The sequence below is a fragment of the Miniopterus natalensis genome, chromosome 14 (genome assembly GCF_054644295.1).
Source record: "Miniopterus natalensis isolate mMinNat1 chromosome 14, mMinNat1.hap1, whole genome shotgun sequence".
NCBI lineage: Eukaryota > Metazoa > Chordata > Mammalia > Chiroptera > Miniopteridae > Miniopterus > Miniopterus natalensis.
In genome coordinates, this window is record NC_142094.1 from 53,240,791 (window position 1) to 53,312,879 (window position 72,089).

The 72,089-nt window shown below is 43.2% G+C and overlaps 1 protein-coding gene across 1 annotated transcript; it reads right to left on the bottom strand.

Annotated features, from left to right (window-relative positions):
* Positions 1–3,406: 3,406 nt before the first annotated feature.
* CACUL1 (CDK2 associated cullin domain 1) lies at positions 3,407–42,929 on the bottom strand. The gene is made up of 9 exons (XM_087823980.1): positions 42,557–42,929; positions 31,155–31,281; positions 30,149–30,251; positions 22,367–22,462; positions 20,200–20,302; positions 17,024–17,113; positions 13,934–14,072; positions 8,250–8,293; positions 3,407–7,849 (listed from the first exon to the last, which is right to left on the bottom strand). The coding sequence occupies exons 1-9, from the start codon at positions 42,912–42,914 to the stop codon at positions 7,809–7,811; spliced, it is 1,101 nt and encodes a 366-aa protein (XP_087680106.1). The 5' UTR covers positions 42,915–42,929; the 3' UTR covers positions 3,407–7,808.
* Between the last annotated feature and the right edge of the window lie 29,160 nt (positions 42,930–72,089).

Here is a 72,089-nt window from a genome sequence, read left to right on the forward strand (position 1 = left end):
AAACAATAGTTTTTCCTGGTTTTGCACTTCATAAAGTGCCCGTGCTGACTATCTTCCTGCCATGCTCCTGTAACTCAGCAGGACTTGAGACTCCCCCCTGCCGCGAGCAAAGCTCCCCGCCGCGCGGGCTGCTCCACACGCTTCACGCGCTCGCTCCGCTGTAGGCGGGCACTTGGCTTTCTCCTGGCCCTTTCTGGTTCTGCAAACCACGGGGTTGGGACCATCCCTGCACCTGTGTCCTGGGTGTACGCACCCACACGAGTTTCTCTAACAGCATAAACCCTGGGCTGGAAGATCTACCCGTGCCCAACCTCGCTGGATAATACTGTCTTCCAAAGGGGTAGTGCCAACTTACACGCCAACAGCGGCGGTGAAAGTGCCTGTTGGCGTACTCTCCCCAGTTGTTGGCATTTTCTGACATTTTAGTTGCTGCCGATTTGGTGCCTAGGAAATGTTTTTTATGGTTTCAATATGCATTTCAATGTACATTTTATGAAGCTGAACATCTCTTCATGTTTACGGGCCATTTCCTCGTCTACCAAACGCCTGCTTGTTTCTTGCTCGTTTCCCTCCCAAATTGCTTTTGTTAGACTTGCATTCAGGTGCTTTCACCAGTTTGGGCTTATTTTTTCACTCTATACCATGTTTAGTCAACAAAGTACTCACCATCAGTGTAGCCCAATCATCATCTTTGAAGTAACGATTTGTACTTTGTTTCCAAAACCCTTACCTTGCCCAAAGTCATAAAAAATGCCGCTCTATTGCCTCGTAAGGTTTTATAACTTTAACTTTCCTCCATCGCTCTCCAGTCCAACCTGGGGGGGGGGGGGGACAATGGTCCCCGTGCAGAGCTGACGCCCATCCTGCCCCCACTGACCTGCAGAGGCTGCTCTTTTAAAAAGCAAGTTCCTGTGCAAGAGTGATCAGGCTCCGAGCGACCCTCCTGTCCATTCACCTACATGCAACCTCTGTACCATTTCTACATTTTAATCACCGTTTGATGTTAAGCTTTACAGTCTGGTAGTGCTAGTTCCCCTTCATTGTTTTTAGGAATGTCTCGGGCATCCTTGGCCTTTTGTTCTTCCACTTATATCTTAGGGTCAGCTTGTGAAGTACCGCAATGAAAACCGCTGGGATTATTTATTGAAATTGCATTAACTTATTAACCAATTTGTTGACACAGTTGAAACCTACATCTTCTTATCCACCATAGTCTCTCTATACATTTAGGTGAGTAAAGGTGGTTTTTTAAAATAATCATTTTCTCATTAAAAGGCTTATACCTTTTATTAAAATTAGGTACTTTATATTTTTGTTCCTGCTATAAATTTTATTTAATTATGCTTAAAAATTTTTTAAGCCATTATTGCTTGTAGCTGGTGCATGAAAATGTAATTACCGTTTGCATACTGATTTTGTTCTAGCAACTTTGATAAACTCTTGTCTTCTAATTTGCCTTGTAGGTTCTTTGGATTTTCATAGACAATGCTAATCCATTAATAAATGAGTCATATTAATTGATTTTCTAATATTAGCCAATTTGTATTCCTGAGATAAATCCAATTTGGTCATTTGTTATACTTTAAATACAATGTTAGATTTGGTTTGTAAAAATGCTTATTTTCTTATTGGAGGGTGCAAAGGGAGACACACACACACACACATATATATATATATATATATATAGTCATCAGATCAAATTTAATAGCTGTGCTGTTTAAATCTTCTATGCTTTTAATGACCATTAATTTTGTCTTCTGCATGATTAATTATGAGGAAGGTGTGTTAAAAATGCCTGTTATGTTGGTAGATTTCTCTATTTTTCCTTGTAGTTGTGGCCATTTTTTTCTTTATATGTATATATTTTGAGGTGTATTATTAGTTACTAAGGTGCATAATTAGTAAGTTTAGAAATGTTATATCCTTCTGGAAAATTAAGCCCACTGCCATACATACATAGAGGTCCTATTACTAGCAATCTGGGGGACGGGGCTTAATATTAATATGGAGAAACCTAGGTGAGAAAAATAACCTACCCAAGAATATACATAACTAGTTGAAATTTAAATTTGTTCTCAGCTTCTATGTATGTTAGTCTTTCTACTATTATCATGTTTTTTGAAATTCAAATGCTTTAGAATTTTGGATTATTGAGAAATAGGCCAATAGAAAAAATAACATACATAAATATATGCTAAAGGACTGGCTCTAGTAGAAAAATTTTATGCTCAATTAAAAAAATTTGCTAATTGAAAAGAGAGGACTTTAACAGCTCCCTACTGGGGGGAGAGAAAAAACCTGAAGGAATGTCAGGTGATTTAAACGCAGAGAAGAAAATGGAGCCACTGAATCCGGCTGTGTGTTCACCATAAAGTAGGCACCTCTACCACACAGCTGAGGTTACACAAGGAGGGTGAGAACCGGAGTTCTGAGGACACCGTGGGAAAGGACACTTGCCAAGTCACAGTGAGAGAAACAAAAACTGTAAAGTAAGATTTCAAGAAACCTTAGGGGAAACAACTAATTTCATAGCAAGAAAACACAAAGGCTTCTTTTTGAAAAAGCACAGTATAATCAATGCAAAAAAACCCAAGTCAGAAGTTTTGATTAAAAGTCCACAATGTATCCAGTGTTTTAAAATAGAAGAACTACACATATCTGTACAGTGTATATATACTGTATATGTACACAGTTAAACACACAGTTTCTCACCACCGGTCCAGAGGTGAAGATGGACACAGTGCGGGCTGATGAGCCACGGCAGAGCAGACGCACTGCGCGCGGTTAGCATGTACGTAGGAGGCGTGATGGACGCACTGCGAGCAGAACATTATGCTCTGTATTGGAACAAAGTCCCAGCGGACCAGGCAGCAACACAGCAAGGCCAAGGACATCTGTACAGGATTGATTTCATGAACCACAATGTTTTAGTGAGAGCTTACACCCTAACACAGAACTGACTCAAAGCCTCCGAGAGTTAAAGGTCAGAGCCGAAGTCGGTGGCTTTGAATCCCCAGTCAGTAAGCTTCACCTACCATTTTGCTTTGCTTGGATCTGTCGGAGCTGATGCGCAGGACACCCTGATCTACGCTCCACCGTGCTTTCGAACAAGCAAGCACCTCCGGGGACTAGGTTTCACTGCTTCCCCCTTACTCTGGCTGTGCTGGTGGATGGCAAAGCCTCCTGTCTGCCTGGACCTTCCATTCATTCATTAGCTTTCCGTTCCCAGCCACAGCTCCCACAGCTTCACATGTGAACAATCTCTCCTGGATTGCATGGCTCTAATATTGACAAGCAGGCCTAATGAGAGCAATTAAACTGCCATCTGTTTAACAAAACATACCCTTCTAAGAGAATATCCACAGTCTTATTGCATTTAGTACATAGTCACAACAGTAAAATGACATGTGGGAATCAATACAAAATATTTATTTTTTTCCAAACCACAGAATTCACCCGAGCCACACTATAAATTTCCCAGAATTGTAAGCCATTAACATTTCCTAAACAATCCAATCCAACCAGAAATGAAGATACTTTCCAACCAGCAGGGGTACAATGTCTACTAGGGTCTGTAAGAATGTACCTCTGATGAGCATTTTCTTTAACGCTCCCACAGCCACTCCATCAACATAAGCAGAAACGGTGTATGTACTTGTGTCACTCGGCTGTGGAAAGAGGTGAAAACAGGGTCGTGGGCAGTGGAGGAGGGAACGCCCGAATCCCTGTGTCAATGACTTAGTTAATAATCAGTGGGGACAGAAGAGGAATCATTTCCCTTGGAAAATAACAGGGGTCTTTTCACATAACAGGGTGGGACAAATAGGCTTACAGTTGTGAGTGCCGGAAACACAGTTTATTCTTGTAGTATTATTTATTAATTATTGTAGTATTTTCCATACAATCAACTGTAAACCTACTTTTGCCCCACCCTGTATTCTGATGGCCAGAAACTGGGACAAATTTCAACAAGATAAAATAATCAGAAAATCATTTCGCAGTGAACTACTATGACCTCTATTTTAACATCTGATAAACATAAACTTCATTTTATGCAATCTTATTGAAAACAGTAATCGCAACCAAAAAGGTCCTATAAACTTCTTATAGGTGTCAGTCAAGGAACTCACATTCTGATCTTAAATTTCAAAGTCCCCTTAAGAGGTCTAGACCTTGAGGAAAGTAAACATAATACTCTGAAGCTCAATGAGACACCATAAAAAAAACAAAAACCAAAAAAAACAGAACATCTACACAGTGACTGGATAGCTAATGTAGGTTACTTTGTGTTGGGTTTTAGTTGTAAAGTTTTTTAATGTCTCAGATTAGTGTATATTCCTAAAACAATGTTCAGTTATTTTAATAATAGCTGATTAAACAACTGACTTTTGGCTTAAGGGATATAACTCTTGCATGATAATCATGAAAATAATTGTGATAAAACAGAAAAAACACAGAAGAAAACACAACCAGCCTCAATAAGACGACAAATCTTGAAGGTTCCTCTAGGAGAGTCAAGGGGCTTTTAAAGGCTGTGATACAAGTGCTCCTGCTCACGGCATACCTGCAGAAACCATCGTGTCCGCTAGGTCACCATGACCTCTGCCAGCATGTGCGCTCAGACCGCTGCTCCGAAGTTCTCTGTGCGGAAGGACGCCCGAATCCCTGGTCAGTCCAGAACATTGCGAGGTGACACATGTGCACTCTCTCCCTGAGGAATCTGTGTGCAAATCTGCAGCCCAACGGGAAACATGTAGCGAGGGGGCCAGCAGCTTTACAGGCCTGCGGCGTAGGGGATGCGCATGCAGGGTTAACGGCCTTGGGCATCCATTCTTCTGCAATCTCTTACAGATCAGTTTCCATCCTGTACCCCAAATAAAGGAAAGGGAACTGTCCTTGTAAAAGGGACAGAACAAAATGTACAATGTAATAACGCACAGCTCCTGCAACCAGGTTGGTGGTGTCCTCACTAATTCTACAAAGAACTATATCAGGGTTTCCTTTCCACCCCACAGGAAACAAAGCAGTTGCTAGGCTAGGGTGCAGTTGTGAAAACAGAGGGCATAAGATGACACTGTCACTGAAAATCCAAGCCAAAATTTAAAATAAGTACCGTCTCTCAAAACCATTATCTGTTTATACTTTCACGTGCCATGACTTTGACGTGATTGGACTGGCTTCCTTTCAGAGGGTCTAGATTCAGGCTGCACGTACACAGTCGATTTAGCCAAATCAGCTGCATGTGCTGACTAACGAGACAATCAGCCTGCATGCACGGTTTCCTGACACGGGCCCCACAGAAGCCAGTATTTAACTGGGGTGGAAAAGCTACATACTGTACTGGCAAGAATACAGGTAAACATGAGAAAGTACTTTCTGGCAAACAGTGTTTCGTCAAAGCAAAATGGATGACAAACCTTTCTTATGTTGCAAACTAGGTAAGAATCCCAATGGAATAAGCAAGGTCGACTCTGGCTTGAGATAAAGAAGCGGGTCCTTCACACTGTAACGTACCTCTGTGGTGAAAATGAGGGGCAACAGTCACAGGCACCAGGACATGCAGATTCCCCCTACGGCCTCCCCTCATGGCTTTGCAGGACCAGGCCTGGCCCAGAGCTGGCTGCAGTCACCGCACAAAACTTTAGAGAAACTAAATTTCGCAGACTTTACTCTGCCCACTTTTTGTTTACACATATATTATAATAAAAAGAAGACAATATAAAATATTTCTCCATTAACTTAATAATGCAAAGACATCCAAAGGTTTTAATGCCAATTCACATCATAATACAATGCTTTCATAAGGGAAGTTCTGCTGTTGGCCAGACAATGGTCTCTCACAGAAAAAGCATCCGGGTAATTATTAAATTACTGAAGAACTCACCCACATTTTATATTTGGATTTTAAAAATTCCAATTTTATTCCTTGCAGAAATATTATTAAAACTACTCAGGAGAGACTTTAGTTGCAGGTGCTATTTATAAGCCTGCAGCAAGCATTCCGTTGAGAAAAGTAAAATTTGGCCTTCACGGTAAAATGGAATTTTCCTTGATACTAGAATGTTACTGGTGCAGCAAATCAAACTATACAGGGCATAGTAAGAGTCTGTATATATTCTTACAGTAATTCAGTGTTTATCAATACAATCCAAGATACTCACAGAGTTAAAGAGTCTAACTCAAGTCCTCCACAAAATCTATCAACTCTGGTTGGTAAGTATTTAAAAAAATAAATCTGACAACCTTTACTTTTACTTCTCTGAATAATTTTACAAACAAAGGACTTCTGGTAGATGACTGACTTGCTCCCAAGATCACACTTCTAACTCTCCCACTCCTCCACTCCCCAAAAAAGGACAACTGAATTGACAGAGGCAACTCTTATGAAAAACCTGCAAATCAGAAGTGTGACTATCTCTAATGTCTTCCTTTTCCGCTCCAAGTTCTCTGAAGAGGTAAATATCAGTCCCACATAGCCGAGTAGGCTTGAGCACAATACTCAATTTAGACTCAAGCAGAATTGACAAAAAAATTTTTCGTTTGCCACATCTTTCTAGTTTTCTTTGCCTTTCAAGAACAACTAGAATAAGCCTCAGAGTCTAAACAGGAACTAACTAGCACTGTGGGTGTAGAAAAACCAAACACAGCTTTGCCACAGTTGGACGGGGGCCTCAAATCAGCAGTGCTACTTCTAACTCCAATACGATGTCTGAAGATGCAGACTGCAGCCTTTTTTCAAAAGTACTTATCTTACCCATTTAAAATGAAACGGATCAGGAATCCTACACCACTGATTATACTTGGATTTAAAAACCGTATCTGCTTCCTAGAGCATCACAGGAGCTAGCTTTCACCGTTGGATGATTCTCAACATTACGAGGGGAGTTTTATTGCTGGAGTCCTGGCGACACCTGAACTAGTGTGATGCCAGTACTACAGCAGCTGGTGAGTCATGTAAGTGATAGAGGGAATGGAAATGTTCTACAAGAGTTGGTCCCCAACATTAACATGAATGTGCCATAGTGAGGCGGCGGGAAGCTGACCATGAATGTGCAACAAGGTTCTGTTCTCCCACTCATTCAGATTCCTGCTCCGAAGCCATGCCTGACATCTGGTGGCATCTTGGCGGGTTAGTCCATGATACCATAAGCTTTTTCAGGAGGCATTTGTGAGTTTGACATGGTCACAGAGTTGCAAAGTGCACAAAGCTCAAGGCACAGAGTAGAAAAAGATTGTGAACTAATAGGGGGAAAGGTAGAGCAAAAGCAGAGTTAGCATTTTCCTTTCACAAGACCTTCTAATGCTAAACAAAGACCAACTCTTTTTGAGGGGCTTGTTTTGGTTATGGGTGAAAAATACTGTATTGTAATGATCTGCTTGATTTTAAAGCAAAAGGTATCTTGATGTGTGAAACCAATATGCCGAGCGCCAAGTCCACAAATGAATAAAACAGTGTTTAAAAAAATTCTCCTGCTCTTATATTTTTGGAGGAAGCTGCTGGTTTGGGCTGCCCGATTTCACTTAGCAATGGTCACCTTTCAAGATGCCTGTTCCTCACGGAATCTATAGAGAGATTCATTAAAAGATTGTCCCATTTCAAAATCATCCCCAAGTCTAGCAGCAACTGACAGTTTTTTTGTTAGTTTTTTGTTTTTTAAAATTACAAATCAAAGTAAGAAGTCCGACATCCTCTTCCGAGAACAGCTTTGTGACAGCGCCTGAGTGCAGGACCCACTGTGCTCGGAATACAGTCTCTGCAGCTCCAGTGTGTCCTTGTGGCAGGAAGGAAAGTACATTCAACACATTCACTATCTGTACCCTCTGGAACTCGCACATGCTGAGGAGCTGTCTGAAAAAAAATCATCAGAACAGGAAACGGTATGAATAGCAGATGGCACTGGATCATGGTAGGAACCTATTTAACACATATTCCTACCCCTCTCCCAATCGCCAAAAAGGAGATTTTTTTAAAAGTGGTTTTGAGTGGAGCGAAAGGTGAAAGGGGGCTAGGTCATCAGGAACTGAGACTGAGTCACTGGCAGCATCCTGACAACTGCCTGAGAACCACCACCACCCATTGGACCTTAGATCGGCCGCAACTCACAGAACAGTCTGTCCTGGATCACACACAGTGACCGATGAGCCCACCATCAAGAACACTGTGGGGATCATCATATTTGCTGCACGGTCACTGCCAGTGGCTATCTATGCCACAACCCCCACAGACGGTAAGGAACCTTATTACTTACTATAAGCCAACTCATCTCCAGCTCTCTTCCGGGACTGGTCACCTCTGTGGATTAAAAAGGAAGAGTGGGTCAACAGAGCTGACTGACACCTCCACATGCCAACAGGAGAAACGAACCACACAGCTGATGATGGAAGTGCAGCAGACATTTCCATTCTAACCCACCAGCCTTAAATTGTAAAACAGACATTAGATTGCACAGTAACTGAGTCATTTACAAACTGATATTCTTAGCTAAAAGGTGTTCTTTTAAATATAGAAAGCTATTAAATGAAGGAGGGGTTATCCATGAAGACGGTTTACGCTAGGTTCTAGAAACAGCTCAGACTACCTATCTTTGAAGACTGCCCTGGGCTCTGCTGCCAACGTGCCTAGTGACCTTGCACCAGGGCAAACTCCAAGTATGAACTACAAAGCGTAACTTAAAATCTTACCCTAAGAAGCTAAAAACTGCTCAAGCTCTGAAAGTCTCAGACTCTCCTTAGAATGAACGTGAACACGCTTCTTGCAGAAGAACACAAATCTTTCCCTACATTAACCAGTTTACCTTCAAACACCAAAGAAGTCCTGGTTCCACTTTAGAGGTGAGAGAACAGGTCTGATTAGGTCCTATGCTACCCATACATGCTATTTTTGTGTGTCTAGTTTCCCAGACAAAAATTCAGACAAGTGACTAAAATGCCCGAACCATTAGTAACGCCCAAATCACTAGCCTGTTCCTCTGGCCAAAACTCTGTCCTCGGTCGCCTTTCTCTCCCTTGTATAGTCAGTCTCCTTTGTCTAGAATAGTGATCACACCAGTCCTGTAACTTGAAATACTTGAGTGGGTTTCATGGATTTCCATTACAGTTAAAAATCAATTCAAATTCACATGCCAGTGGGTCCCAGACTTCTATCTCCTGCTCTGATATTTTCCTCCCTTGCACTTCAGACACAGATCCACTGCCCCATGACCACCGCCACCTGGATAATTTATACATACCACCAATGTACCATGGCCAGAAGGAATACCGCTGACTCCACGCCACCCCCACTCCTTCCCCAGTCTCACTCAATAAATGAATATCCACCCAATTCCTCAGGCCAGAGCCCTAGCTCACCCTTGATTCCTCTCTTTCCCTCACTCTGGAGCATTTACCCCCAAACAAAATCCAAAATAAACCACCCCTCACCCACTCCACAGCAAAAACCTCAATTCAAGATACTATCATCCCCCCCTACACAACTGCAAGAGTCTTACTATTAGTCCAGACAAGAGCCAGAGAGATCTTATGTAAAAGCATAAATAAGATTATTTCATGCCCCTGATTAAAGCCTTTCACTGGGTTTCCACTACAACTACAAATCAATTCAAATTCATTTCCCTGGTCCTGTGAGATGCGGCTCCATCTACCTTTCCATCCTATCTACCTCTGGTCACTACACCCAAGCCACTCTGGCTTTCTTTCTGTCTCTTGGACACATTAGCACTTCTGTACGTACTAAACCCTGCCTGCAATATTCTTCACTTAGTCAGCCAATGGCTATCTCCTGATCACCAACTCCCTAGCTGGAGGCCCTCTCCTCGGGAGGCACGACATTACCAAGTTAGCAGGAATAGCCCCTCAAAATGCCCTGGTCACCCGTTCTCTATCCCACTCACAGTTTCATTTCCTCAGAACACTTATTATTATTTGAAATAAACTGTTTACATGTTTATTATTTATCTCCCTACACTCAAGCACAAGCTCCATAAAAACAGGAACTTTGCTGCCTTGTTTCCCCAGTACCTAGAACAGTATCGAGCACATAGTAGAAAATAAGTATTTGCTAAATTAACAAATTAGTGAATAAGCTCATAAACGGCCTCTACAGATGATTAAAATGCTAGGTCAAATAATTATTTTCTGCTTTTGAATAATCTTCCAGATGACCAAAATTTCCCACTTCATTTCTCTGGTTTTGCTCAAGATGAGGAAAGAAGCCTCTTGCTGGGCTGGGTGAGAGGAGTCTTAAAGACGCAGAGAGAAAACACAGCAAATGGCCTTGAAAGGACTTGTTCTTGGCAGGGCACTTAAGAGAAAAACATGCTCAACTTTTAGCATGAACTAGCCTCAGGCAGTTAAAGAACTCAAAACAGAAGTTCTAAGGCCACTTTTTGAACATCTCTACTGTGAACACTGCACCTACGCAAAGCCAGCTGAGCATCTTACACGATCACTATTTACAGGATATCATCACAGCAGCATTCACCAAATATTCTGAAACAAGTTAACACTGATCAAAAGGAAAATGTAGGATTTTAGATCTGGAGCCTCAACGTGTACAGATAACCTTCATCCCCAACCCCCAAATGCCAAATAACTGAAGATGCAAAAAATAACAGGAGAAAAACAGATGTGAGGACAGGAGACAGGAAGCAGCCGTGAACATGGCGTACGCGAAGGCTGCCAAAGATCACCCAATGAATGCAGCAGGGAAAGCTGTAAGCTAGGCTCCAAACCAGACCCCTGCTACTAAAGGGAAAAGCCCCGATCTACAGTAACCCTCTCAGCTAAAAGACCAACAATACCCCCGCCCTACAAGGTTCTATTTGGTTTCAGAAACCCAGGCACCAATTCCTCAGAAAGAACATTTCATTTGCCCTTAAAATCTATCTGGTACTCGCTTTGAAGAGGACCCCAGGCTGGTTGGAATGAGATGTTCCATCTCAGGGCATGCACGCTATAAGTTTCCAGATGAGCTCATCTTCCATAATGCAATCTGACAACACTGAACTCCAACCTGCCTTCCCTGACAATAAGCAATTCAATTATGCAGGTAACAGAAAAAGGAAAATGTCACTCTTAGCTTATATGTTAATTCTAGCTTTGAAACAAGTCCACATTGTATTTCCATGCACCTGAAGATATTTCGCATAAACTCCAGCTCAAATGAGGATGTGTCCATTAAATGCAAAAGAGAATATATTTGACAACATTCACACGATTTCAAAATACTTCAAAGACTTACTCTGTGCCATCCACATTAAAGCTGTGAACTGCCTACTCAGGACTCCGTACATCATGTAAGTGGAACATAATCTTAAATGAAAAAATAGTTTGCAAAGCGGAACAGGAATCATGTGGTTGGTTAGGCATAAACCATAAAATGACTGCTCATATCAGAACGGCCAGTAACAGAATTCTTGTTAGACAGCCTGTACCATATTCTCAATTTTTATTTTTATTTTTGCATCAGTGGACACCATTTCTTCTAAAACAATTCTAGCCAAATACTGATCAAGGAAGCATCAAAGCTGGCAGGGCAGAATGTGGAACGAGAGCCGGAAGCACAGGCAGACTTTCTCCCAGCGGCTACGTGGATGGTGCTGCACATCCTTTCTGCTCAGGATGGACCAGCTCAGCAGTGCGGCGAGTGAGTCCAAGAATGTCAGCTTGGGAAGGGCCTTCTCTGTGCTAAGCACTTATCAGAATCACGAGGCAGACCTTAATCCTCACAGTAAATGTATAATAAACTACCAACTTAACTCTAGAAATGCCCAATTCAGTTTGTAAAATAAAACATTTTAATGTTATCACCTCTTGGAATACTAACGTTTTAAATTTCAGGCAGAAGGCATATGAAAGAATTCCACTAAGAGAAACAAAAAATCCAATTTATACCCAAATCCAAGGCACTTCCCTGAATGTGTTGGCCTTGGCAGAACAGTGCCATGTTAGTCCATGTACAAGGGCAATGTTGTTACATGAAGCTATTTATGGAGTCAGTCACTCGCCCCAAGCAAATTTTACGTAAGAGCTACTATACAGCACCAAGCAGTCCTGCACCCTGCTGTCTTATTCCAATTCCAAAATTAGGGTTAGGAAATGTCTCTGGAAGTGTTTAAAAAGTTGCCCACACTGCTCGGAAAGGTGAATTCAAGGTGTTCAGAGAAATCCACAAGAGCTAACTTCCTCAACTGCATCATAGAAATAAAAAGTTTTCAGAAGGCTGTTTGTTTTTTAAAGACACCAATAAGTTCATCTCTAAAATTAAAAGCAAACATTCAAATAAAACATGAATAAAAGCATAAAAGACTTCAAATTTATGGTGATTTTTCTCCTACGTTTATAAGGGGAAAAACATTAAAAGTATAATCAGATTATTCTACATGTATTTTAAAAAGTTTTAAGGAAACACTTTTAACTATAATTCAAATTAAAAAGCCAGAAAAACACCTGACAAAGTTATACAAAAATAAAAACTTCTACATGACTTAAAATTAAAAAGAAAAACCAACACCAAAAATAAAGTCAAAAAACAAACTGAAAAAAAAATAACTGTCTTCTCTCAGGCAAAGAATCAATCTCTATACTACAGCAAGAGCACCTAGAAACTAAAATTTAAAAAAAAACCACACTAACCACCAATAGAAAAATGAGTCCAGGACATGAACAGGCAGTTTACAGAAAAAGAAATATACGAACGTGAAAATAGGCTCTGCCTCACTCATAACAAGAAATGCAAATTAAACCAACTCTGAGTAATTATTTTTCACCTGCTAGAGTGGCAAAATACAAAGGTTTAACAACATACTCTACATGGAAGGCCAGGGAGAACAGGTACATTCAAACTCTGCTGGGCACATGCAAAATGACACAATCCCCTATGGAGGGCAATTTGGCAATATTAATCAAAATTACAACTGCATTTACTCTTGACCCAGCAATCCCACTTAAGGGAATTTACTCTCCAGATATACCTGCAACAGGTATAGAATTACGCACGGACAAGGCTATTGACTGCAGCATTCTGGGTAACAGCAAAAGACTGGAAATAATCCAGTTGCCATCTACTGGGGACTGGCTAAACAAGGTGTAGTAGATCTACACGACAGAATGTGTAAGAGTTGAATAAAGATAAGAACATACATTGTATTTGCTTGTATCTATATATTAAGAAAAACACTGGAAGGAATCACAAGAAACTTAAAAATTGATTACCTAACGGGGTGGGAGTAGATAGATGGAAAGACAGGTGAGGAAAAAACTTCTCAGTGTATATTTTTTATTTTCAATGTATATCATTTTCATTTTTGAACCACACAAATATATTAGTTCTTCAAAAATGAATAAGTAAAACTACTATGGCATGAAATGGCCTCATTCTGTGTATAAAAATAATACTGCTATTAGGAACATTACAGTTAATGTCAGGAAAACTCGTGACCACTGGACATCAGAGAAGAACTAGCTGTCTGTGTGCTCCCATTTCCCACTGGCTTTCCCTCCCTCACCTGCTACAAGAAAGCCAGGCCTATCTATCCACTGAGCATCACTGAGCCTTTCCAGTGTGACCTGATGGTGAGCGGGGCAAGTGACCAGTGGATTGATTACTCAGTGCCCCCACTGCCATATGAACAGAGGTGCCACCAGGACAAAATGGGGGGAAATGCCAACCCATGGGCCAACAAGTCAGCTACTTTACTTCTTAACCTGTGCTGAAACTAGAGACTTGGTACCAGTGATCTTGGTCAAGACCAATATCCTGAGACTTAATTTGGCATCAGAATCTATGGAAGTGAATGTCTATCCCCAGTCCCAGCGAGACAAGTGAGTCAATGATCAGCCTACTACTGTGGTCACAACTATGCCTACTGAGGAGACAGGTGCCTTCCTTTCCACAAACTGGACATATTTTGTCACAAAAGAAAATAAAACTTGCCTCATAAAACCATTCTGTATAAGTTCTCTCTGAAGTTTCTGATCTTGAGCAGCGTATTCAGAAAGTTCAGATTCCACCGCCGGAGGGAGAATGTTTGGAATAAATTTAGAAAATAGAGTTGGAGCCATCTGAACCCACTCTGTGAGGGAAGGAAAAGATTCTTTAAGAAAATCATATAGACAAGTTAAATTAAATATATATTAAACCAAACTTTAGTGTAATTCTGCTCTGATAAAGAACATACAAGAGGTTAAATTTCCTTTCTAAAAAGAATTTACAGTGTAAAGCAAGCAGGTGTTTTTACATTTTACCGATATAACAAAAGTTAATGAAAATCTCTAGAGATTTTTAAATGGGCCTTATCAAAAATTCTAAATATGAGGGAAACCATGAATGAGATAACTGAAGAATCCTGAGTGGGAGGCAACTTGGAGGGAAGAAGCTTGGGGGAAATACTAGCCCTATAAAGCACTAGTTAAAACGATACACTGGGCCAAAAACTGAATTGTACGGGTAGTAACAAGTAGACGTATAAAAACAGTACCACAAAAATGGAGGTGAAATTAAACATTTAACAAGTAGGCTGGAGATAACTAGTAAGTACTTTTGAATAAAACCCTATTTTGACCCACGCTAAATGACAGCAAATTAAATATATATAGCCATAAAAGAAAAAAATTAAATGGTTATTTTAAAAAGATAAATGGTCAAGGGAATAATCTGAAGAAAAACATTCAGAAGTAAAATAAATAGGCAAAGAGAAGTCTAAGGAAATATTTGCATCAAAGGTGAATTAGTATCTTTATTATAAAGAATTTTTACAAATCACTAAGACCAGATAAATGAAAGATAATAGAATAAAAGCCTTGTTAATATTTATGCAAACTCAAGCTAAAATAAACACAATCTCCTCCCCCTGCTCACTGAACTCTAACTGTAACTAATGCCCACCTGTAGCAGGGGTGTGAGAAAACCAGCATCCGCCTTCCTTGCTGGTGGCCCTACCTGTGAGCACTGCTACCCCCTTTTGGAGTCTATTAATCTGGCCCTTTCAAATTTTCACTCTTTGAAAACATCTTAGCTGTGTATATCAAAAACCATAAAATGTCAATGCTCTATTTATTCCAGTAAGCTCAATTTAAAAATTGTAATCTTAAGTAAATATAATTATAAATTTGAAAAAGTTTACACTAATGCTGTGCAATGCTGGGTCATTGGTAAGTTAAAAAAAAAAAAAAAAAAAAAATCAACAGGAGAACAGCCAAGTTAGAAATGGCAAAAAAAAATAAGGACTGAAAATGACACAAGGGCCAACTCACTCAGCCCTGAACAAACTCATGGCAAAATGCCCTCAATCGCATCCCTCCACCTCGCTCAGCTCAAACAGGGTGTAGAGAGTCTCGAAACAGTGCTCCGGGAACCATAACCAATCACTGTGAGCCGCCAAACAGACCTGCCATTTTATGGAACTCCAAGCAGTGATTAAAATGAAGATAAAGAAACAAAAACAAGTGTATTAAATGAAGGGCAACTATTTTTAAGCTGAGTTTCTAAACACCAAATGAAAACACACTTAAAATGATAAGTCATCAGGATCTCCAAGGATTAGGGCCCAGGAATCTAGAGTTTAGAAAACCTTCTTAGCTGATTCAGATACATTCACTATACAAAGATCAGCACGTGAGATCCACTGCAATAAAAGAAACTTTTACATTTAAAATTCAAGTTTTAAAATATTTTAACCTTAATCTTTCAGGTGAATAAAACTGCTTTAATAAACCAGGAACACAATGGGTGAGACGTGTAAATGTCAAAATAGGTTTAATAGTATCTCAGAAAATGCCAATGGTTACAAAAGGTTTGCCTTTGCAAAAGGACAATTCACAAATACAGACTCTTCACAAATAGCACGAATCCTACATAAGAACTCAACCTTAGAACAACAGCATTTAGATGAACACGTATCTCTGAGTGTTTCTCCCCTGATTACTTTTAGTCTGCAATTCGTTACTTATGATAAAAGGCAGAGCTTTTATGATAAAGCTGCCTACTTGGGAGGCAGAATTTAGAAATTTGTCAAACTACACTTGGATGCCTTCCAAAATAAAATAAATCATTCATAACCTAGCACTAAAAGAAAAATCCATGAGCCATTTCATCACATTTAGTAAAATGAAATTCAAAATTCTGAGAAACTACAAAAAGAAAAACATCAGCTTACTGGACACATGAAATAAAATGTTTTGCTACTTTATATAAATAATTACTTTATACAGATAATTTGTTTAAAATTTATGAAGAATAGAGCGAGACCGGACCAAATTTAAGTAACACTAAATCTGAATACTGAAGCCACTGTTTGAAGTAGCCTGAGAAAGAAGCATTTACATCACACTCTACTCCTAGTACAGTTTTCACCAAATTTCCATTTTTAGCAAGCTAAATTCTGACGGATCTTTTAAATTTAGCAAACAATCAAGCCACCAATTAAAATAAAATAACCACTGGACCCAAGTGTACAGTAATACCTTAATGTTAGTAAGCTTATTATATTATCAGGTATTGTGTTAAGCAATTTAGATCAGGTTTTATTTCACTCCATCTTCAAGTGACAAAAGAATTTCACAAAAATATAATTAAAGTAGTCCCCCTTTCCCGAGGGGGATACGTTCTAAGACCCCCAACGGGCTGCTAGCAAGTTACTTAACAAGCCTAAGAAGATGGCATCGTGAATGCGTCATGAATGTGTGCGCCTGTGCACAGCACCCGCAGTGTGGGGCAGAAGTAAAGGAGACTCCGTAACCAAAAAAGACAAAGATTAATGCCAGACACGTGAGTCAATTTTATCAGAACTGTCTCCTACAAACTCTTTTTCGTCTTTCCTAAACAAGTTGGTTTGCACTAGAATAGAGAGAATTCCACCTGAGTACTGAGCTTACATTTCACAATGAGTATCTACTCAGTTTTTTTTGCCATAACAAACCCAAATACCATTAGGGCTCAGAAAACACACAGAGAAACACTGTTTCTTGGGTAGGGCTGGAGCCACCACAAACAAGTCCAACCCCAAAGAAATGATGTAAAATTTACCTGGTCTGAGAGTATACAGGCCTTTCACGATATTTGCCATAGTTGAAGGTGTGACCTGAAATGGTGTTGACTGGGCTTCTAAAAGTAAAGCTGAAAAAAAGAAGAAAAAATGGGACATAAAAATGATGCAACATTTACTGTCAAGGTTTTTCTTTCTATCACTATTTCTCCCAAAGATAGAAGGGTAAACAAGGGCAAGAAAAAAAGCATCCCAAGAGGACAAACTAAGAATTGATTCACTGAAGACTGCCTTTAAATCCAGTGCAACAGAAGTTCAATCCAGCAAGTAAATACGTACAGGCTTCGGACATACTAATGGAAACTACTCAGTTCACGGCGGCTCTGAAAACAAGGAAAGCTTTCTAAAAGCAATGGTATTCATGGTACTTAGTAAGCCAAAAGTGCTTCCCATTATGCTCATGATTCAAAAGATTTACGTTTGGGGGGTAAAATGTTCTCTAATTCTCTCAACCATTTCTCTCTCCCCCAAATCACTATATTTGAGGCACTTGGGATTTCTCTGAAAGACATGTTATTGGTAATTTCAGTAGCTGCAATCAGAGTCAGGCTGACTTTCTGAGTCAATGTGACTTTCCCAAATGCTACAGCTGTATGTGTTTTTTCTCTTACTCAAGATAACAGCAGGGAGACCATGCACGCTCACCCTTCTCACTCCCATGACTCTGGTAACTGCAGGACCCTGACTGAACCTGACAACAGAGCCAGCTTTCTTTTAGGTTATCTACTGCTGAACAAAAACTTTATTAGAACATTTTTAAATGGGTAGAAATAATTTCTCTAGATAACATCATTAACAAATACAAATAAATTCCATTATTTAGTGGGTACAACATATACTACTGACTCAAAACAGTTATTTTTTTTTCTTTCTTTTTAAACATATCTTTATTGATTTCAGAGAGAGGAAAGGACGAGGAGAGAGAGAGGGAGAGAAACATCAATGATGAGAGAGTCATTGACTGGCTGCCTAGCCCGCAACCCGGGCATGTGCCCTGACTGGGAATCGAACCCCGATCTCCTGGATCCTAGGTCGAAGCTCAACCGCTGACCCACGCCTGGCCAGGCAAAACAGCTCATTTTTCATTTCTCTCTCAAAGACCTGCAATTTACTAACCAAAATACTCCATAAAATTTGGCATAATTTTACTGTATGCTAGGCTTGTCAAATTGGACAGGCTGTTTTCTTCTGTCGGTGTCTTTTTAAAAACGGAAATGCCATCTCACTTGGCCAACAATGACTTTACAGTTTCAAACATACACTGTGAGTTACACTTGAATTTATATGAAAGCTAAAAGTGGATTGCTCAAGTTTATCCTTTGGATTTTATCATCAGTAGATAGTTACAATTTTAAGTAGCATAGAGAAATTTTAAGGAGACAAATGCTAATTTGAGCACTCCAGAAAATACTTTAAAAATATAATGTTTAAAACTGAAATTCTAAATTTTAGGTCCTAAGAGAGTCTCTTCTAACTCAAGGTTCTCTCTAATATCAACGAGTACTCGAAACCCATGCTCTATTAATCCCTCTCCCTACTTTTGACCAATAGTCTTGACCTCCAATAAGTCCAACTGAAGGTTGCCAGATGGGAGGGTAGCTGGGGGAGACTGGGTGAAAAGGGGGAAGAGACTATGAAGTACAAACTGGCAGTTACAAAATAGTCACAGCGCCTGGTAACTGCTTAACAAATATCTCGTAAGTTCAGTTTTATCCAACTTACAAAAGCTTAAGGGCCTTTTCAGTTTACTTGAAAAAGAAAAGATATATCCACCTTTAAGTGTAATGTTTATTAAAAATCTGATTCTATAATAAACAAAAGGAAGAAGTAATCCGTTTATGTTTCCTCTCACTAAATCTGGACTACCACATTCTCTCTGAGTATTTTCTTTGCATACGCCCAATAAAATTGATTTCCAAATTACTGACAAATATAAAAACATATTTACATAGTAAATATGCTTTTCTACCAAATGACAGCACTGGTCTAAAGAATTTTAACAGGAAAAACTCCAAAATGCTGTATTTTCTTTTACAATGAAAACAAAGACAATGTTGACATCAGAGATAATACTTAAGTAGTTATAATTAATAGTTGGGATATCTCACAAGATCATTTTTAAAGACATCTGTAAGCATATGGAAAGCCTTTTTTTAAAAAGGCCATACTCCCAAGATTCTAGATCTCCAGTATGATTCTGGAATCTCGAGGACATAATGAAATATATTATCTTCATCTACAGTATTACCTGAAAACCCTGCCTTTCTAAAATAAACTGGCCCAATGTTTAATATTCCTTCCCTTTATTTACACTCAAAAATGAAAGAGTTTGTGGTCAAGCTTACAACAATTCTTTTGTAAATTCCAGTAAAAGTTCATTGTGGTAGAAACTATAACTATTAGAAAAGCAAAAATTACTGCAAATCCAAAACGTGCCAAATTCTAAAACATGACTTGATGATTTACTGCATAAAATATGAGCTTTTAAAGACTGCTGACACATTAGGTTGTAGGGGACTCCTAAATTTCACTTGGAGAGGTGTATTCCTTTAGGAAAGGTATAAGATGCCGCCTACTGTAAGGGGGCAGGGGCCTGGGAATGCGGGGAAAGGAAAAACTGAATTTGGCACTATGCTCTGCTTACTTACTAATCTACATAATAACCACGTTAAACATTTTACAAATCCCAATTCACAGAAGAGAAAACACAGGATGAGAGGGTAAGAAACTGCCCTAAGATACAGTTAATAAATGCCAGAGCCAGAGGAGAAGTGTTTTTGCATTAAAGAGTAAAAATCATAGAGGATTCTGTGCTACTACTTCAAAGATATCACATTGGGCTCCTCCTAGAGTTACCAGTAACAAAGTTAGGGGCAAACCCCTTATTTACTATTTCTCCCATTGTCAGAAGGAGGGGAAAGGCAGCAAGTATCACGCACTGTCCAGTAACGTAGCTAAGCAGCTCCCAGCTCACTAGGTGACCTCCAAGTCACACTTTCAATTCCTCATGCCCCCCTCTATAGATCTGGGCTTCAATACTTTCTGCTGTATGATTCAGAAGATGTCAACATTGGGGTTTATGTGCCAGTGCTCGCTGATCAAAAAATATGCATATCACTGCTAGTGTTATCTCACCCCAGTAAGGTGAATTACTCACGCATTAGGCTGTAAATGTGCTTTTCTGCAACATGTTCCGTAAACAGCTTTATAAGGTCATCTTTTAAGTCTCTGTTAAGCTTCGTTTCGATGTAAAACTTATTCTGAAAAGGAAAATAAATTATTCTTCAGTGAATCAATTAGAGGAAATGATTAGTCTAAAACTGAAACACTAAAAATAAATTATTTTAGGAAACAATTCATAAAAGCATCAATCAAAACATAAAAACCCAACACCAAGCAACAAAAGAAAGCCCTATCCTATTTACATGTCTTTCTGGCATGAGGTTAAAAGTACATAAAGATAAAATGCTATGAACCATACACCTCCAAAAGAACAAGGGGGAGATACCTGGCATGACCTACAGAGGGATGATGGACAGACACACAGAACCCACTGTGTGAGGCACTTAATATGCCCTTTAAAAATACCAGATCATCTAAAGGCAACACCGGGTATCACTAACAAAAGTTCCCATTTATCCATGATCTAGGCTGAAAGCAGGTAGCGAACATGCACTGGTTGGGCCCCAACATACACTCCACTCCAATGCTTAGTGTAAGTCATTCAGCTTATGGTATTCCCTAAGAGACAGTCTGGTTCAAAGGGAGACGCGTTACCCAAGGTAGCCCAATGAGACTGAGAGAAAGCTAGGCTTGAATGAAAAGTATCTTACAGTCATCTCACCATTGTGAGGAGAACAGATGAAACAGATGTTGTACACAGCAGAGACAAAAAAAAACCTGAGTCCTTAGCAACACTGTTAAACCACAGATTCAGCCAAACTGGAGAATGCCTTATATCTGGATTTTATTATAAGAGCTAATGCTTTCCCTTATTTACGTAAATCACTTTGAATCTAGTCTTCTGTTTCTAGCAGCCAGAAGCATCCTGATTAGAATTACTGATAAGTCAAAACAATTGAATTTGTTCATATTTAAATGCTAACTCAATGTACAGGAATGGAAAACACAAAGAGGAATGTTAACAAGTTGCTGATTCTCTTAATTCTTAACACAACTTTTTTTTTCTCTTTAAAAAATTATAAAAATAACATGTACATGGTTAAGAATTAAAACCATGCAAAAGGTTATACAATAAAAAGAACTGTCCCACGGCAGACCCTCTGTCCCATTCCAAAAGGTCCCACCCTACACTGGGAAAACTTCTGCATATTCTTCCTAAAAGGTTGCCTGCATATATGTGGATATGCTTTTTTCCCTAATAAAGAAGAAAACACTTGCTAATGGAGAAATATTATACCCTGCTCTGCATCTTACTTTTCCACCTAATGTCTCTTGGGAACGATTTTTCTCTAAAATAACATAACACGTCATTATTTTTAACTGCGTATTTTTCAACTGTAAGTATCTTCCATAAATTACTTAAATAATGGCCCCTGGTGATAATGGAAATTTCTCCCAGTGTTCCGTTTTGTATGGCTTTTTCCTAGTTGTTTTGGTGTTTTTTTTCAGTAAAGTATATCTTATGGAGCATAAATAAATAATTTTGAAGGGTATAAGACATACAGCAATCTCTACGCTATAGAATATAGGATCAACCTATACACCCCATTCCCTAATAATAAACAAAGAGGAAATGGGATAATAACTTCACTCCATTGCGATAATGAGCCCCTCCATTTGACAGGAACACTAACATTAAGATTCTGCAACTTGATATATTTAAAGGGAAGAGGGACTAATCAACAAAGTCAACAGACCACAAATTATACTCAAGGCATAATTCTCCAAGTGGAAGAAATCATCAGAACGCAAGTAAATTTTCTCGTTCCATTTTTTTATGAAATGACTTACTTGGCATTTATCATACTTCACATTTTTAGATACACGTCTTAATTCTCTTTTTTCTGAGGACAAGAAATCTTTCTTATACATCTTTATTTTCCAAGCACAATATCTTCCATATGGCAGAAATAAAATAAATGCTCAATGGATGACTGCTGATATTCATGCCTAATTGTGTATATAGCAATATTATTTATGGAATTTTAAAACAGAAAAAGGGTAAATAATTCTTCTATGGCAACACTTTCAAACATTCCTAAAATAGATTAATTTCCATTTCCACCATAACATATAGCAAAAGAAAAACAGAACATGCTTCGCTCTTGATGCTTAGACCAGTAAACCAAGCTCTAACTTACCATATAAATGAAAAGAGGCACAATGCTCTGCAATGCTCCCATATACTGTCCAAGAGCTATATTAAATCTTTCAATATAGAGATCTGGAGGGCTGGCCTGTGAGAAAGAACATAAATGTAGTAATTCCGGGAAACCAGGCTTAAAGACCTTCTGTCAGTCTAAAATGCAAATGGCTCTTTCTACAAGCTTAGAATTCGTGTAGGGAACTCTCCTTACTTCTAATTCGGCCTCCACATGGAGTACTTACCCGTTTGGGATACACTAGTGTTTTTTAAGTTATTTTTCTTAGTCCCCCTAAATGCCTGCAAATTGAATGTTATCTCCACTTTTACCTATGAAGCAACTGGGGCTCAAAATATTTAGTCACTTGACTACAGTCCCATAGCTAATAAGCAGAGGAGCTAAGTCTCAAACTCTGGTCAATCTGAGTTGTTCCGCCTGCTTACATTCCTCTTTCAGCACCTTGAAACCTTTAGAACAAAGTTCAAATTTCCAAATGAGGGCACACTGTTTACCTCTGTGTTCATACCCGCTCCTCACGCACAGCCCAGCACAACATGTGGAACTGGCAGCAGTTACCCAAGTATGATGTGCTTTCAGGCCTCCCTGACCGTATCTTCTACCTGAAGTCTTTAACGCCCCCCAACCAGCTTCACCTGGCTAACTTCTGTTTGTCCTTCAAGATTCGTCACTTCCTCATAAATATCTGGGATATATGGCCTCTCAACTGAGCACTATGACACTATTCACTTCTCCCACTGGGTGGTCTCTGTCCCTAAACTTCAGGTCCCTGCAGGGCAAGATCTACATCTTGTCTTTGCAGCTTCAGTGCTGACCACAGAGCCTGGAACATAGTAGGTATATATAAAGGCATGTCTTGCAAGACAGAGTCTTGCTTAAATCTAAACTTGTTGAAATCTAACCCTAACCTAGCCTTGTTTAGATCTAAATTATTTTGCTATTGAACAAGGCTATATGGCATTATGCAATTCATTTAGTCCTCTAAATTTCAATTTCCACACATAAAATAGGAAAAATGCTAATTGTGCTATTTCTGAGATGAGTTTAGATTTAAAGAAAATAATGTGTAAGGGCTTTGAAAATTGTCAAATATTATATACGTATATGCAACTAGTAAGTAAACTCTGAATTAACTACCCATTTGTCTAATACTTTATAAAAACCCATTAATGTTATTAAAAGCATTCCTTATTAACTAGAAAAATTGAGGGAAATGGTCCCACATTAAGGAAAAACTTTTAACTATAACTAATGGACAGAAACACATGTATTATCTTTCTCTAAAGTGCTTCACAGAACTCTGGAAATGGTATTTCAGTATTCAAAGAAATAAATTTTAGAAGTATTATATGAAAAAAAATCTGAAGAGTTTTTGCATTAAAATAATTTTCCCTTTTCATGAAACAACACTTTATCCATCTCAAAGTTAAAAGTGCGAACACTGATCAAAAGGCATACTTAACAGCAGACAGAATAAATAAAACTGAATTCCTTAGCTATTCTTTTCAAGAATTCCCAGAGCCTCAAAGGTTATGAGTAATAAAAAGCACTTTTTCTACTGAATCAAATGTCAGAGCATTTACTGAGCTTTTTACTTCCACATTTCATGCAGCACTTATTCAAAACCTTTTAAATGACAGGACTCTAAATTGTAACAATCTTCTAAAATAAATCCAATCTCCGTACTAGGAACCTAGAAAAAAACTATTTTTAAAAACTAATCAAACTGTTCATGCTTAAAACTTAAATTCAGTATACTCTGGGCCCCACTGGGAAAATTGCTGCCTATGTGATCTGCACTATTTCAACATGAGTGTTTGGCTTGGACTCTGAATGAAATTTTCACCCCTGAAACAAGCCAGCTTCATTTTCTCCTCACACAAGAAAGAGCAAGCCGTCAGAAAGTAACTGTTACTCCAAACCTGCTCCCACTTTTTATAACAGACCTAAACTCCCTGAAATTTATAATACAGCTGGAAGGAAGGATGTTTTCATTTCTTTTATTTTAGTGAGTAATGTATTCATCTGGTTTAAAATTCAGATGAGCCCTGGGCAGTGTGGCTCAGTGGTCAGAGCTTTGGCCTGCGGACTGAAGGTCCCCGGTCAGGTTCCGGTCAAGGGCACGTGCCTCAGATGCCTCAGATGCAGGCTCGATCCCCAGCCCCGACTGGGGGCGGGGTGGAGGGGGGAGCTAGAGGGAACCAATCGATGTCTCTCTCTCACACCGATGTCTCTCCCCCCCTTTCCACTCTCTCTAAAAATCAATGGAAAAAATACCCTCAGGTGAGGATTAACAAAAATAAAACCTGTCCTGTACATACTGCATAATATTTGCATGTTTAATCAGTACCCACATGGATTACTTGTTCCTAATCTTTTGCTACCACAAATAATGTTGCAATCAATAACTTCATACAGATGTTATTTTGTTGACAGTTTTAAAGAAAAATTTTAAAGTTAAAATGGTAGAACTAGATGATAACCTTATGTTTCATTAGATAAAAATGAAATAATTTTGGCACCTAGTTTTGAAGACCAATCTGCTAAACACCCCTTAGTGCTGCCAGACAAGGAAGGGAGGGTCAGATGTGATACACACATCAAATCTTCACGGGAGGAGAGAGAACAAAGCTTCTTATCCTTAACTTTGAAAACTAGATAAGGAAGTTTGGTCAATCACTCTAATTAAATGTATATTAATTTCAGAACAGCATGATTTGTTTAAATAATGTTACTACCCAAAAGACAAACCTACTATGATCTAGGCCAGTTCTGCCCAACGGGATCTTCTGTGATGAGGGAAATGTCCAATATGGTAGACACTAGCTACATATGGCTACTGAGCACTTGAAATGTACTTAATAGAACTAAGAAACTGAATTCTATTTCATTTTCATTTCAATAGTTAAGTACGGCTAGTGGCTACCAAACTGGACACTGCAGATATAAAACACAAACAAGTTCCACAATTTCATATTTACATCCCTCCTCCGCCTACACTCTCATCTCCATCCCACCAAAATGAAAACATGAAAAATTAAGAACATGTGCTTTTCTGTTCACAAAAACATTGTGTTCTTTTAAATAAAAGAATGACTTTTCCATGTTAAAATGCAATAGGGAAGAAAAAAGGGAGGGAGAGAAGGATCTAGCAAACACTACAAGAGCATTAACATCTATTTTTACAGAAGTAATACATGTTCACTAAATTTTTAAAAATTAAAAATGCAATTATAGAAAAATAACCACTACCAACAATGGTAAATAACTATTATTAACATTTTCTTCTGTTTTTATGTCTGTGTATGTAACAAATACAGAATTCCATTATTTTGTAATCTGCTTTTATCACTCAACTACAATCATCAACATCTCCCAGGTCAAATATATTTCTACAGCATAATTTTAATAACTGTCTGGACACACCACTGTCTATTGCATTAGTCCCTCGTCATTAGATACTTAAACTGTGTTCTGCTGTTTATATTCCCCAGGTTTGCCTGGATATTTCTAATCCAGATTAGCACTTCAGTGGTGCAAACGTGCTCAGTGGCTTCAGCAACAACACAATCTTACATTTAAAATAAGATGACACCACTCCTTGCTTGAGAGAGACCAGCTCCGGGATTCACAGCCCAGTCAATCTCAAAGAATGCAGCTCTCAGCTTTGCAAATCACCTTAAGAACTTGTAAATGATACAGACTCCTTTGCCACACTGCAAAGTCCTGACTCAGAAACTTTCCAGAAGGGTATATTTTTAATGAGAACTTCAGGGGATTCTTTAAACAGCTGCCCCGGCAGCTGTTAAGCATTTAGAAATGTCTACCGTAGAGCACTTCAAAGGAAAGAGGAGCTCCTGGGAAGGAGTCCACAGAATTCAAGGAAAGGTTGAGCAGTAATTACCATGCAACACAAGGCATTTACTGCATGACAATAGTGACAATTTAGCTGCTAACTACACTAAAATCAGTAAAAGATGATACACTAACATTTTAACAGTGTTAAGACTACAGGTGAATTTTTCTTCTAAATTTAACAATTTCTTACTGTTACCTAATTCAGTGATTCCAGAGTTATTAAAATGGAAGTGAAGTGCCAATCCACTTAGAATGCAGAAACTTACCAGAGTATCAGTCTCACCTGCCCACACACCTCATCTCAACACAGCAAATCTACCACTTAACCCTATTTGCTTATTTTTTAAAGAAAACTTTTCTTCTTATCTTTTCCAACTTAAGAACCTAACTGTCTCAAAACAAAGTTTATTTTAAAAAGAGTACAACTCCTAACTGTACCGTGTTCACTGTGACAATAAACCACTGCAAAGAACTGTCCTTTATTTAAGTGACTTCACTCTCCTCACGAATTCCCTGCCCGGAGCTCAGGATGCTGGTTCTAGGAGCCTCAGCTGCAACGCTAACACATGTTTTTCATCAAGTAGTAAGGACTTTTCGTAGATCTCTCTGGGACCTGGCATCATGTTAAGCCCTATGAGGAGAAAACACCATCCCCTTCCTCCAAAGGATAGTAAACTTACAGGGTTTCTCACTGACAAATTCTCTGAGGCAAGAACAGCTTTGCTATGACAACTGCTTTAAGTTCTAGCTTGGATTAATAAATACATCTCCAAATAACTTATTCAGAAAAAATTTCAGTAGAATATGCACGGCAAGAGCTGGCAACAATGTTTATTTTGCTTAAAAAAGATTAATAGGCAACTTTCTTACTATCTAAACTCTCCCTCACTCTACCAAGGAGTAAATACCATATTTGGGAGAATGAAAGTTTTGGGTTTTTTAAAATCCTTTATATTCAACAGCTATAGATATTATAGCCTTTAAAAAATATAAAATTTCAAATGACCACATAAGACAAGTTGAGTTATGCTGCCACCCACCGGACAAAACACAAATAGCAAAGCAACCCTTGCTCTAATTTTAAACACCAAGAGAATCTGGCTCAGTTTGTTGGTAATTTGGAGGTGTCTCTCAAGAGTGAATCAGAGTTAAGTAATGTTGACTGATTATGGTTTATTTTCTATTAATTTCCATAATAATAATAAATAATAAACTGGTTTGAGTCAAATTATATTTAATTCAATCAAGATGGGTTTAGCTTAAAGACATCAAAAATACTCTAATTTTATTTAAATGAAAGGTTTAAATGTAATTAACTTCTTTTTAATTAAAATAGTTGACAAATGCCCATTTAAACTATTGTAAAGTCAGCCCTATTTGAGAATAAAAATTGCACCATTTTCCTTTCCCACCTGTCTTCGTGCTCTTTCCTCCTCAGGACCCTGAGCTCAGGTTAGTGTGACTGGTACTATTCCGAACGCTTTAATGTTACTATCCTGGCCTGGGAACCAAATCTCTCTTTGAACACTGTTTATTGGGGGTAATGTACAGTGTTAAGTTCCAAACCACTGACAAAGAAACTGTTGCTAGTGGATTCCTAACTATAAAGCTACCAGAGCAAAACATCAGAATATTTTTATTGGGTAAAAGTAAAAATATACTCTCAATTCAATAAAATTCATTAACATATACAATAAATTTATCAACATTACATGGGGAGAAAATGTCTCACAACTGCTCTAGTAAATTCCAAATTCAGATGTACACAAAAAAAATGTGGACATGTCATTTAAGATAGTTTTAAGAGTAAAGAATTTTATTTATATTCATCAAAGTCAATAATCCAAATGGTAGTGGGGTAAAAACAAGATATTTTAAATATTGTCAATTCAAATACTTACGGTGTCAGTCAAAAAACCACCCCCAAAATCTTAGTGACTTAAAATAACAAACCTTGGATAAACAACATATGGTATAACTATACAATGGAATGTTATTGAGCCATAAAAAGGAATGAAGTATTAATCATGCCATAAACATGAAAGAACCCTGAAAACATTTATGTTAAGTTAATTAAGCAGACACAAAATGCCACATATTATCTAATTCCTTTCCTACGAAATGTCCAGAATAGGCAAATCCAGAGATAGAAAGTAGATCAGTGGTTGCCAGCGGCTGGGAGGGGGAAAGACTAGGGAGTAACTGCCAATGAGCACCGGGTGTTATTCTGGGGTGACTGAAATTAGTGGTGATAGTTGCACAACTTTGTGGCTATATTAAAAACCACTAAGTTGTACACTTTAAAAAGGTGAATGTTCCCTGGCCTCTGTGGCTTAGTTGGTTGAGTTGTCCCATGCACCAAGACATCAATGGGAAGTCAGGGCATAGGACCAGGTTGCAGACTTGATCCCTGGTAGGGGATGTGCATGAGGCAGGTGACTGATGTTTCTCTCTCTCCCCCTCCCTTCCTCTCTGTCTAAAATCAATAAAAACAATAAAAGAGCAAGGAATTGAAAATCTATGTGAAAAAGGACAAAAACTCCTTTAACCTGGTCAAAGAAATACACACACAAGTCCAGGAAGCACAGAGAGTCCCAAACAAAATGAACCCAAAGAGGCCCACACCAAGACACATCATAATTAATATCCAAAAGTTAAAGACAAAGAGAATCTTCAAAGCAGCAAGAGAAAAGCAGTTAATTATCTACAAGGGAGTTCCCGTAAGACTGAGATGGGTACTAGATTTATCAAGGTGATCACTTCTTAGGTTATATGATGTTTAATTCCTGGGTTGTATACCTGAAACTAATATAATACTGTATGTCAACTGTAACTGAAAAATATGATTTAAAGCAAAAAAAAAAAAAAAAAATTAGTTAAATCATTCAAAGCTATAAATGCACAGATCTTGGGTTTCATCTGCAATTTATATACACTGCCTAGGCACTAAATATATCTGTTAAATGAATAAAGATCTTGTTTTTAGTGGCAAAAAGATGAAGAAAACATTTTACACTAACAACAGGAAAAGTATATATTTGACCATGATAAACAATGCTCTGACTGTAATTTAATAAAAATTTTTAAAAAAAGCTACGTAATGCAACAAGAGTTTGGGCTAACAAGACTAAGGCACCTCAGCACACAGGTAAGGAAGGAACACTATACAACCCAAAGCACACCTAGCACCTTCTAGAAACTGTGGGTATTTGAGAACTTCCCTACTGGGTGTGGACCCTGGTAATTTACTGCTGAGTGACTTCCTATACATCATGTTACTTCTAACCAGAACTAAAATGTGATCTGGCCCTGGCATAAAAATAGTACTTGACCTTCAAGCACTGGAAACTTGACTGAGGCAGAGAGGAGTGGGGTGGGGATCAGAGGCCAAGTGTTTCCTTAAACAGAATATTTTCTGCAACCTGACCCAGATTTTACAGCTGGGATAATGTTCGTCTATAGAGAGTTTATCAACAATGTGCTGATTTCAGTTGTTTATATTAGCAAATTTAAAAAGTGGTAGGCAAACCACTCTTCAAAGGTAATTTTTTTAAAGTTTCAGAAAAAAAAAAACACATATACACATTTATATTATAAATGCCACCAAATACTAAAGTTAACAGAAAAAAAAAGATTTTAAATAAAAGAAATTCATATGGTAATAAATGCATCAGTTAAAGTATGAAATATATTCAATCTCAAAATTTCCACAATTTATGTCAAAATTTTTAAATAATAATCTATTACAAAGATTAGCTGATTTGGTAAATATCCCTCTAGAAAATATTTAAAAATTTATATCATACTCAAATTAACAAGCCTCCAAAGGTATATTATACAAGCTAATTCCAACCAGTCAGAAAACCCCAAGGAAGCAAAAAGCAAATACAATCAGATCTTTACCTGCAGCTCCTTTGAGACTCTCTCTAAGTGATTAGTTATCTTTTTAATCAGATCACTATACATCTGTTCTGAGTGCTGCTGGCATACACATTTATACACACAACTGTGGAGGGGGAAACACAGAAAAACCAAGTTAATGATGAAGCATGTAATTCAGTCCAAGGTTAAAGCATACTCTGGATATACAACCACTGATCAATCAATCAATCAATCAATTCAGGCCTAAAAACAGTGACCAATCACAACTTTTTAATAAAAATTTACACTGCTGCAATCAGTGTTCAGATGGGAGAGGTATTACCACTAGCAACATATAATCTTTTTGAACACTCTACTGAATATTTTATCAGCACTACATAATCTAATATTTGGTGATAATCTGAGAGTCTGACTATGGTAACTACTTATAAACCAGCTTCTCTCTCATTTTCACAAATGTCAAAATAAGGAAGAGAGAGTGACAATGGGTAGAAAGTTCCTAACTCCCAAAAACATTTGCAATGTAACCTCTTTGTGCTTCACTTGTGTGGAACAACTCAGTTGTCACTTCCTCCTCTTGTGCCTGGGCTGATCTCATACCCCACCCCAGTTCCTCACTAATTTGCTGTTTCCATTTACCAGGAGCTACGAAACAAAATAACCAGAGTGTTAGAAGTGTGTGTCAATAAACATCAACAGATTAAGGTAGGACCTCCCTGTGAGACTAAAAATATGTATTTCTGCCTTCTCTGCTGACCTCCATAGTTTCTGCATTATATACGGCAGGGGTGGCAGGCTGAGGTGGGAGGAAGTCATCAAGTGGGGTTAACTCTATCTTGATTTGAAAACCAATTCTGAAGCAAAAAGTATAAGTCAAACCTCCAATCCACAAGTGTGTAACATATAAATAACTTACAGAGCCTCATTTTATGTATTATAAATTATACGCATACATACTGTCATAATTCAAGTTGCCATGAGCCTCTACACACCCTCTCAAACCCAGGCAAATTAAATCTTGACTTACCTGTATATCTGTTCATAGGATATGGGGATATAGTCACCAGGACTCTGGGTTAAAAGCTGATCTATGGCACCATCCAATTTTGGCCAGTATGTGCTCTTATAATCTTCAATAGTTATAACATTCATTACTAAAAGTAAAAAGTAAAATAAATATTACTGTTGTCACATGTAAACAGAAACTATAGCAATTCTGTAGCCCCACTCAAATTCCTTTTAGACTTCACATTGACTATCACCTAAATACAATTCCATTACTATCCCATTTCCAATTTTAAAAAAAAGCAGCCTGATCAGGGATTTTAAGCAGCCATTAATTATGATTTTAAAAGGAATTACTACGCATCTGTCCATCTTTAAAAATAAAAACAAAACAAGCAAAATCACTGATTTCCCTTCCTGGTTTCTGTAAGCTTCTGTTATCAGTGGAGCTTCTCAAACAGGCTCTGACCTACAACTACGCATTGTCAATGATGTAAAAAGATGGCCTATCTGTGAACCACAATAAGGCTCTGGGACACCCCTGGCAAAATCAATCTAAACATGACTATGAAAACTAAAGTCCAAATACTACAGTAACAAAAGAGGTTACTAGAAACCTGCAGAGGTTTACTGCACAAGTATCTCCTAGATGTTACTACAGCTCTGACTGAGGCTCGTACTATCTTACACTTTGGATAAGCCCCACAGAAAAAAACATGGGTGAACGGAAGCCTTACACTGAAGGCTTACCTCATTCCCACTAGCTGGCTTACTCCTTCACTCCAGGTTTAATAAAGCAGTTATTCCAGCTGGTCCTAAAAACTCTGAAATCCAAGGTGACAGCTATTTCACAACAATGAAATGAAGCTAATGTTAAGAACTACCCAAAGCCTCTAAGACACCTCATGTTTTACGAACCTCCAGCACCTCAGGAGATAGGAGCTTACCACTACTAGATCCAGTATTGTATTGTTTTTCCAGAAACAGAAGAGAAGGGCTGACTTCTCCAAGAGTTCATGGCTAATTACTGGCAGAGGCACCAGGAAAAACAAAGCCTTTACCTAGTTTCTATCACATTAATGATTTCTAAATCTTACAGTCACTCAGGTTCAAGAAGTTTCTCATCCATTATTGCTCCAACTCCAACTAATACAGAATTTCACAATATTTAAAGAGAAAGCATCTGCTCAACTGAGATTACATATGTGTAAACCACACTAACTGCATGCAGGTCTGCCATAGGTTTAAAATTCTGTGATTTACTGCAAGATTTAAAAACAAGCTAATCTTTCCATAGCACTAAAACCAGGAAGTTTAACTTTGAAGTAGCAGCATAAGGCAAGTGTGCTGGGGTGGAAACACCACAATGCGCTAATCCGTGCCCTGCAGGCCTCTGAGAAGTTCAGGACTTGAGGACAGGATACAATGAGCATGGATTAGAGGCAGAGAGCTGGTGGGGTGGGAGGTGAAGAATGGCTGGAAGTCTAAAGAGTGAAAAAGAGAAGTGTTATTCTGCACAAAAACTGAAAGATAAAAGCTTTGAACATTAAGACACAGATTCATGGTAGGTGTAGGAGTGTGAGTGTGAGTGTGTGAGTGTGTGAGTGTGAGTGTGTGTGAGTGTGTGTGAGTGTGTGTGTGTGTGTGTGTGTGTGTGTGTGTGAGAGAAGCACAGGGCTGGTGGATTTTAAGTAGTAGTCAACATCAGAAATGCTCCTATACCTAAGCCTGCTCTTCCCATTAATTCTAGAATGCCGTCAGCCAGGGAAGTGTACTTTAATCCCTGCTCCATCGACCCACCCCCATCACCCTCCCCCAAGTGGAAGATCCGTCCCCAGGGAAAGTGAACAGTCCCAAAGAAAAGACACTCACATGCTAATATCTGGCACTCCCTCCACAAAATAGAAGCTCTGTGTCCAATTAGCCTGACCAGCAGCCCGCACTTACACTTGGAAAGGCCCCTCCCAAACACAGAACTACCAATTAGCCTTTTCCACTGAACCGAGATTAAGATCACCAAGATTTCTGAAGTCTCAGACTTGAGAGATCAAAACAACAAAAGTTGACAAGATAAAAACAAAGATAATTAAGAAAATAAAAGAAACTTTTTTAAAACCCTGTAATTACTATCCTCAGAGAGGTAAGGTAAAAATGAAAATCAACCCCGTGAAAAAGCATCCAAATGCTCTTAAAATTAAAACCAGCCCCTGTTAAAATCTAACGGAAGAAAGAATGCATCCAGGAACCCTCCCAGAACAGAGCAAACACTAGTTAACAGATTGGAGAATCAAACGGAAATCAACATCTGACTAACAATAATTCCAGAAAAAAGGGGAACTAGAGAAAATGTAAAGGGAGAAAAACATTGACAAATATAAGAAATATCCCAGAAACGTTCAAGAAAAAAAGTCACATACAAAAGAACGAAAATTATAACGGCACCTGAATTCCCCATTTGAACACTGCAGCTTACAGCAAATGAGGCAACACTGAGAAGTGCAAGGAAAACTTTTCAGTTAAGAATTCAACACCCAAACTGTCAATCAAGTGTGAAAGCAGCACTTTTATATATACAAACTATTATCCACACGCAGTTTCTCAGGAGGCTACTAGACGGTATGTTCTAAATACACCACACACATGTGCAACACACCAATAAAACGGAAGACATCAAGTAACTGCTTGGGAAGTCCCTGAGTGGCAACTGTGCAGAGACCCTAAGGAGTAAATAGGAGCAGGCAGACTAACAGCTTCACAAGCAGACAAAAAGGAAATACTGGCTAACTAAGCATTGTGAAAACACCAGTGGCAGGTATATGAGCAATCCAATAAGGCTGTTGTGAAGTCTGTAAGGTAAGTTTAACAAAAATTATGCAAGTATAAACAAGGCAACTAAAGTTCTTTCTATGTGAAAGAAAATGTAACCTGAGTATATTCCTGGCCCCTGAGTGAATATTTACATAGCCATAATGTAAATATGGTTTACATATTTAATACCAAAAATTGTGGTATTAAGAGAAGTGAAGAGATGAAGTGTGCAGAGATATGAGAACTAAATCTCACCTTAATGGAAAGTCAGTGGGTAATATAAAAGTGATAAATTAAGGAATAACAATATTAACACATTGAAATGTCTGGATAAATATCAAAAGAAACAGCTAAATGCATTAAAAGTGACTGACAGGTCTAGGAATGGGAAGGGGCGGGGGAGGGAGACACTGATTTTCATTATGTATCTTTTCAGTTTGAATTTTCAAATTACAAACTTAAGAGCAAAGTTTTATTTTAAGGCCAAAGAGTTTGCTGAATCTTAAACCCTCAGAAATGGAAAAACAAATCTAGTGAAATTAAATTTGCATCTCAGTATTTCCAATATTCTAAGGCACAGGAATGAGAAAGCTCAGACTGACCAATTGCCTACTAGACCTCTCTACCTGAATGGTCCCTAGACACCTTTAAAAAAGACACAGACACACACACACACACACACTCTCACACACCCCCTACCTACACTCCTCCCACCTTCAGGTCAAAGGCAGTGCCAGCTCCCGTCACTGATCTTGAGTCATCACTGATCTTGAGTCGTTACCCTCCCTCCTTCACCCCCGAATTTTGTAGATGCTAGTCCCCAAATATCTCCAAAATCTGAAACCTCTCTTCCAATGCTGTATTTGTTCAAGCCTTCATCTCTGTCTAGACTGTAATAATACAACCCCTACTAGTCTTTAGGCCTCCATTCTCTCTCCTTTCCCACCTAAACTAACACACTAAGACAAATTTCACAAGTTGACTCCCTTAAGGCCTTCCAGTGGCCCCTACCGGAGAAAGTCACCCCTAACCTGGAATGCATGCCCTTCACTCTAGGCCTCTCAATCTATCCAGGTTTAACTGTTCCACTCCCTATGTGCCTCAAACCCTATGTTCCAACAATAATTTCAGCTCTGGGTCTTAAGCACAGCCTGCCCCCTCTGCAAGAATGTCTCAAGTCCTCCTCAATTCTGACAAGCTTCTATTCATTTTTGTAAACATTCTGTTTCCTCTAAGCTGCCATGTGCATACATAGCTTTACCATTTAATCATAATGACCACTAAATGGTATCTTGTTCATCACCAGAGGCTAAACTATTATCTTGACATACAGATAAGTACTTGTTGAATAAAACGCCATTCAGGTGTCTAGTCAGCACACCTTCAACTACAAATTACAGATCTCTGCAACTCTATCTAGAGGTTAACAGCCAAACATCCGCAAAAATGTAAGAAAAATTATGAATGGCCAGCTTCCCCTGCCAAGACATATTACAGAAGGATAGCAACAATATTTTTTATATAACACTTAACAGATTACAATGTGATTAAAATGGTCTACAACTTACAGTTACAGTTTAAAGAGGAAGTAAACAGCGTTCACTTTCTTTAGGTATTTGGGACTGGACCTTACATAAACATTAAATGCCTTTCTCTTACAGTTTCATCAATGCCACTTTGAATAATATATATCAAAAAATGGCAAGATGAGATTCAGAATTCAGCCAATCCATCAATATCATAGTGATGCTTGCTGCAGCACAATTCCACTAACCTAAAAGGCAAAAAGATACCAAATCACCACTACAGGTGCTCCAAACAGTGCATATTTTAAGACCTGAAATACATTAACTGATCCACTTATAAAACGACCTACCAATCTGAAAACTGACAGACAGGACCTGATCAAGTAAAGGGCAAATTTATTTATGATTTCATAAAAAATCAGTTAATTTCATTCAATTCAAGTCAACTTTTAACACATTTTTGAACCAGAAATTTAAAAAACAATTTCACTGAGTTCAATTTAAAACACTGTGAAGCTTTGTTCATCTGGAGAAGAGAAACTTTTGATGCACTGGGTTAATAATTCTCCTGAGTTCGTGGCACAGTATCATGAAGGCAAGATCCCTTCCTTCCTTCTCACTCCCCCCCAATCCATCTATTTATTGCCTTTTATCCTCATATCCTAGTCCCACCTGCCCCCATCTCCCAACAAACATTCAGAAAGGAAATCATTCTATTCTGTTTAATATATTTGGACTATGAGCAGACATGACATATACTACACCTGAGAAGCTATAAAACACATTGTGTTTCTGTCCACTCTTCTCTTTGCTTCTGCCAAGAAAGACAGGACCCAGAAAAGAGCTTCTCTTCAGAATGACTTGTGAAGAGCCACAGTCAACTGTCAGTCACTAAATTAACATGAGCAAGAAATAAACCTTTGTTGTTCTGTAAGCTCCTGAGATTTGGTGGTGATTATCATAGAAAGCTAATGTAAAATGCAAAGTTAAATGATTACACTTCCCAAATTAGATTCTGCCAATTACATCTGAGTGAGATTTGGAAGGCCAGAGTGAGGCAAAGGATATGCTATTGCTGCTGGTGGTAGTTCTGGCAAGTAAGAGTAGAATTGTGAGGGTTTGTAGCAGCTAAACTCCAAGTTCCAGAGTCTGGTCACCAACTTCAGGTGTGAGGGGGGCAGCCGGGATGATGCTGTAAGGGCTGCAGGTGCCTGCCCTCTGGGATGCAGCTTCAGTGGAGCAGCCTCACTGATTTCTACACCTCTAACCTTTCCAACATTTTTTTTTTTTTTAATATATCTTTATTTCAGAGAGAGGAAAGGAGAGGGAGGGAGAGACAGACAGAAACATCAATGATGAGTCATTGGGAACTGAGCCCGCAGCCCAGGCATGTGCTTTGACCAGGAATCGAACCTCGATCTCCTGGATCCTAGGTCAATGCTCAACCGCTGAGCCACGCCCGGCCAGGCCCAACAATTTCTAAAGCACCTGGTTTCCAGTACTAGAACTCTTCTTGCTTTGATATCTAGAGTGGTTTCTTGCACTGAACTGTAATGAAGTATTTGGTACCAGAGCAGTTACAGGACACAGACTCTCAAAAATTAGAAAGCTGGTTGTGGTCTTCCAGTCATACCGGAGTTCAAGGCAATAATGACATTACCACCAACAGACAATTTAATACTAACAGTACATGGCATGTAGCAGCAAAGAGTTATTTAAATTATCACCTGGAGGTACGTGGATCAAGTTTTTCTTGAAGAAAAAAATCTGGAGGACTGCTTTGGCAACTATGATGGAAATGAAAAACACAAGGACTACGGAGTGGGCTAATTCTGACAACAAGTGAAAGCTTTAAGGAAATTATTAGCTTAATGACCAAAGAGCATCTGTGACTGCCACAAAATAAACTCTTAATTCTTATAGGCACAGGGTTGAAAAAGCCAATAGCACATGTAAGAGGGAAATGCAAAATAAAATCACAAGGAGATACCCCTATTCACCCTGTAGAAAGGCTAAAATTAAAAAGACACAATACCCTGATGTGAAGCTTAGCCAGTAAAAGTATCAAAAGGTATGTGAAGCAACTGGAACTCTTCTAATTGTTTGGGAGAATGTAAATGGTTCAGCCACTTAGAAAAAGTTTAGCAGTTTCTCTAAAGTTAACCATACAGTTAAAATATGACCAAGCAATTCTATTTGTAGGTATTTATATGAAAACCTATGTGCACACAAAACCTTCTACATGACTGTTAACAGAAGCTTTAGTAATAATAACCCAAACTGGAGACACCCAAATGATTATCAACAGATGAGTACATAAACTACTTGTGTTATATCCCAAAAAAAGAATATGGCACCTCACTTAATACCTAGACTGGGCCTGTTTACAAATATGGAGCCCCTGGAGCAAAGGAAAATGGGTTCCATTGAGGAAAGACCCTATAAAATTGCATCAAGGGCTGAAAGATGGTGGCGGCCGCTGAGTTGACGCTGCTGGAGAAGTTCCTGGGGCTGAGTAAAGGGAACAAGTACAGCGTGCAGGGCGAGCGCCAGATTCCAGTTCTTCAAACAAACAGTGGTCCGTGTCTAACAGGTTGGGGCGTCGGCCCGCGCACCAAAGGGTCACATGTTCAATTCCTGCTCAAGGGCACGTACCTGGGTTGCAGGTTCAATTCCCAGATCCAACTGGGGTGAGTGGGGGAGGCAATCAATCAATGTGTCTCTCTCACATCAGTGTTTTTTCTCTCTTTTTCTCTCTCTCTCTCTCTCCCACTTCCTTCCTCCCTCCCTCCCTCTCCCTCCCTCCTTTCCACCCTCTAAAAAATCAATGCAAAAAATACCCTCGGGTGAGTATTAACAAAACAAAAAAATTTGCATCAAGAACCTACTTATAGTCTTTCCTCCTAGCCTTTTCCAATAGAATACGCAGCTATTTATCAACAAATTCACTCAGACTTTTCAAGTTACTCAACACTGCCTGTAAGCTGATAGTAACCCTTAGGGACCAGAATGTCACTGTGATAAACCAGTCAGATCAGCTGTGGATGACACACTGATAAATGTTTTGGCCTCAATCCAACTCATAGTGGGCCCAGCAGATCCATGGGCCCATCCTGTAATTTCCCCCTGAATGCACAGTTAACCACCCCCTGAACTATGCAGTAAGGGCTATCAGTGTAGGAAGAGCAAAGTAAATCCCCTAGGTGTGCCCCTTCCTACCAAAATAATAAACCTAAAGTACATCCCTGAGGAAAATGCAGAGGAACAATCTTTCAAAGACTTGAAAAATACAGGGATGGTGATTGTTATGGCATTCTGACTTCACCAGCCTATGTGACCAGTGCAGAGCAGACAGGTACTGGAGAATGTAGATTATAGTAAAGCAAGTCAAGTGGTGACTACAACTGTAGTTGCTGTTCCAGATATGGTCTCCTTACAGGAACAAATCAGCACAGCTGATTTGCACCTACTATGCATCCATCAAGATAACAACAGTTGTTTTTTTAAATCAATTCCAAAGCAGACCACCTGAAGCCGTTTTCATCTAACAGTCCAGAAGTACACTTTCACCATCACAGCTCACCGTTACACCAGCACTCCAGCTGTGTTTCATTCTCTAGTCCACAGAGACTTTGGCCATCTCAACACCTAACAGGTCCACTACACTGGTAGTCCTACCAGCAAATCCTCTATCCCGGCATCTACACCCACACTTGGTACTATGCAGCTTTCCCATTTTTGCCAACCTAATAGGTGAAAAAAGACATTGCATTACTGTTTTAGTTTGTGTATCTGATTACTTAATAATTTCAAACATCTCTTTCTATGCTTGTTAGAATTTCCTATTCTGTAATCTACTTAATAGTCTTTGCCCATTTTTCCACAGGTATCACTGCCCTCTTTTTATCGATTCCCTTGTTAACTTTAGGCACTGCTAATATGTTCTCCCATTCTTTCATATGTCTTGCTGAATGAAAATCCTTAATTCTTATATAATCAAAGTCATTACCTTTTCACTTTCATAAGTTTGTGAAGGTTAAGAAGTCCTTCTCTGTCCTTAGGTAAAAGACCTTCTTCAGACTTGTCCTCTATCAATTTTACAGTTTTTCCTTTCAAGATCTTTAATTTATCCAAAGTGTTAGGTTTGTTTGTTCTTCGTATAGTGAGCCATTCTCCCCCACAGCATGACTCCTTTCTCCAGTGACTTATGATGCCACTTTTAAGTTCTGAACATATACAGGTGAATCTCTGCTCTGTAATTTGTTCCCCCGGTCTAATTTTTTTGTTCTTGCACTTACACTAGCTTTTACTGCTACAGCCTTGAAACGGTATTGTAACTTCTGATAAGGCAAGCCCCATTAAACACATCTTTAAGGCTGATTTTGCTATTCACATATCCTGCCTGCCATATAAATTTCAGATTTTTAGGTGACTGAGTCTGTCAGACAAACCAACTAGAATTTTGACCACACTTTAAATTTATCTATTAAAATGGAGAAAACTGACATTCTTATAATAAATAACCTTATCCCAAGAACATGAAGTGTTTTTCTATTTATTTAGGTCCTCTTCTAGTTCCTTATTAAAGTTTTAAAGTTTCTCCTTGAAAGTTTTATGTATTCTTGGGTTAATTCCTTGCGACTTTATAGTTTTGTTGCTATTATTTTATACAATATTTACCCTTGCTTGCTAGTGTAGTAAATGCTATTAACTTCTGTAGGCTGATCTTTAATCCAGCAACCCCGCTAAACTCTTACTAGTTCTAATAGTTTCTTTCTTGATTCTAATGGTTTCTCTAGGTAAGTGATATTATCTGCAAATAATGACTTTTATTATTTCCCTTCCTATCCTTATACTTTTTTTTGCCGTTTATAGTGTTAGCCAGGATCTTTCTTATCATGTTAAACAGTAATAGTGATGGGGGCACCCTTATCTTATTACCAATCTTAAGGTGAATGTATCCAAAATTTCTCCATTAAGTATTATTATTTGTTGTAGCTTTTTGGTAGTGACCTTTATACCGTTATCTTGTTTTTGAGCTGGATCTTATTAAATAATTTTGTGGCATCAAGATAATCATGATTTTTCCCTTTGGGTCTATTAATGAGATAAATTACATTAATAGATAAATAAGTGTTAAACTATGCTTACATACCTAAAACAAACTCTACAGATCATAATTCTTTTAACACACTGTTGGATCTCATGAGCTAGTAGTATATTGTGTAGGATTTTCATATCTTTGCTAATAAGTGAAACATTTATAATTTTCTCATATTATCCTTATCTAGTTTTAGAATCAAGATTTCACTAACCTCATAAAATGAACTTGGCATCTCTCTCTCTTTTTTTCCTATTTCCCAGAAATACTTGTAAAAAGGATTTAAGTCGTATCTAAAAACTCAATGCAACTTACTTATAAGATTATTTGGGTCCAGAGTTTTTGAAAGGGGAGGCGTCTCTACCATTTCAGGTTATTAAATATTTATTAGGCAGTTCAAGTTATCTTTTTCTTCTGATACCAACTTTCACAGTTTATCGTTTTCTAAGTATTTACACATTTCATCTAGGCTTTCAAACTTATTAACCTATAGAAATTCATAAAATTACTTTTTAAATCTCATGTTTGTAGTTACTTCCCATTTTTTACTTAATTTGCATCTTTTTTCCTTGATGAATCTTATTAGAAAGAGGTCTGTCTAGCTTACTAATCTTCAAATAACAATCTTTTAGTTTGGCAAATCTTTTGTTCCTTAATTTTACTGATTTCTGCTTTTTTAAGTTGTTTTTTGAACTCTGCAAATGAACTCTGTTTAAGCACTAAAGCAAGCTTCCTTCAGCCTTTACATAAGTCACCCTACCACTCTGGGCAAGGTCTACTTTCACCACACAGACTTCAACATACAATCTATACAATATAAGTATTATTCTCATGCATGCATAACATAGGAAAAAATCAAATACAATTCTTACCAACCATACCCACACATGAATGTCTTTGATTAAAGCAGTATCAGGAAGGCAAATAAGTAAGGTTATGTGCTGTTCCCCCCCACACACAAAAATGTGTAAGGCGGTGATTATATATCTGAATCAAGGCAAACATCTTCTGGAATGCTAAATGGACAATTACTGGTGCAGTTTGATAAAATTAGTAACTAGAAATGAAATCTCCAGTTGCTTTACCAGATGTCATTCAAAATTTGCAGTTATTAATAGAAGACAAAAATCTGTCTGTGATGGTCAATTTTCACCCCTAAAAAAAAAAAAACCCACTCAAAGCAAAAGCATAGCTTTTTTTTCCCTTGCTATGAAAGCATACATCCTGGTTGGGGGCAGTTTCTGATTACAAAACAGGTTTTGGTCTTAGATTTTTCTGCCTGCAATTGAGTGTTAAGGCAAATCACAAAAATAAAAAGCTCAACACCCAACAGAATTTTGGATTTGGGCACATGCTGAATGGCTTACTCTTATCACTGTAGGCTTTGAAAATAATTTTACAGATTACTAGCTTCAAAACGGATGTCACCGCTCCAACTCATACATTTTCCTATTAGGATGCAGAAGGTGTTCCCTGGAGGAGCGAGAGAACCAGCGCAGATATAGGTCAACTTGCCAATTCCCGACTTGTTTAACGCAGACTGGCTAAGAGCACACAAAAACAGAAGTTGCCAGATTTTTCTCTCTGGCTGCAAAAAAAAAAAAAAAAAGACTGAAGGCCTCTTCCTATGGGAACTCCAGCTGCCTTATGTTTCCTCTCGCGTTTGGGAGTGAAACTTTCAGGGGGGCCCGGAGAAGAAAAGCGCTTCCCGATGCGGAGTGACAGCCAGCTGTGATAAGATCGCGTCCGCAGGGGACCTCGGGGCCGTGCGCGCACCGGCTCCGCTCGGGGCCAGGTAACAAGAAGCCGGGGCCGCTCCGGCGCTGGCCGCAGACACCCAGCGGGGGGAGGAGGCGGGGAGGAGAGGGGAGGGGAGGGGGGACCCAGGCCTGAAACAAAGGAAGCGGGGCTGCTCCGAAAGGGGGGTGGGGGTCGGCGTCCGGGCGGGGAGGAGGAAAGCCAGGACTGCTGGGGAACGGCCGGACTCACAGAACTTGGAGGTGGAGGTGTTGATGTTGATGGTGGAGCTGGGGGTGGGGGCGGGGACCGCCTTGGCCACGGCGGCGGCCGCGTCGCAGCTCTTCACCATCATGATCACCCCATTGGCCTCCGGCGGCGGCGGCGGCCCCAACGGGAGCCCCTCCTTGGGGCCCTTCCTGTCCACCGACACCGCCGGCCCCGCGAGCAGCGGTCCCCCCGGGGGCTCTCGGGCAGGGGCTGGGATCGCCGAGGGGGGAGGCGGGGGCTGCCGGAAGCCGTCCACCGCAGCCTCCCAGTTGTTGTGGTTCTGGTCGTCCATCATCGCCTCGTAGCTGCCCCCCTCCTCCTCTTCCATGCTTTCCTCCATCCTGCCGGCCCCCAGCACCCGCCCGCCTCACAGGCACCTGCCGCCCGTCTCAACCCCGGGCCAGGGGGCACCGCAGCCGCCTCGAGGTCACATCGCCGGGGGCCGGGCCGAGCCGGGCCGGGCGCGGCGGGGACGGCAGCGGGACGCCGGGTCTCTCACTCTCCGCGGGGCTGACTCTCGGAGGCAGGGCTGACGGCGGTGGGCGCTCCCAGGCGCTCGTCTGGGAGAAGCAACGTAAAGCGGCAACGCCCCTCACGACATTTTACAGCAACTTCCAACAGGCAGTTGGAGAGGGCGGCGGGAGGCGTGGCCAGGGGAGCACGTGGTGCGAGAAAGAGCAGCGAAAAGGGGCGGGAGCTGTGAGTCAGCCCCGCGCTTCGGGGCTGGCCCGGCTCTGAGAACCGCGGGGCGAGGGGTCGGGGTGAGCCGTCGTCGGCCCCGCCCCCGGCGCGGCCGCTCATAATGAGGGAGTGTGACTGCGCACGCGCGGTCGCAGTCTGGTTGCCCTGACGACCGGGGGGCCGGGGCGGCTCCTAAAGCTGAGCGCAAACGGCGGCCCGCGGGCCCCGGGGCCGCCGCCGCCCTCTCGGTGCCGTTTCCTGCGCGCGCCTGGTCTCCCGGGCCTCCCGCCGCCCGGAGCCTCCCCGCCGCGCCCCGGCTTGAGCACGGAGCTGGGGCGCCTCTGCAGTCCTCGAGGCGCTCGCTGAGAACGTGGGGGAGCTCCCTGGACACCTCTTTCTGGGGCTGCTCGGGAGCCGCAGCCCGCAGCGCTCGAACCCGAGAAACCGAGAATAAAAACTGAAACTGAGCAGAGCGGGTGCAACAGTTAATGCTTTGGAACTAGTCATGGGGTTTTTTTGTGTGTTTTTTTAAGTGCCTAACTCCTCGGTGCACGGAGGCCGGGAATGTTAGCAAACTTCCAGCACGGAATTCGGGCGCTGGTGCGCGAGCCAGGCGAGCCTGAGGCCGAGTGAGCGCGAGGGCGAGGCAGAGAGACTGTAACTATTAAATTGTTTTATTCCTCTGCACGCCCAAGCTGCAGCAGCAGCAGGAGTCCAGGATATATGTGATAGCTGTCTCTTGTGTGGCTCGTTCTAGCTGCTGGTGCTAAGGAGTGTCCAGAAAAAAACACCTTTATTACCTTGAAGCGAGTAGATATCGAATCTTTATTTCCACGACTATGTCATTAGGGTGAAGCACCACTTCAGCCACGAAGAAATTGTCTGATGTACTTGAGTGCCCACATTTTTTTCAGCTTCTTTCTATATATTTTCCCAGTTTATTCTGCGCTGTGCCTAATGGAACGTTTTTACCAATAACTTAGAATGATTTCACTTCAGACAGTGCTCCCTTGCATTAATTAAAGACATTCTTTTTGAATCAGCACGTATTTTTAATTCTCTGGGCCTGGACATCTTGGGAATACAAAATAAGGGGAAATTTTTTAAGTAGAAGGCAATTGCGTGAAATGCTGCTGAGGGGGGAAATGTGCAGTTCTATGCCCAGCAACAACAAAAAGGGATAGGGGAAGGAAGAATTAGTCTTTTTCAGACTCACAACTGAGGTTGTCATCAATAGACTTTCTAGGTAGGTGGACGGGTGTGTGTGACTGGAGATAGAGATGTTTACATAATAAAAGGTTCAATACTCAAGGAAGATAAAAGTCATAAATGCACCTCTAATAATAACATGGTCACAAAACACATAAAGCAAAAATCGGCAAGTACGGAAGAAAGAAATGTACCAGCAGAGCAGATGAGTTTGACACGTCTCTCTAACACATTGCCATGGCTTAACAGTAACTCCCCCTAAGGTGTGTTCATGTCCTAATCCCTGGCCCCTGTGCATGTTACTCTATTTGGAAACAGGGTCTTTGCAGATGTATTAAAGATTTTGAGAAGATCATTCTGGATTATGCAGGTGGATTCTAAATCCAATGGCAAGTGTCCTCATAAGAGGCGGAGGGAGATCTGAGACAGAAGCGGAGACAGAGGAAAGGAGGCAATGTGACCACAGAGGCAACGACTGGAGTGATGCAGACACACACACACACACACACCCAAATGCTGACAGCCACTAAAAGCTGGGAGAAACAAAGAATGGATTCTTCCCTCAATACTCCAGAGACAAGGCAACCCTGCTGATACCTTGATTTCAGACTTCTAGCTTCCAGAATTGTCAGAAAACACATTTCTGTTGTTCAAAGCCACCCTTTTGTGGTAATTTGTTACAGCAGCCACAGAAAACTAATACATAGATCAAGGAGACCAAAAAAAGTCCTTAAGGGGCTTAGAATATTTGAATAACAACACAATTACCAAGCTTGATTTGATTAATACATGTAGGACATTACACTCAATAACTGCAGATACATACATTCCTTTAAAGAATATGTGAAATATTTACAAAAATTGAACATACTGGGTCATAAAGCAAGTCTCTCTGCATGACTGAGGATTGGTATCATAGCAACTACATTCTCTGACCACTATGTAGTTAAATTAGAAATCAGCAGCCAAAAGATAGCCAGTGAACGCCCATATTTCTACTCTTCCAATCAACTCATGGGTCAGAAAATCATAATGGAAATTAGAAGATGTTTAGAACTGAAGGGATTGGTGCTATCATAGCAATATAACTTCCATTCTTTTTTAGTAAGGCCCTACTCCAGGGATTTTTTTCCCCAGCATACTGGGGAACTCTGAACCCTTGACATGTGTACTGTCAAAATGATCAATATAAGACATTCATTTTTGCTATAATTGGTTAGATACAGCACTATAGTGTTGGGGTTCAGAACTAGTCACCCCAAGATGTGCCTTTGTGGTATGTGGATTAGTTTGAGCTAAAGCAGTTGAGATCCTGCAGGCTCAAGAGAAACTACTGCCCACCCCCACTCCCAACTACCTAGGAGAATTAAAATTAGGGGCCTTGCCCATAATCAGTTACTAATCAGAAATTATTTTCTATGACTTATCTACGGGGCAGGGCAAATGACTAATTACTGAACATCCGCTCTCATCCTGCACCTGACCTTGCTCCCTCTGAAGCCACACGGCATCCTACTTCATCCTCAGCTCATTTTAACCTTCTGTCCCTGAACCTCTCAATCATGTAACATCTCTGACTCTCTCATATGTACATATGTAATTAAATCTGGTTATTTTCTCTTTTTAATCTGCCTCATGTATATTTCATTATTAGATGAGTCGAAAGAACACTGAAGGGTAGAGGAAAGTTTCTTCCTCCCCCACAATGGAAAAATCTAATGATGATTGGGCCAAAGCAGCCACTGACTTGCCATAAATAAGAAAAACACCACCTACTGAAGGGAAATCAAATGAATATATTGATAATTGGTTGATTTTATGGACATTATGAGACTTTATTATGTTACACTTAAAAACATATTTTAATAGTTATTATTGAAAATCTTTGATGGCTTGTGCAGGCACGTGGAGACGGGGAATAACATTACCAGCTATCATTGACTCAACAACAGTGGACAGTTATAACATGGTTAATAATTACTACAACTGTCCATAGTCACAGATATTAATCTGTTTGGCTTTTGGTTTGTTTGTTTCCTGTTTCCCACTAAGCTGTGAGTTTCTCTAACACAGGATAAATAGATATGTAAAACATATATGTAAGTTTGTATATTAAAGAAAAAATTAAATCAAAACATTAATAGCAGGTATCCAAGGATAATGGGATTCCGAGTGGGTTTAATGGTGCTTGGTATCTATCAATGTTTTCTATGTTCTCTACAATGAGCATGTATTAGTTTTATAATCAGAAAAATGTTCCAGACCTTATAGTTTAAAAACCCCCACAACATTAAGGAAGCATAAATTGGAATTCTACGCATTAAAATGTTTGTTTTGGCTTCCAGAAACAGAAATCTCAAGTAAGAATTGCTTTGAAGTCAAGATTATTCATTGACTCACAGTAAGATCTAGAAGGGCAGAGGGAAGGGGTAGCTCAGTCAGGGTCCAACTCTGTTCTCTGCGGGGTTCTCTGTCCTGAGCTCCCCTTTTGCGGGCACTGTCCTCAGGCTGCCAGCAAAGTGGCTGCATAGCCCCAGGCCTCGTAGAGACAACGGTGTCAGGATGAGGGCCCATGAGCATGTATTAGTTTTATAATCAGAAAAATGTTCCAAACCTTATAGCTTAAAAAAACCCCACAACATTGACTACCATGACTTCTGGTAGATCTCTGTCACAAGCAAGCAAGTTCTTTCCCACAAGCTCTCAGTAAACTTCCTCTCGATGTCTCGTTGGCCCATTCCTAAACCAATGCTTAGACCTGCGTCCCAGAGCCATTTACTGGCAAGAATTTGGATTTATTCCAGTAAGGCCTACCCCTGCAATTCAGAGCAGGATCAGCTTTTCCTAAGTAATGGCTGAGAAGGGAAGATACAAGGACAAAAGCTGGGGTTAAGTTGGGAGGCTTAAATGAGTGCTGGGTGGGCAGCAATGTCCATTATAAGCCCAGGTACCTAATCCGTTGGAGCCTATCCGTTATATAACCTCATTCCAACCTCTCCACTCCCCCGCCTCAGAAATACCTCCCTAATCAATATATTTATGCAAAAGTATCTATTGTACTGATTAGGATCAAGAAAGGCAGAACCTGTGTTTATTTAATTACAAAATATATATGGGGTTAATTCTCTAAAAATAGCTAAAACTTGGGGCAGGGGTGGGCACAGAGAATTTTGTCACTAAGAATTAGTCTTTGGATGGCTCTAAATGCCTTAATGTCAACCTTTCCCGCAGAACATTTCATTGCAATTGTTCGATATTTTTAAATGAATGCATGCACGACTAACTGAAATCTACCTTACATCTTATTTCACGTCGACAGTCCTTTTTTCTTTCATCAACTCTTAAAACATAGCCTGCACTATGAGATACATTTATCCTGAACAAAAAGTGAAGTTTATTGTTGCTATTTTTACGTTTTTTCACCTCTCCTACCAGATACCACATAATTTTTGTTTTTAAATCTTCACCCAAGGATATTTTTTCTCCATTGCTTTTCAAAGAGAGAGTGGGAGAGAGAGAAACATCGATGTGAGAGAGACGCACTGATTGGTTGCTTCCCACATGGGCCCCGACCAGGGCCAGGGTCCAGCCTGCAACCAAGGTCCATGCCCTTGGCCGGGATCGAACCCCCAACCTTTCAGTCCATGGACCGACACCCTAACCACTGAGCCAAACCGACCAGGGCCCCCATATAATTATTTTCCTCTCTCCTTTACTATCTCACACAATCCTTAGTAAAGTGAAATTGCTCAGAGGAGAGCAAGAAGAGGAAAGAGAAGAAAAATTTTATGAAAAATCCAAAATCTGTACGTGCCTCTTCTAATAGGTAAGAACTAATTAAATCAGAGGAGAGTGTGATAGACACGTATTCAGACATAGAGCGATTTTAATTGCTATTTCATTTTTAATTTACTGTTAATTTCATGAAGGCCTTGGCATGGAAAACTTAAAAACGTAGCTTTGACAGAGCTGAACTAGATCAGAATAAAGAAGAATGAGGGTTGTTTTAATCCCCAGGCGATCACAATGGTACCAATCCGGCAACTGACGGAGAAATGACTTGTGAATGCAGAAAGCAACTGAACGTCTAAACGAAAAGCTACTGGAACGATCTCGATCGGAAGGTAAGAGGATTAGAAACATGTAAGTCACTCGGGTCTCAATAGCTGAACGGAGATCCCCGCTTACAGTGAAGACGCGCAGCCACTCGGGGGAGTGCTGTCTATTCGGATGTCTCTCCGGGTTGGATTTTGTTCCTTCCTCTACATCTTATCATTCGCATCCTTAATTCCACCCTAGCTGGGAACAGAGATAACGATGCCGGGTTTTCTCCATAAATCTGATGATGTTAGGAGCTGAGGGAAACGACTTTAGGCTGAAGGAGCCATAGAACTAAAGCTGCTCCTGCCAGGGCCCTGTGGCAGGCGTGTCCCTTCACGCAGTCACTCACGAGGACTCTGGGTGCGGGCCCTGTGCTGGGGTTCAGGAGTCAGCAGGGGAAAGGATCTTAGCCCCTCATGGAATTTCCTTTCCAGGCAGAAGAAACATGGCAGGAGGCATCTGACATCATCGAGGGACTGAAGGAAAGGCAAGGAGACTGGGCTGGAAGGAGTGAAGGAGGGGGAAAGGGAGGAGTGGGAAACAGCCAGTGTTCTGTGGAATGGAAAAGACGTAAGGAAGATGTGACTTACAACTCATGAGGCCACTAACCGCCCAAGGAAAGTGACCTGCAGGAAAGAAAGAGCTAAAAGAGAGGCCAATTTGAGAGCTACGGCAATTCTTCAGTCAAGAGCGCAGGGAGGATCTGAGCAGCAAAGACAGAGTGCCCGCCGAAGATGCCATCGTGGCTGATGGGTTCTTGCCTGAGAAGGTGTTTAAGGGGCACACACGCACACAAAACAAGCAAACAAACAAACACTTAACAAATTAAGTAACTTCTAAGTCCTTTCCACGTGGCATTAATGCAATAGATTCTTGCATTTAATAAGTCTCATTTCCCAGTTGTGCCAAGTGTCCATTTGCATGTTCTAATTCATGGCCTTGGAGCCACTCTCGGTGTTGAAGCAATTTGATTTCACTTAAACAAGATAGATGAATGCCCTTGAAGAGTTAAGTGAAACATTAGAAGACCCTCAGATACAGTGAATTGTAGCCTTTCGTGGAAAATGGAACTACTTTTATATTTGCACTATCCACAGCTTCTTGGTATGAACTGTTGCTTCCAAAAGAAAATCATATAGAGTTAAGTTTGTCTACTTCACTTTTTAAAGCATTATTTTTTTTTATATTTAAAGAAAATTTTTAAGGAAACGAAAATGTTTGCATGACTATGAAGAAGACTCATACAAAATTTCTCAAAACTAATTTCTATAGAGACTATTTTTGGCCAGTATAGATCAAAATGTACTCTGGAGAAAAAGAAAACAAATTAAAGGCATGCTGCTGTTCTCAATTTTCTTATTATATACCAGCATTGAAGAATTTGAAAGGAAAATAATTTAAAATACTGTACGGATCTTGATATTGCTTTTAAGAGCAGTGAAACTCATGATATTGGTGATATCAATTTAGATAATAAAATAAAAATATTTTATACTAATTCCTGTGACAATAATCGATCACATGCAACCTAACCCCATCAAAATGTTATACATTAAACATGATATATTAAACTCATGATATATCATGATCATATGAATGTGATATATTAAATTCATGGTTCATTTCCAATCTAAGTATTGCTTTAAGAACTTAATTGTCAATTCCAGTTGCTTCAACCTCAGCCAAACACAGTTTCTCCCTTTTTTTTAACCCTCACCCGAGGATATGTTTAGAGAGAGAGAAACATTGATGCGAGACAGAAACATCCAGGGTACACACCCCAACTGGGGATCGAACCCACAACCTTTTGGTGTACGGGATGACTCTCCAACCAACTGAGCCACCCGGCCAGGGCAGTTTCTCCATTTTGAAATTAATGAAAGACACCCTAAGAACCACAATTCCCCAGAAGTTTCTCTAATAAACCATGACTCTCAAAAGAACATAGATTATGTGAAAGTCTTGATTATAACAGCATAATTAGTAATTTACTTCAACGAATCTAAAAGAATTAACTTTAATGGAATAAGTATAATTTATGAATTATATATGGCTTTATTTTCTTACTTATCCTAATAATAAGCTCATGGAAAGAGCACTCAGACACACAAAAACAGTTAAATTCAGTTCTCACTTTACATATTTCTTGTCATCATATGCAGGTATATTTATCAAGGAAATGAAGGAGGATATGTGTTATTTAATAGCTTGTTGGCTGGAAGTATAACATTTAAATATTTGGACATACAGATGAACCGCCCTTTGTATCTTGCTGCAAATATGAGAACTGGGCCTGGTGAGAAGACCAGGGACATAAGAGTTGAGAGGACTGAAGGGCCATTCACGTGGGTGTTGAAGTTTCTCTCATGGGAATGGTGGCAGGAGTTGACGTGAAGATAAAGGTTATCCAGGAATGCAAGTGAGAAGGTAGTTCAGCCAGGAGCCGGTCACTCTGAGGAGGTGGGGTGGAAAATCCAATGGTGTGAGGAAGGAATGGAACAGAACGAAGGGGACACCAAGACCACCTCCCCGTTGTAGGAATACATGATAAGAAATGTGTCCCCTCAAGAGGCACAGGAAGATAGCTAAGCTTGGGTTAAGGCAAACACTTGGAAGGAATATTTGAAGAAACAATACATATAAGAATGTGCTGATCGCAAAGCAAGTGTTCTAGAAGGTGCAGTGAAAGGGACTGTAGAGAAAGAAAGGGGTAAAGGATTGTGCCAGGGGAGATTAGAGAGAAGTTTGGAGATGAGAATCAGTTTATTAAAAGTAATGGTTTGCACTTTGGGTGATGAAACAGCATGGAACGATCCAGTACATCCCATCCCAATGGAGTTTTAGGGGAAGGGAACACCTGGGCCTGACACAGCTGTGGCCTGAAAGTGCAGCCCTTCTTGGGATTGAAACTCAGGGTTGGCCCTCTGCCATCAGCCAGCACTGCCAGGTGCCGTGGGCATGTCCGTGGTTGGCAGCAGTGAGCACAAAACACCTGGTCCGTCATGGCCAGTCAATCCAGGATATTCTCAGGGGCACTCCAGGTGGCTGGGCCAAGATGTTTCAGGATCTCAGGGCCAACACTCTCAATGGATTAGCCCTGCGCAGAGGCCAGAGCCTTTCAAAGGCCACACCAGACACCTGGTAGGAGTTGGTATCTATCTTGTCATATTTAAGAAGGGGCAGAAACCAACACCGTGTTTCACACACAATCTACATTTTCTCTCCCCCTTTTTTTTTTTTTTTAAGATCTAATTGGCTTTATTGAATGATTCATGAATCAGGCAGCAGCCCATCTAGCAAATAGAAGGGAGTTCCCACAATCGACATTTTCATACATTATACCCCAAACTGCCTTTCATACTCTAAACCCAAACATTTTAGCTTTGGCACAGGGGTGCCTCTTGCCAGCCAACAGGTCAATTTTGGCAGCTCCCTTTGATTATCTGGACTACAGTATATGTTTAGGAAAATAGCCTGTTTTTGCCTTATTGTTTTGTAAAAATGAGTAGAAAATGGAAAACTGGATGAACTAATACCAGTGATTTTAAAAAGCTATAAAGTTAATCCCATTTAGACACAGATGGAAACCATTAAAAGTGCTGCAGAGACCGTAATCTCTATCAGCCATCCGTTCACTGGACTTTAGTCAGTTACTCATGTGTTTAATTGCAAAAGAAAAGAAATTAAGTTCAAAAGGCAACAAAATACTGTCAAGGGCTGTCGATGAAAACAGTTGTGATCAAGGATTTTATAATGATTTTAGCTTTCTGAGGAATATGTTTGTAAGGAGGCAGAGGGTGCCTATGCAGAGACTCAAAATGGAAACCTCCTGAAAGGCAACGTCCCCAAGGCGACAGGAGAAAATGGGAAGGCCACTGAGCTGGTTAATAATTCTAGGGCAGGAGGCAGCTAACCACCGCCTTGCATTTACTGTATGCGAGGCCCCTACCAGGAGCTTTTCCCATCTAGCTCGTGCTGCCTTTTCTCTGGACTCAGAACTACCCTTTAAAAAAAAAAATACACATATATATATGTGTGTGTGTGTGTGTGTATGTTTTTACTGATTTTAGAGAAAGAGGAAGGGAGAGGGAGAGGGAGCGAGAGAGAAACATTGATGAGGGAGAAGCATCGATCGGCTGCCTCCTGCACACCCCCTACTGGGCATCGAGCCGGAACCCAGTATATGCCCTGCCCAGGAGTCAAACCTGTGATCTCTGGGGCATGGGATGCCGCTCAACCAACTGAGCCACACCAGCCAGGGCAGGACTCAGAACCACCCTTAAAACCAGGGAGTCTGGAGGTTGTGACAGCCACAGCCTTAGCCAGCTTTTCCATGTGTCCCAGAACACCATCAATAATAATAATAATATTAGTAATAATAAGATTACTATTAGTAAATAATAGTGATAAAATAGAAAATATTCATTGCTTGGCAAAGCTATGCGAAGCATTTTCTATAGATGATCTCATTTAACCCTCACAAGAACCCTACGAGTTAGTTTTTACAGAGAAAGCTGAGGCTAAAAGAGCTTAAGGAGATTCCCACGGTCAGGGGTGAGAAGCACTGGGATGTGAGCACAGGGAATCTGATCCCAGGTCCACATGTGCACCAAGCCCATTGCCCAGAAGTGGGTCACACATGGCAGCAGAGGGCAGCGGGAGTCTCAGGTGGCCCGCCAGCAAGAGGAGGGTCACTTCTAGAGGCAGCCTGGGGCAGACAACACTAGAGTTTGGGTCCGAGAATACTCATGTCGGGGGACTGTTGGGAGAGCCCTGAGATGCCGAGGGCCTGTCCCCTTCTCTCCTTCTTTCCAAGGCAGCTCTCTCAATATTCTCCAGAGACACTGGGGCTTGGCCACTCGCACAGCCATACGCTCTTCTCTCTCACCTTCCAGCCAGCTTGCCTTCATCATATTCTAAAGGACCCTCGCTTTTCCTTGCTTTTCCCCTGCTTAACTGTGCCTTCTGCTGCCAGCAGCGCCTACAAATAATGCTCAAACTTAGCCCTCAGGAATACAGAGATGGCAGCTATCTGATGGACAGTTGAGAAGCAATTATTTGCGGCCGAGTTCCTTTGCTCATGATATTGCAGACCGGTCTGAGTTCAGCCCGATCTGCCTAGGATGTGTCCACACTGGCTCCAGGCATGGACTGTTGTGAGCCTACCCAAGGGCCACTCCTTGTCCCCACAACCTCTGTTAAATTGCTGTCAGGCATCAGGCAACCATGGACTCTAAGAAAGACTGCAGAATGAGCCTAGATTTCCCCAAGCCAATGGAGACTCCTTAGGAACAGTATTTGACTTAGGAATGGGCCTGTGCTGCAAGCCTGGCCAAGAAGTCATGAGAAGCCAACTGGAGGCTCCATGGACGTGAGGAAGCACTGTCCTCTTCTGGGGACATGGGAAAACTTGGGGCTGCGACAACCATCCTACATCCTCTTAGTCAAAAGCATGAGGTCAGAAGCCAACATGCTCAAGATGGTAGAGCCAGAAGACGAAATGAACCTGGGTCCTCAAGGAAGTTTTGCAAGGAAGTCAACCAACCCTGGAACTGCCTTACCTCCATATTTCTTATTGTGTAGGGCTCGAAGTCCCTTCAAGGTTCCAGCCTTTTTCAGTTGTGTCCTCTGTTACATGCAGCTGAAAGCGCCCTGATACAACAGCCCAGCAGCATCTGGTGGCCCTTGCCAGCAATGGGAAGCACATGAGGTCCAAATCTGCACCAGACTGGGGGTGCCCTGAGAACTTTAGTTGCTAACACCCAAACCTGTGGGCAAAATGCAAGGAAATAAGTGGAAAGTTATATAATGAACTTTCCTGGAGGCTAGAAAAAGTATCAAAGCACTCTACAATCAAACCTAATTGAAAACAACAGCTCTTTAATCTAAATTTACAACATAATCAGCCTTCTGGTTACCTAATTATAATTAAATTAGATTGGCAGCATATTTCATATATGCTAATTAAAAGCACTAAAAGCTGCATGTGGGAACTGCTGTGTCAGTTTGCTCCCAGTGAGAGCCAAGTATGAAAGGCAGCTCCCCGGGCTCTGAATTTAGAGGCTTGGGTTTTAGTCCTGCCTCTGCTCAAACTGGCTGTGTGACTTTAGGCAAGTCACTTAGCCCCTCTGAGTCTCTGCCTCCTTGTCTGTAGGAATCCAGTGAAACACAGAGTGTCCTCCTTGATTCATCTTAACCTGTTCCTGGACATCATATAACTAAAATCATATACAAGGCTTTTTTTTTTTCTGTGCCTACTAAGAAGCCTACTACAATTTTAGGGCATTTTATTGCCAACGAGATGACGACCACTAACTAGCAAAGATTTTCACTGTTCAGGCATTCAACAAGCCGTGGGCCCCAGGATTGCACAGGCAAGAAGCCGGCTTGTACAAGGTACACAGCCTCTAAGGAGGGCAAACTTTCCAACATTCACTTTAGAGGCAGCCCAGGAGATGATGGCCATGGAGAAATCTCCCAGAGGTGGAGTCAGGGCCATAAAGAGCAATGGACAGGGACCTCCTTCTGGAAATTAGAGTGGGGTCTAATGAAGGAACCCCCCACCCATGGTCCAGCCCCCTCAGTGCCGCCCGGCAGAGGCTCAGCTGTCCTTCCTCTTTCTGAATACAAGCAGGCATCGTACTCATGCTGTTTCTGCTTGGCCTCTGCGTTTTGAGTTTGGAGATGGGGGAATTTAGATAACTTGTCCTTTTGGTTTATATGCCACCAAAGCAAGAGAAGCCACACTCAAGAGGAGACTGCATCTCCTCAGCTTTGAGCTGGGTACAGTGACCTGAGAGGTCTTTGGAGCAGCTCTGGTGTAGAGGAGATGAGTGTATTCTTCGAGGGACGGAGGAAAGGTGCACACAGCTATTTAGCTTGTCACCAGGGATTTATGACCCCCTGCTGGAGTGTGCAGTTGTCACTAGGGAGCAGCAGCTAAGAGCACATTTCTCGGCCCACTTGCATTTTTTTTAATTGAGGTAAAATTCACATAACATAAAATTCACATTTTAAAGTGTACCACTCAGTGGCATTTCATACATTCACAACCAGCCATCCTCTGTATCAAGTTCCAAAACATTTTCATTACCCAAAAGAAAACTCTGTACCTATTAAGCAATTACTACCCATTCCTCCCACTCCTTAGACTCTGGCAACCACCAACCTGCTTCCTGTCTCTAGAAATTTACCTATTCTGGATATTTCTTATAAAAAGAATCATTCCATATGTGGCCTTTTGTGCTTGGCTCCTTTCACTTTGTATAACGTTTTCCAGGTTTTTCCGCATTGTAACATATACCAGTACTTCATTCCTTTTTTTCTATATTATTTATTTTTAGAGAGAGAAGAAGGAGAAGAGAGTGAGAAAGAGAGAGAGAAACATCAATGTGAGAGAGAAACATCCATCAGCTGCCTCCTGCACACCCCCTACGGGGGATCAAGTCCCCAACCCCGGCAGGTGCCCTGACTGGGAATCGAACCCAGCAAACTTTCAGTGCATAGGGTGATGCCCAACCAACTGAGCCAGACCAGCCAGGGCAGTACTTCATTCCTTTTTATGACCGCATAATATTCCATTATATGGATATACCACAATTTTTATCCATTCATCTGTTGATGGACATGTGGGCTGTTTCCACTTTTTGGCTAATGGAAATAATGCTGCTATGAACATTTGTGTACAAATATTTGTTTGAACATTTCAATTCTTTTGGGTATACACATGAGAGCAAAACTGCTGGTAATTCTATGTTTAGTTTTTTGAGGAACCATCATATTGTTTTCCACAGCATCATCCCCCTTGCATTTTGGTGACAAACTTGTTCTCGCCAATGGCAAGAAAGTGGAAGAAATCTTTGTCACGTCTGGGCAGGAGGGCTTTCCCACAGCGTCAGCCCACTTGTGGCTGAGCATGAGGGACTCCAAGGTTGTACCGGAGGGAGGAGCCACAAGATGGAAGGATCTGGGTCCCTGGATGAAGGCTGCCCGACCAGGCACACCCACACACCATAGTATAAATAAGAAATAAACTTCTATTGTGTTAAGCCACTCAAGTTTCAGGGTGTATCTGTCACAGCAGCTGGCATTATCTTAACTAATACATCACTCAAGTTCCATCTTTTCTTTTCCAGCTTCCTAGCAGAGTTCAACCTGTATAATGCACCTCACATCTCAGCTGGCTATATCAGAAGCCAGATTCATCATTTCTATTCTAGACAGGGATATGTTCACTGCAGGGATCAGAAACCACTCATACAGCTTAAGCAAAAGAAGCGTCTATTATAATGCTACTGAGAGTTCGTGGACATTGGAGACAGAAAAAAAGTACATCCAAGCTCGTGCAAAAGATCAGAGGTATAGCAAGGGGGGAAGGGCAGAGGGGACACAGGTCCCTGAGTGCCAGTCAATGGGGGCAAAGATGCAGGTGGAGAACTTTTCTATTTCAATTTTGCTCTGAGTTACTATTTTTGGCGTGTTGAACACGAAACCTCTAGTGTTGCTGTTTTTGACATTTGTTTCCAGGCCAACTCTGGCCCCCTGCCTCCATTTATCTCCCTCTGTGCTGGGATGAAGGTCCAGATCACCATAAGGAGCCACAGCAAGTACTATCGCCACCTCCCCATCCAGGGCCCACATGGTCTCCGGTCTCTGCTTCTCTCTGGACAACTGTGCGGTGCTCTGCACCGCAGACTGCCGTCTTCTGCTTGCTGCTTCTGTCCCAGGCTTGCATCCCCACAGGAGACAGCCCAGCCTTATTCCTGAATATCCATCCTCACCAGCTTCTTTGTCGCCTCTGAAATCTAAGGTTGCGCATGGTCCACCCCCGTCTGCCACTTGGAATTATTGCCTTGTGCTGCTGGCTCCCTTTTGAGTAAGTGTTGATCTCATCTCTGCAGAGACAAGGCAGGGCCACGGTTTCGTGCCCGGGACAGAACCTGGCTCCCCCACGTCATTTTGTGATCTCAAGCAAGTGATTTAATATCTAGGAGCCTCAGTATCCTCATCTACAAAATGGGTAGAATAATAGTATCTACCTCAGTGTCCTTGCAAATATTATATATATTCTTAAAAATAATGCAAGCAAAGCTCTTAGTAGGGTTCCTGATATACAGTGAGAGCTCTCAATTCTTATGGGTCTAGCTCCCTCCTTGGCACACCAGGGCTTGGGGAGTAGCAGATGTGAGCAGTGAGGAAGTCTGGCTCTCAGACCTTCGGGGGAGCAGGGTCAGATGAGGAGCTTTGGGAGAGGTCCCTGGCCTCTCCCCCATGCAGCCAGATCAGAATCCCAGGGTTGGGCTTGGGAATCTGAGTTCTAATAATCGGCTGGCTTTCACACCCTCAAGAAGACCCCACCAGCCTGCCTAGGCCACCTCCAGGAGGAATTCAGGAGAAAATGCCAACCTCGGCCTAAAGCAAGCATCCCCCTGCAGTCACAAGAGTCCCCCCCTCTTGTTCATTTAAGCCCTTGCTCAAGACCCCCTCGGAGGATTGGCGTCTGTCTCCCTCCCTCTGCTTCCTGGTCGCTCGTAGAACTTTCCAGTACCCGCCTCTGGAGTGTGTTCATTTTCCTCGCCTGTCTCCCCGGCTCCTGGATGCCCCTGGCAGTGCCCAGCACCCAGGAGATGGTAAGTGCGTGTGGTGAGTAAAAGAAGGAACCAGCCTCTGTCCAGTCTCCCTTTCCCATCCCTTAGCAAGGTCCTGGGCGGGTTCCAGGGCTCTGGGGTCCCTCTCCTTATTAAAACAGCCCGGCCTGCTTTGGAGCTCTAATCTCGTATCTGATTCCAAGGTCTCCCCCTCCCCATCACAGCAGGGCTTGGGGCTCTGAGGACTTAAGAGGGGACAGGAAGCCTGCTTTCCACCTCCTACCCCACCTGCACCTGGGAGTGAAGGGGAGCTTGGTCTGCCTTTGAGAAAACCCTCCCCTTCTCCAGCTTGTCCGGGGTTGGGGGCTGGGAGTCAGCAATTCCAAGGAGAGGGCAGAGGTCTCCCGGGGTAGCCGCCACATGGCAGTCCTCTCTGGGTTGGTAGGTGCCGCTTGCCTGGCTAATCCTTACTGGGGGAGGCTTCTAGAAGCTGGTGCCTTGTGGGTGCAGGCATGAGTTCCCTGGTCCCACAGGGGCCTCCACTCGCCAGTACTCTGAGTGAATGAACCGGTTTCACTCTCTGCACACCTAAGCTGTCCCCACTGGCAGCCACATTTACAGGTCCTTTTGCCTGGAGGCAGCCACCTCCTACCATGTCCCCTGGAGGCCTGAGAAAGTCACACACGTGGGTGTTCAATGCACACGTGGGTAGACAGGTGCCTGCCTAGCCCTGCCATTTCTCTCCAGCCCTCTTCTCTCTGGCTCCCTGAGGCTCATCTGGAGATCAGCACGTCTAGGGCCTGAGCACTGTCTGTTGCGGATGAGAGCCACGCTTCCCTCCTGTGGCCACCTAACCCCTCCCTCCAGTCTTGCAATCTTTCCTGTCACTGGGCTCCGTGGCACAATGAGAGGAACAGCACAAAGGAGCTACTCCTCCTTCCCCCACACACACCTTGGGGAAAAAGAGAAATTGCCCTCGCAGACCTCCCTCACGCAATACAGAGGGACTCCTTGTCCCAGGCAGCCTGGGGCCAGAGGGCAAGTCCCACTTTACAGCCTGTCCAACAATCAACCACTTCTTGATCTTCAGATCAAAGCGTCCAGGCTTGGAGGCTCTGCCAAAGGGCAACGAGCCCAAGCCCATGGACCTTGGGAACACCAGGCTCCTATCAGAACAATAAAGATAAAATCACTAGTTCCTCCATCCCCACCTTCCTTCTTTACTTCTCTAGTGGCTGAGGGAATATCAACTGACCTCCAGGAAGCAGCTCATAAAGAAAGAGGCAGGATCTTCCCTTCCGATGACTGGGGGGCGAACATGATGGAGTTGGCGGCTGGAGCTGCAGTAACTATCTTGGGTTATAAAGTAGACTCTACATGATATTGGTGCTAGAGCAACAAGTTAGAAGGAGTCTGGGTTCCTGACAATCACAGAACTGCCTTTCCAACCCCGGGGTATTTGCCTCTGGTTCATTACATGAGAGAGAGAGGGGGACATGCCTTATTTTGTTCAACCAATCTTGTCAAGCCTTCTGCCTCTTGGAGCCAAACCTCATGCTCATAGTTGAGCGCTAGGCTTGAGGCCTGCTCCTGTTTGGAAAAATTATTTTCTTGCAATAATCAGGATTGAAAGATGAGTGGAAAGGAAATAACCTTTGCTTTACAATGTGATATTCTTTCAATGTGTTTGTGCACTCCTAAAATTCTCTCTCCTGCCACAGGTGGTACCTGCCTCATGCTTTAGAGAAGCCTCAGAGGCTTCAAAGTCAGTTGAACCTGGGTAAGAATTTGGTTTCTAAAATTCACTAGCTGTGTAGCCTTGAGCAGGTCACCCAACATTTCTGAACTTCAGGTTCCTGTTTGCTTGAAGAGGAATAATAATGTCTGTCTGGAGGGGTTCACCAAATGGATTTTTATTGTACACCTACGACCTACATGACATTATGCTGGAGATGCCACGGAGATAAAGACAGAAAGGCCTTGACCTTCACAGGGCTTGAAGTCCAGTGATGGAGAGGTGATAAGAAAAGCTAGTAAATAAGCAAACCAAATAATCACAGTGAGCAGTTACTGTACCAGGGAATAACAGAGTGTGGGAGCACTGGAAACTGGGAAATCATCCCCTCTAGAGACTAAAAGAATAACTCATGTGAATCTCTGAGCACACGCCCCTCCTGGAAGCTGCCAGAACTGCTCCTGTCATAGGGGAGCATGCTCTTAACCAAGCCCAAACGACCCCTCCCCACGCAGCTGGTGTACAGCGCCTACCAGGGCAATCCAATCTTTGCCACTTCTGTCCATCTAAGGACCAAGGAAGGAAGGACGGACAGACAGAAAGCCTCACAGACTGCCAGCAGGGAAAGCTATCGCTGCAGACCCTGCCTGGCACAGACCCTCCACTGAGCTGGCATTGTCCCTTTACATAATGGGCACCACCTGGGTCCCAGAGAAGGCAATTGGCATCAGTTGGTTCCCATTGAGCCCGAGCTGGAGGGGGACCCTGGCTCCCCTCCCAGGTAGTGGCGCTGGAAGCCACCAGCTCCTGAGCTGTGTATCTTTTATTCCCGAGGACCTCCATTGGTGACCTCTTCACAATCAGGCAGGGCCCACAGCTGCCACCAACACAAGAGACTGGGTTCTCGGAGTTAAGTGATCAGACCCCATCCACCACTGTGTGCCTGGAGGGGCCAGATGTGCGCACTGAGGACAAGGTATGCTACCGAGGGACTCTGCAAAGTCTGTTTCTAGCTTGTGTCCTTAGAATTTCATTCAGTATAAAAAAATACGCCATCTAGAATTGGTGTACTGAATATATCTAAGTGGGTACCAAGGCAGGCATATGGGAGATATACTCCTTAGCTGTTTCCAACTGCCTGGTCTTGGGCAGGTCACTTAACCACCCTAAGCCTTGGTTACCTAAGTCTTTGATGGACATGGTTGGTAATCATAGTACCTACCTCAAGTTTTGGGGAAAGAGCAAGTAAAAGAATCCTGTAAACACAGTTAGGACATGTTCCATGTGTGTTGCTATGACCCATCTTCTTCACTCAACAGAAGTCTTTGAGCATCTAATATGTGTGAGGTCCTGGTCTAGGCTCTAGAAATACAAAGACATACACAAAGCTGGAAGGACTGTTGAAAGTCATCTTGTCTGTTGAAAGTGACCACCCATTAGATGCAACATGTCTAAACTGGGTGAAAGACCGTATGACCTCCCCACTCCATTGCAGCAGTTAGCTTTTGCCATGTAACAAACCACCCCAAAACTTAGTGACTTCCAGTGATAAATGTTTCTCCTTTCTCCTGACTCTGTGGGTTATCTGAGCCAGCTAGGTCAGCGCTGGGTGGGCCAGGACAGCCCCATGCACAGGTCCTGGGCCTCAGCCGGGATCTCTGCAGCTACTCTCCCCATGGTCTCTCAAACCCACGAGCTATGGTGGGCTGGTTCACTAAGTGCCAGAAGGCCCCACAGGAAGAGAAAGCAAGCTCCAGCTCACAAGCACTTTCCGAGCCTCTGCCCATAACACATTAGCTATCATTCCATTGGCCAAAGCAAGTCACAAGGCCAAAGCCAGAGTCTGTGTGGGTGTAGACTACCCAAGGGCATGGAACAAGAGACACAAGAACAAGGGGTGAGGGGCCATCACTGCCACAATCAATCCTATTGAGCCATAGAAACTTTCCATAGGAAAAATAATTTGATAATAAAGAATTAGAGAAGGAATATATGGGAACCACGTATTATGTACTTCGGTGGTCCCCAAATGTCTTTGATCACATGTCTTTATTTAAGTTATCTCGAGCTGCCATAATAGAATACCACAGACTGGGGGGCTTAAACAACAGAAATTTATTTCTCACAGCTCTGGAGGCTGGAAGTCTGAGATCAGAGTGCCAGCATGATCGGGTTCTAGGGAGGGCTCCCTTCCTCTTCCAACCCCAGGAGGACCGCAGAGATTAATTAGAGAGCAGAAGTCTGCGAGAAGGCAGCCACATTATGAATGTCTTGCAAGCAGGGCCCCTGTCTAATTCAGCCACTGGTTCCATTAATACTCATGGAATGTGCCAGGCATTCTTCCAGGTAATATAGCAGAGTGGTTATGGCATGGGCTCCAGAGCAAGGCTGCCTGGGTTCCTCTCTCAGCTCCACTGCTTCAAGTTGTGTGATCTTGGGCAAGTTAATTAGCGTCTCTGAGCCTTAGGGATAATATTACTTACCTCATCATTTGAAGATTAAATGATATATATAAATTTCTGAGAACAAATATCCCCACAACACTTGCACACAAATGTTCATAACAGCCCAAAAGTAGAAACAGCCCAAATGTCCATCACCTGATGAATGGATAAATAAAATGTGGTCCATCCATACAACAGATTATTCAGCAATCAAAGGGAGTGAGGTACTGACAAACGCTACAATAAGGATGAGCCTTGAGAACATTATGCTCAGGAGCCAGTCACGAAAAGACCACGTACTGCACTTTCATTTATATGAAATATCTGGAAAGGGAAATCTATAGAGAAAGAAGGTAGATTAGCAGCTGTCTGGGCCTTTGGGGGGTTGAAGGGAAGAGGGGTGACTGTAATAGGTCCAGGGTTTTCTTTGGGAGTAATGAAAATGTTCTAAAACCAATTGTGATGGTGGTTGCACAACTCTGAATATGCTAAAAGTCAGCGAATCAGCAAATTATATGGTACGTGAATTATATCTCAATAAAGCTGTTTTTAAAATGTCTTAGAACAATGCCCAGTATTATTCGGTGCTGGGACAGTAGGAATAAAGGAGACGAGCAGATTCTCTGCATCATGAAGCTCGTAGTCACAGAATTCCCTCCGCACCCAGCTCACCGCCTAGCGCAGCACTGGCTCAGCTGACATTCGCCATCGTCTGTGTGCATTCTGTAAGGCCCAGCCACTACTCCGTGTGTGGTGTGACTTGTGACGTCTGGCCAGGGCCGTCTGCCTGTCCATCTCTGTGTCTGACAAAGCTCACCCTCCCATGGTCCACAGGGCCAGGATCACAGCTTTGCTTCTGAATTTTCCCACCTGCTGGTCTGGCTTTGTCTCGTGCTCTCATGAGTCCCTGAGCCCCTCACTTTTCACCCCACCCCCACCCTTGGACTTGACAATGCACCTGCTGCTCTGGTTTGGACCTTCAGCCTTCAGGAGCAGGCTCTGGGCCCCCACCCTGGGGATGGGCTGGTGCCAGTGAAATGGGGCCACCTCGTTCTCAGGGCATTGCCAAGGTTCCCAGTGCACCAGTTCTTGGAACATAGAATTCACCAGAGGGCCTCTGGGTGCCGAGTAAATGAAGAGGAGCCCTTATCCCCCAGGGGCCGCACCAGGTTCACATGACAGGGTGACGGCAAAGCCGCATTTCCAGAGAGCTCAGGGGAGCTGCGGAGGCAGGCACTGCTCTTCCAGGACGGCCAGCCCAGCCTTCCACACAGGGCAACCAGCCATCTCAGCTTGCCAGGGACTTCCTCAGCTCTAAAACCCAAAGTCCCACCTCCTGGGAGCCCCCTTGGTCCCAGGCAAACTGAAACAGTTGATCACTCTAGTTCCCACAGGAATCAATGACCCCTCTTCCCCTCCCCTCCCCCCCATAACACCCAGGGTGGCAACCACAATGATAGCATCAGGTTAAAGACAGAAGGCAAGAGCCAGCACAGTATCACCCAGGACTGGGGAGCCTCCCCCCACGTCCATGGGGGCCTGCAGGACAGCCCACGGGGCCCCTGCACCAGCAGCCCGGCAGGCCTGAGGGGCAGAGGGGGCTCACTCCCAGGGATGACATGCAGGGGGCAAGGCCAGGAGGCCTGGTGGCAACTGCATCCCGCCAGGGGGCCCGGGCCAGGGCGTCCACCCTCCCAGAGTCCCTAACCAGCTCCCAGGCTGTCAGCACTGCCACCGTGCCTTGTCAGCCCTGGCCTGTGCCTCTGTGTCACACACCTGCCCGGGCGACGGCAGTCACCTCGCTGTGCGGGCGGCCAGCAGGCACTGGGTGGAATGAAGCCGCTGGATGGGGGACAGGCGCCCCAGCTTCCCCCGGCACTGTGGCATCACAGGAGGGAGCCAGACAGCAGAGCCACCGAGAGTGGCCTCCCTCGTCCCTCCGTCTCTCCCGTGGCTGTTTGTGGGGAGAGCCGGTCACGGTACATGAGTTCACACGGGCCAGGGCTACAGGCCCGGCCCCGGGGCGCTCGCCGCAGCCCCTTCCCGGGTCCCGGGCCGGCCCCCTTCCCACGGGCCTGGCAACCAGCAGGGTTCTGGCCCCCGGTCAGCCTCACACTTGGCTGGTCCCCTTCCTCCCCTTCTCTTTCCATATTCACTCAGCGGGCTGGGCAGGGCGGTCAGGGCCTTAGAGAGGGCAGAGGAGCGGGAAGCGAGCCGAGGCTGGGGGGGGGGGCCTGGGCAGGAGTGGGGCGCCCGGGAGGGCCCCGAGGGGGCCAGTGCAACAGGACACAGGCGGGAAGAGAGCAGAGGCTCAGGGGGCCAGGGCAGGAGGGGGGGGCGCCCGGGAGACCCGGAGGGGGCCAGTGCAACACGACACAGGCGGGAAGCAAGGCACAGCGCTGGCTGACGTGCCCAAGCTCTGGGGTCAGGCTGCCCGGGTTCAAACAGCCTGTGGGATCTCGGGTAAGTTACTTGATTTCTCCGAGTGTCATCTGAATCGCCTCATCAATGAACCCTCAAAGGGCCGCAATAAGAACCAAGCAAGACAGCGTACAGATTGTGCAGCATGCAGCAGATACTCTAGAAACAGGGGCATTTATTTTATTGGAAAATAGATCCACCCTTTTGGGGATTAGGAACACCACCGCCAGGAAGCCCCCTGCGCTTTCTTTCAAGCATCTAAAGTACTTTTGGGGGAAAGAGAGGGCAGAGAAGGGTATGCTGGGGGAGTAAAGATAGGAACAGGAGTAAGCGTGCATTGTGCCCCCCCCCCAGGCCAGGCCCTGTGCTGGCCCGTTGATTACCTACCATACCTCACTCTATCCACCCAGCAGCCCATAAAGGGAGGCCTGCTGGTTGACCCAACAAAACTACAACCCAGCCTCAGTCCCCGGCCCTTGAGGTGTTCTAAGTATTTGATGTAGGGACATGCAAGGCCCAGAAGGAAAACTAGATCAGGATTGGCATTCAGTGGCGGCTCGAACACAAGGGCCCAGGCTCATGGGCAAGGAGAGTAACGGCTCTTTTCTAAGGCCAGCGGTTGTGAACATCTGAAGGACACTGCTCTTTCTTCCTCCAGAACACAGGGGCGAAGGGGAGCCATTTCCAGGGGTGAAGCAGAAACACGGGCTGGTGCCCATCAAAGGGGAAGCCAAACACTGAGCTCAGGTTCGGGTTAGAGGCTCAGCATCTTCATCTTCAAAACGCAGCCCATTCACTGTGCTGGGTCACAAGGTAACCGGTGGGGTGGGGCTCTGCAGTGATCTGCTTGGCTCTCCACAAATGGCTCTTTGCCATGGCAACAGGCACTTCAGATATTCAGCTTGCTCAGATGGGAATCTGCTCTCCAGGGGCATTTTGGGCTTCTGTCCCTCACTGTGTGGGGGGGTGTGCAGGCTACTCCCAGAATGCATGGTGGGGGGTGGGGGGAGGGAAGCCCTGAGCTCTCCATTTTCCCTTCTTAGTGGGAGCCTATATCTCCCTGTTTTCTTTCCCCAGAAGGTGTGGAGCAAGGGAGGATTGATGTGTAGAGAAAAGAAAGCACTGAGTAGCCTGAGAGTTCACCTGCCACAAAGGGTCTTTTCCCAAACCCCTCCCACCAGCAGTAACTACAAATATAAAAGCAGACTCAGTCCTGCCCCCCAGGAGCTCCCAGAGCCCCTGGAGGCCAGGGCTGTGGCAGCGCAGCTGAGCATGGCCCCAAAGATCCCACAAGGAGACATGGAGTCCTGGGAAGTTAAGGAATCTTCTGAAGGTTCCACCACCACCCAAGCTCCCTTCTCCACGGTTTGCTCCATCTCATAATGGCCAAGTCCATCCTTCTGATGCTTCAGGCCAAACCTTGGACCTAGACCCCACCCTTCCTCTCACACGTCATAGCCAACCTGTCAGTAATTCCTCTGGACCCCAACCTTCAACATATAACCACCTCCTACCTCTTCCAACCATCTGTACTGCTCCCGAGCCTCTTGGCCGGCCTCCCTGGACCCCTCACTGCTGTTCTCCATGGAGCAGCGAGAACAAGTCCCTGTTTGAAGTCAAACTGTGTCTTCCTCTGCTCCAAACTCACCAGGGCTTCCCTCTCACTCGAGAAAAGCGACCTTCTTGGCCTCTGAGGCCCTGCGTGACCCGGTCCCTGCGACCTCTCAGACTTGTGCCACCACTGGCCCCTCACCCAACCTGCCCCAGTCATGCTACCTTCTGTAAGAACAAAGGAGAGACCTCAGCTGTCAGCATCCTCCAGGGACAGCCGGCTCAGCTGCCTCACCCAAGGTCACACCTTCTCCCCTACAGAAAACACAGGGGCGTGAAGGCCTGGCCTTCTCACCCCAAATGGAACAGCCCTCAAGGGTCATCCCATCTCAGAACTCTCCGGGGGCTGGGCTGGGCTGAGCCTGCACCACCGCTTAGCTTCCCCCTCTGGCTGACCCCTGCTTCCTCCCCTCCCCCCCCCCCCCCCCCCCCCCCCGCAGGTGCGGATCGATCATCCTGACAGGTATCAGACCTCTGACGCTGCTTTAATGTCCCCTCCACATGGGATTCTTCCACCAAACTGATGTGGTTCACATCCCAGTTCCAGCCTTCACCAGCTTAGAACTTTGGGCAAATGCAATAATCTCTTGGTGCCTCAGTTTCCCCATCTGTACAGCAGGGTGATAACAGATCCACCTCCACATTTCTTCACAGCTCCTGGCACATCCCAGCCCCAGTCCTCCCCATGACGTTAGGTTGCAGCGGCCACCCCTGCTTGATCCCTCCCCTGAATTCCTGTTTCCTGCTCTGCCCTCTGTGGCTGGTCCTCTATGCTCACGTGGTCTTTGCCCAACCACAGGGCACCCGCCCGACCCTGACCCTGACCCTGACTTTGCACTGGAGATTTGGAAACACAGAGGACAGGTGGATCCACAAAACTGGTTTAAAATTAAATCCCTGATGTGCCTGCTCTCCAAAAAACGCAACCATGTCAACAGCCTGGGTGCCACCTCCTACCCAACTACTCAGGCTTCTCCTTCATTACTGGCTCCTTTGAAACTTCTAAAAGACCCAGGCTTTACTGTGCAGAGTACCTCGGCTGTCCCCAACAGCTAGAGCCCCTTTGCATGCCCAGGTGCTCAGAACAGACACCATGCACACGGCTTCCCTCCCCTCTCCTCCCACGGGAATGGACACACTCGCTTCCTCTCACAGTGGGAAGAAAGCCACGCGCTCCCCGGGACGGCAGGCATCCTGGAGTCGGCTGGGATTTTTTTATAACAGGACTTTTTTCCTTTATGTGGAGCTGGGTCTGCCCTGAGCAGCCCAGATCTCTCATCTGGCCTCGTCCACCTGCTCCTCTCGCCACACAGGGCTGGGGGTAGCCTAGGAGGGGACTGGACTTGTTTGTGAACTGGCCGCTCTGAAACCGTCAGAGGATGACAGTCACAGCCTTGACAAGTTAGGTCAACCGTTTCACCGGAACAGCCCAGCCTGTGGCCCAGGGAGTACAGGATGAACCGCAGAGCTCCCAGACATGTGACACCCCCCAATCCTTCACCCCAGGAAAAAGGCAGAGTGGGGTCTGCTGGGGCATCTGCGAGTAAGAGGCCACAGAGCAGCTGCACTCCTGGACACCCTGGCCCAGGCCTGTGGGCTGTCCATACCTACCAACATCTTGCCTTTGTTTGTCCTTTGGAAAAGCATCCAGCTGGCAAGTCCCTGGGGACAGCGACAAGGAGAGGAAAGAAAGCCTGCAAGGGGTTAGGAATGAAAGCTGATTGGCCCAAGCAAAGACTGGCCACACCTGGAGCCCTCCCCAGGCCATGGTCAGGGTGCCTTGTGTTTGGCTGGCCTCCCCCCACTGCTCCATGCCCAGGCCTTCCCGGGAGCTTTTCCTCCTTCGTTAGCCACCATCTGGTGGTGTCGCTGAGAGCCTGGAGGGTGGCCAGGAGCTGGCACAGGCTAAGCACAGAGATTTGCTGGCCTGTGTGCTGGCCTTGGCTCCAGGGACCTCGACTCACTCCTGATTCAATGATGGGGGAGGGTTCCAGTGGCCTCCCGGGCCCACAGATGGGCAGCCCCAGGAGGAAGCCGCATGGCAGGGTCCTGTTGTTGTTAAATGCAGCTCATTAGTTTTTATCAGTAAGATGCTTCTTGGCTCGAAGGAACACACCTGCCCCCAGCAGGAGCGGCCACCAATGGCCCTGGGAATATTGTGGGCGGGGGGTAGGGGGGCTTGTTCTTGGAGCTTGACATCCTCTCTCAGACCTCGAAGGCCCCCTCTGTGAAAACCCAGAGGATGTGTCAGCACACTAAACCCGAGGCCTAGAAGCCCAGCATCCCATGCTCCCCAGGGCCAAGGCCAAAGCCAGGCCTCTCCACTGGCAGCCAGATAACCCCACGACTCAGCTCTGAAAACAGACCACACCAGGGGCCAGCGAACTTTGTAAAAACCCAGAGAGCAAACAGTTTAGGCTTTGCAGGCCAAGAAGCAAGATTGAGGATATTGTAGGTACTTGTATAAATATTTAAAATTTAACCACTTGAAAATGTAAAAAAAAAAAAAAAAGCCCTGGCAGTTGTGGCTCATGTGCCCAGCCCTGAAGTAGCTGTTGGCAAAGGGGAGAGATCTGGGCTCCGGGAGACCTCCCATGAGCACGTTGCACCCCGCACCTGAGCAGCTGGGGTTCTGGTGGAAGGAAGATGGTGGGAGTGAATGTTCATTTGGAGACGCACCAAGTTGCCAGGCCTTGCTGGGATTTTTGTGTTTTTTTAGCTTCTGCAATATTTTTAACTAGAAATATTACACTGTCAAAGCAAGTGAGTCACCATGCCCTTCTGACGGAAGCCTGGCGGATTGTGAGGACTTCCATCCAAACTCCCGGGGAGACACAGATGCCTGGATGGGAAAAGGCAAGGAAATGTTAGGCTGCCCTTGGAAGCATTTGATGTCCTCACACCAGGGGCTGGGCCACAGAGGGGCGAGGCTGCGAACCCATGGGGAAGGATTGGGTCATTTATAGCTTCTATTCATTCACTATGTGACAGCAACTCAGCTAATACATGAGCGAAACAGTCCATAGAATATTAAGGGGAAAAACAATGTGAATTGTCCAAAACTTCATGGGCAGTTCCAACAGGGAGGAGAGCCATCTCCTGGCCCCTCCTAGTCACTGTAATGGTTCAAAAAGCCATGGGAACAACAGGCCAGGGAATAGGTTATTGGCATTCTGACCCTAGATGAGCCACTGGCTCAGCCTCAGTTTCCTCATTTGTAAAATAAGCATTTAGTGTCAAAGGTCAAGATCTTTGCCACTCTGATCCAATGTGACTTCAATCTTGAGCCATAAATAACAAATAGGACCCAGAGACCTGAAATCAGCAGCCCCCTGGGTCCTGGTAATTCCCTTTAGACAGAGTGATGATGTGATGATGATGGTGATGGTGATGATGGTGATGATGGTGATGATGGTGATGGTGATGATGGTGATGGTGATGCTGGTGATGGTGATGATGGTGATGGTGATGATGGTGGTGATGGTGATGATGGTGGTGATGGTGATAATGGTGATGATGGTGATAATGGTGATGATGGTGACACATAGCACACTGAACACTTGCTCTATGCCATGCATTGTCCCCATGTATTTCCTCATTAAATGCCCTCAGAAACTCTATGGAATAGTTGCTTTTATTATCCCCATGGAATAGATGGAGAAACTGAGGCTTAGGGAGGCTCCTATGGTCACCAATTATTAGACGGAATTGTATCTCTCCAAAATTCACATGTTGAAGCCCTAGCCCCCAGTGTGAGTATGCTTGGAGATAGTGCCTTTAAAGAAGTAACTAAGGTTAAATGAGGTCCTAAGGGTAGAGCTGTAATCAAATATGACTGGTGTTCCTGTAAGAAGAGGAAGAGACACCAGGGATAAGCTCTCACAGAGAAGAGGCCATGTGAGGACACTGGGAAGGCGGCCATCTGCAGGCCAAGGCGGGAAGCCTCAAGAGAACCCAAGCTTGCACATACCTTAATCTTGGGCTTCCAGCCCCAGAACTGTGTGAGTATAAACTTCTGATGTTTAAACCATGGGTCTTGGTGTTGTTATGGCAGCCAGAGCTGAATGGGCAATCACCCAACGGTAGAGCCAACACTGGAACCAGGAATCTGACTTCAGAGCCACCTCCTCAAGAACCTCCTCCTCCTCATCATCATCTACAATTCAACCCTTTAACTGGAGAGGCTGGTAGCAGACACCCTCGTGGCTGGCTCGGTGTGGACAAGTGTACGGTGGTCGGATCCACCCCCTCGCCCCTCTCCTCTGCACAAGAGTCCATTCGGGACTAGCCAAGACCCAGGTTTTTAGCGGAAATGGTCTCAGGGAAATATGGGCCAGAGTTCAGTGGGTAGCTAGAACCATCTAGACAATGACCAGAGTTGGGTTATGCCAAAAATAGCTGTAGGCACTAAAGAGATTTTAAATGGTATTACCATCTGCTTCTCAGGGAACGGTCTTGGATGCTGCCCGAATCGGACCTGGATTTAAATCCTGCTTTCCCAGGTGTGGGACCTTGGGCAAGTCACTTCATCCTCTGAGCCTTAGTGTCCCCATATGTCACATGGAGATAACCATTCTGACTGCAGCAGGGCTCTGAGGATGAAGTTAACTCGTGGGAAACTGCTTCACAGATGGTCTTAATTCAGTACCACCTAACCCGAGGGACCACCTGAAATCCCCTTAGCTTCATCAAAGCAGAGCCCGCAGTTACAAATCCCCTGGCAGGCAGCCACCAGTCCTTTCTGGAAGAAGCTGGGTATAAATTATAGATCACAGCCTATCGTCAGATCAGCTGCTGTTCTGGTTCTTACCTCCCTCTGGGCAGGGGTCCGGGCCGGCTCCCTCAGAGCACTGCCCATGGCCCAGGGGATCTCTGCTACCCTGCAGTGCCCACCTCTTGCCCCCAGCTTTTCTTCCCCCCAAAATTAAATGCACCTTGGGCTGGGATTGAGGGGACACCCAGAAGGACTCCCAGAAAGCTGCCCTGCCATTGCCCTTGGAGGTGGCCACCACCTGAGTCCCAAGCCCCAGCCCCACTGAGCACACCCACCCCATCTCACCAGAAGAGCAGAATACCCCGGGAATTTTGTGTTTAAGAGTGGGGGGCTGCATGGGGCCAAAGTGAAAGCGGCCCTACTTTCATCCACGGGGTCTGCCCCGCGGAGGGGACTGAGTGAGATTTCTGTCTTCCTTCCCGTGGCCACCGCCCTCTCAACACCACTCAGACACATCCGGCCCACGATCCCAGGCCACTCCCAGCACTGGGCCTTCTCCCCCTTCCCCCGGCTCCTCTCCAAGGCACCCCCAGCCAGGGTGGGCTGAGCAAGCAGGCTGAGGGTTGGTGACATCCAGGTCCAAGTGGTTCTCCACCGGGGAAACCTGGAGTTCTGCTAGAAGAATGCAGGCCCTGGGGACAGGACTGCAACCAAGCAAGCTCTGCCTCATGACCTTGGACAAGTCACTTCCTCCCTGAGCTCCATTATCCAAGTCAGTAAAAATAGAGATGCCGATAAAACCCCCACGGGGGGGGGGGGGGGGGACGTTGTTGCAGGGATTAAGTAAGATCTCGCATAAAAATGAGTAGCACGGGGGGGGGGGGGGGGGGGGGGCAGGGGGTCAGCCTGATGGAGTGGTTAGTGAGCGCGGATGCAGGGCCTGGGCCAGAGCGAAACAAGGGAGGGCACAACATGCAGGCGTCAGAGAGTGAGGGCCCCTCTCAGGCTGTGG

Excerpts from the sequence above, each read along its gene's own strand:
- CACUL1 (XM_087823980.1), bottom strand. The coding sequence starts at position 42,914 with ATGGAGGAAAGCATGGAAGAGGAGGAGGGGGGCAGCTACGAGGCGATG. Across the intron at positions 22,463-30,148 it reads GAGTCTCAAAGGAGCTGCAG|GCCAGCCCTCCAGATCTCTA; the intron begins GTAAAGATCTGA and ends TCTTTCTCACAG. Across the intron at positions 17,114-20,199 it reads GCACATTTACAGCCTAATGC|CTTTACTTTTAGAAGCCCAG; the intron begins GTGAGTAATTCA and ends TCTTTTTTTCAG.